General features: G+C 39.5%; 4 protein-coding genes across 5 annotated transcripts; all 4 read right to left on the bottom strand.

Moving 5' to 3' along the window:
• Positions 1 to 8,429: 8,429 nt before the first annotated feature.
• Positions 8,430 to 14,131, bottom strand: r3hdm4 (R3H domain containing 4; the record flags this gene model as incomplete). The annotated part of the gene is made up of 7 exons (XM_083911447.1): positions 8,430 to 11,063; positions 11,566 to 11,621; positions 12,411 to 12,496; positions 12,858 to 12,943; positions 13,015 to 13,132; positions 13,594 to 13,715; positions 13,966 to 14,131. Coding segments are annotated over 7 exons (738 nt in total), but the record flags the coding sequence as incomplete, so codon positions are not given.
• Positions 14,132 to 21,274: 7,143 nt separating this feature from the next.
• On the bottom strand, positions 21,275 to 53,269 carry abca7 (ATP-binding cassette, sub-family A (ABC1), member 7). Its single transcript, XM_083940352.1, has 50 exons — positions 53,241 to 53,269; positions 51,714 to 51,812; positions 51,326 to 51,419; positions 50,311 to 50,452; positions 48,816 to 48,940; positions 46,722 to 46,840; positions 46,249 to 46,446; positions 45,976 to 46,068; positions 44,926 to 45,163; positions 44,467 to 44,606; positions 43,481 to 43,597; positions 43,170 to 43,367; positions 42,542 to 42,747; positions 41,752 to 41,928; positions 41,223 to 41,445; positions 40,825 to 41,046; positions 40,394 to 40,598; positions 39,801 to 39,914; positions 39,183 to 39,354; positions 38,929 to 39,060; positions 37,610 to 37,749; positions 37,321 to 37,458; positions 36,752 to 36,993; positions 36,464 to 36,521; positions 36,094 to 36,296; positions 34,710 to 34,839; positions 34,568 to 34,591; positions 34,116 to 34,261; positions 33,862 to 33,986; positions 33,307 to 33,414; positions 32,875 to 33,067; positions 32,444 to 32,538; positions 31,879 to 31,911; positions 31,616 to 31,721; positions 31,450 to 31,524; positions 31,171 to 31,340; positions 30,686 to 30,863; positions 29,493 to 29,608; positions 28,826 to 28,970; positions 28,407 to 28,530; positions 27,934 to 28,063; positions 27,617 to 27,743; positions 27,293 to 27,355; positions 26,664 to 26,770; positions 25,868 to 26,009; positions 25,571 to 25,705; positions 25,140 to 25,243; positions 24,192 to 24,284; positions 22,895 to 23,147; positions 21,275 to 21,769 (listed from the first exon to the last, which is right to left on the bottom strand). Exons 2-50 carry the CDS (start codon positions 51,777 to 51,779, stop codon positions 21,290 to 21,292), a joined length of 7,164 nt encoding a protein of 2,387 aa, XP_083796478.1. The 5' UTR covers positions 51,780 to 51,812; positions 53,241 to 53,269; the 3' UTR covers positions 21,275 to 21,289.
• Positions 53,270 to 53,659: 390 nt separating this feature from the next.
• Positions 53,660 to 64,859, bottom strand: LOC310966587 (amyloid-beta A4 precursor protein-binding family A member 3). 2 transcript variants are annotated; one of them, XM_083940355.1, is made up of 11 exons: positions 64,618 to 64,859; positions 60,977 to 61,955; positions 60,425 to 60,452; positions 60,161 to 60,306; positions 59,913 to 59,999; positions 58,218 to 58,406; positions 57,268 to 57,447; positions 56,179 to 56,391; positions 54,939 to 55,058; positions 54,683 to 54,823; positions 53,660 to 54,566 (listed from the first exon to the last, which is right to left on the bottom strand). In XM_083940355.1, exons 2-11 carry the CDS (start codon positions 61,940 to 61,942, stop codon positions 54,495 to 54,497), a joined length of 2,142 nt encoding a protein of 713 aa, XP_083796481.1. In that variant the 5' UTR covers positions 61,943 to 61,955; positions 64,618 to 64,859; the 3' UTR covers positions 53,660 to 54,494. The 2 variants fall into 2 exon arrangements, with proteins under 2 accessions (XP_083796481.1, XP_083796480.1); XM_083940354.1 differs by having other exon boundaries at positions 54,683 to 54,815.
• A 630-nt stretch (positions 64,860 to 65,489) lies between these two features.
• On the bottom strand, positions 65,490 to 70,329 carry pex11g (peroxisomal biogenesis factor 11 gamma; the record flags this gene model as incomplete). The annotated part of the gene is made up of 5 exons (XM_083940356.1): positions 65,490 to 66,969; positions 67,081 to 67,152; positions 67,889 to 68,067; positions 69,179 to 69,376; positions 70,267 to 70,329. The coding sequence occupies 5 exons, from the start codon at positions 70,327 to 70,329 to the stop codon at positions 66,756 to 66,758; spliced, it is 726 nt and encodes a 241-aa protein (XP_083796482.1). The 3' UTR covers positions 65,490 to 66,755.
• Positions 70,330 to 72,089: the final 1,760 nt, after the last annotated feature.

Genomic DNA, 72,089 nt, shown 5'->3' with positions numbered 1-72,089 from the left:
AGAATCAAATTACGATTGCAACTAATAATTATTTTCATTATTGATTACACCTTAGATTGATTTTTCTAAGCATCCATTAATTTAGCTTCTAAACTGTCAGAACACGATTTGATCCAAATTTCGAGGGGATTATTCCAGACTTCTTGTTCCAATCCGACCAATCAGCAAGAAAAAACAAAGACGTTAAATTAACAATGTTGTAAAACGGAGTAAATCTTCACACTGGAGAGGCTGGAGCAATTTTCATGGTAAATGATTGATGATGATCAATTATTAAAGTTGTTTTCAATTAGTTTTCTGATGACCAACCATCTCCACGCCGCATTAAGTTCCTATACATTTAATCTTTTTGAATAAATCAGTTGATTTTAATGATTAATTACAGCTCTTCACTGTTCAGTCAGCTAGTATAAAAGCCTCATGGCAACAATTTTCTTCTCGAGGCAGAACTTTCGATATTGACATAGTCACAACATTGTGAAACTTCTAATATTGACAATCTCAAATGTTTGCAAGATGACCAAGTGGTGGTGGATGTTTATTTCCATACACTGTAACAGACTAATAACATTAGAAATCTGCATTTATGCAGCTTTTAAGCCCTCAAAGATACAATAATCCTGCTATAATGTCATAGTTTAACAACCAAAATATTGCTATATCACCATATGATCACTTTTTCAACACCTCTCTTAGAAGGGAAATTACAAAAAGTGTCAGTTCTTCAAATCAAGTGTCTTTATGTAAACCTGGTTTCATAACAAGGAGTGTTACTTATTAGGCGTAGCCTGCATTATGCAAAAGCAATGGGAGGCCTTTTTAAAGATCTGAACTTGATCACTGACCATACGTTTCTAATCCACAATGGGCCAATCACAACGTAAACAGCCCCCCTCAACGCGCTTGCTGCAGCAGTATTTCTCTCCACTGAGCTGGTGCAGTTGGCCAGTGTCGGACGCAGAATACCATATGCCAGATTGGAGCAAACAGATTAGTGTGGCAATTTGTGGGCAAGCCTTTAAGGTGATTGAAGGATGGTGGGGTGAAGGGTGTGATAAAGGCCTAGATGTCTCTGTCAAGAATTGCTTAATAATCACATTGGGAAGCTGCAGGTGCCACAATTTCACACGTCACACTTTTTTGTGTATCCCCCACAACTTTAAGGAGACACATGGGGGACATTATGAGTAGGAGAACGACTTGCATGCTGAAATTGATTTTTTTAGTAAAATTTTAAATGGAATCACACCAGCAAATGATGACTGGTTCCCTGCCTAAGTGGCCTATACAATAAGAAAAAAGGTGCAGTAAAACCTCACCAGTATCCGACCAATGACTGATGTGAAACTCCTCTAAAGTTTTTTAGAGTTCTTTGAGCTTCACCATGTCAGGAACATTTCATAACCGTGCTCCTGTCATCTCAGTTTCAAAGTAGAATGAAACATTGACAAATATATTTAAATAAATAAAGCTGTTAGACTTTGTTTCTACACAACAGTGTGTAAGGATTCAAGTTCTCATCTTGACAAGGTGGATAAACCCCTGAAACATTTACATCAGACCAGAATAATGAACCCCCCCACTGAAACCAGACTTTCTGTTTTCAGAACACACAAGTGTAAGGTCATTCAGACAAAGCACTATATGAGGGTTTATAGCCAAACCAGCTTCCTGTGTCTGCGCGCCCCCAATCTAACTACTTGGTGATAAACTAGTATGCCAACCACAAAAACAAATTCAGTTTTGGTTGTGGCTGTGACTTTCGTCAGTGTAACCAACCAGACTCTTGTGAAAAATACAGTCGTAAGAACTTTTGAGCTCTTTTTGAATCCACTTACTCTAAGTTTACTGGCTACTTTTCATATCCACTGACGTCATACAGAGGGATACAGTGGATTTTCCCACCACGCTGCTTCAGTACTGAAGGCAGCTCATTGTGTGTCCGCATCAATCCTCTGGTGTGTTGGACTGACACAGTCTGAAGACTTTTGTGATAAACTAAGATAGATCTGCTGCGTTTATTCTTGATATTTATTATACATCTTTAAATATACATAGGCTTATTATGTGCATTTAGATTTCCACTTCTTTGGACAATACAGAGTGCCAAAACTCTGCATAGGTAGAAATACTCTATTACTCAATAAAAACCAGCAATACAACAGTGTAGAAAGCATAAATATTATGTTATAACTAAATGTCACGCATTCAAATGTAAGGAAGAGTATTCGCATCGAAATATACTTGGAGAAGCAAAAGAAGGCCTACTCATTATGCAGAAAGGCTCAGAAAAATACATAGCCCTATAATTGCACTATAATTATTGATGTGTAAGCATTTTAACAAATGTATATAATGATAGGCTGCTTAATCTTGCTTCTAATAATACATCAGATCTGTTAATTAGGTTATATTTTCAAATACCAATCGGAATATGAAACTATCAACAGTAGCTGTCAAACAAACTACATGTAGTGGAGTAAAAAAGTACAATATTTCCCTCAGAAATGTTGTTGAAGGCTACCTCAACAAGTGTACTTTCCACCACTCTGTTTGAGGTTCTGTAGTAGCAGCAACAGGCCCAAGAAGCAGCTTCAAATCCATTCATATGAGCCACATTTATCTCTGAACCACCCTACAGTCTCTGTGTTGACCCTCAACATGACTTTTTATCAAACCAAACTTTCTTTTAAAGGCTCAATTGTAGATGTTGTCACGTGCACTGGCTTTTATATTCAACTTTAAGGGAAATTACTTGGTGTAAAATGATGGGTTGAAATTGCACAGGACATGCCTCCACCAAGAGCATTTAAATCATTTAAAAAATATTTTTTTATTTTAACTTACCCTACAAATCTCTAACAGCAAACACATGAGCCCTTGGTTTATCCGTTATTGGCCTCTGGCTAAAAGCTCAAGAAGTGAAGTAGCCAAGTTATGGTTTTACATCTGTGACGTATTTTGATGAGAACATGGAATCAAGCTAACGGTCGGAATTCTAACGTTAGCTGTTGGTAACGTCACAGATTTACACTTCTGTAACTGACAGCAACGTTACATACGACCAACTGCTAGTTTATAGTTTACATTTATATAGTATTTATTTATTTATTTTCCTCTTCATTTGGTGAAAACTCGGTGTAACCGCCGAAAAAACGTTGAATCGACTCTTCAGTTAGAGTTTTGGTACAAGAAATAGTGCCATTATACTCAGCGTAGGCTAAATTACGTCCGTTGGCTGACATATGGCAGGTGAGTGCATCCGCTACCTTTATACACAATATTGATCAGGCGATGTGATGACGTCGCATCGATTTGAAAACAATAAAAAAGATAAACATGTAAATGATCAGTGAAACAGAGGCGGCGGAAAAAGAAGGAAGCCACTCAATCTAAAATAATTGGCAATACGGTACAGACAGAAAATCAGGTCAAACGAAATAAGAAGAGGAATATAAACTTACCACATCGGCTTCCGTTCGGTTCTTATACTCTCTGGAACCGGAAGAAACATCCCTGTCTTCCCCGTCTCTCAGTCCAGTCTCCCCCTGCGGTTACACACTGAGAAAAAAACACCAAACAGGAGGGAGAGGAGAGGTGGTTCGTGTGTTTATCAGCTAGAAATAAAGTGGTTTCATGTGACTGCATGATACCCACGCATTCGGCATTTGCGTGTAATTGTGTTTTCAGAGTTTGAGTGTGGGTTTGAGAGCCCGAAACGTTCAGGCAGACGCCGGAGAGAGAGAGGCGTGGAGAGACTCGCTGGCCTGCACAGTCACATCATTGGTTGACAAACAGTAATCAGATGCAAATTCCTAACCTCTGAATCAGCAGGGGCCAGCCCCCCACAGACACCCCCACCCCCGGAGCAGGGGACGTCGGTAAATGCACGGGTGTGAACCATGTAGTGAGCTGGGACTGGGCCAAAAGTGGAGCCAAAGAAATGATGCACAAGCTCAAACTGACTGTGCTTTTATTATGATTATTGTTATTTCTCTACAGTTCTTCACTTCACAGATGAGCCATTAACTTATTTAAATGTTTGTTCTTGTGTTTTATTTATTATTTTACTTTTCAATGTTATAAGAGCTGTTCTTCATGGTTGTTTTTCAGCCCCAAGTGCTTTTAATGTAAAGCACTTTGGGCTGCCTTTTTTGTATGGGACGTGCTCTAAAGTTTATTATTATTATTATCAACAACTTGACTTATGTTGACCTTGTTTGTATAGATTATAACCAAAAAATTATAAAATATAGTCACTTCCCAACCAGCGAAGAAGTAGACTACTCAGGTATTTTACTTAAATATATGTAAAAGTCCTGTTACAATTAAAAGTTCTGCATTAATAGTGCAAAAATATAAGAATCAAAATATACTTTAAGTAGGCTACCAAAAATAAAAGTACTTCTTATGTAGAACTGCCCATTTCTGAATAAAGTAGGACAGAGTATATTATATTACTAGATTTCAATCATTGATGCGTTTATATTATAGTATTAAATATATTAATGTAATACCTGTTTTTTTGCTATGCTTTGTTTTTCTGTTTATTTTTTTATTTGATGTTATTGCTTGTTTTGTTATGTAGGATCTTTTGCTATTAATTGTGAAGCACAATGAGTCTACGCCTGTCATATGAAATGTGCTATATAAATAAACTTGACTTAATGTGGCCGCTGGTAAAGGCGGGGCTAATTTTACCTAACGATAGGCTATACTGCTGGGTGGTTTATAATTATACGCTTCAACATAATTCATTTGTTATTTATATATTCTATTAATAATCTGAATCTGCAAAGTAGTAACTTGACTTATCAAATATTTAGTGGTGTAAAAAGTACAATATTTGCCTCAGAAATGTTGTGGCATAGAAGTGTAAAGTAGCACAAAATAGGACACACTTGAGTAAGGTACAAGCACCTCAAAACTGTAATTAAGTACAGTACTTGAGTAAATGTAATTTGTCATGTTTCCACCACTGTTCCCAACGAGTCATAATATAAATCTGAGTGGTCACAAGATTTGTTAAGGAAATACGAAAGAAAAATGTCTTGTATGTAATGTATAAGAGCTGAAACGATTAGTTGATAATAATGCTAAAAAATATAGTGATATTTTTTTGATAATTGATTAATCATTTAAGTACACTTTCAAGCAAAAGAAACCCACAACAAATATTCTGAATTTACAGTTTCTCAATTGACAGAAATGCACGGGTGTTTTTCACTATTTTGTGACATATTATAGACCAAACAACTAATCAATTAATCAAGAATCTCTAGATTAATCAATAATGAAATAGACCTTAGTTGAAGCCCTACAAATTATGTTGATCTGTTTCCTGACTTTTCTTCTTCTTCTGTTTTTACATTTTCTCTCAGTGTGTTTTTGGTGACGGTCCCTTGGTGGAGAGCCTCAGTGGGGAGGAGATGGGAGAGTTAATACTGTTTGGTATGAAAACTGCATAAAATAAGCTTTAAAGTGAAGCAGAACTCATCTTATATCAGTTAATTAGCCTTTAACATTACAGACTGGGAGTGTTATGCTTAATTTTGTTTTTTTTAAATAATTGATAATGTGCCACTTGGTTTCAACATCCTTTTTTAAAATATGAAGATAAATAGATGTTTATTTAGTCGAGGGAAACTCACCTAAACTCACTTTTAGTTTTTATTTTCAGTACACATGTGGATCCCTGCTAACTGAAGGGATAACTTTAATTTAGGTTAATTGATTATTAATACCAAACATGAGATAATGAGATATCACCGCACTACTGGGAATTGCTACTGCTCTTATTTGAAGCAGAGTTGGGGACGTCTGTAATACAACATAACTCAAAACTATACAGTTTACTGAGCCCTTATCCAGCACAATCCAGGTACATCTGTGTTTAGGTGTCACATTTATGTAAGGGCTTTTCATACATTTTATAGTGAAATGATAATTAAATGATAAACCACAGTATAAAGAAAGGACTAGTCCATTCACATAGACCAAACTCTGTGTTAAAACTGCATAATTTGAAAGAAAATCGTATCTTTCTGTCTTCATCCACCTTCCCAAAGTCACCGGCCATGTCATCTATCTCCAGATCGGATTTTACAGTTAGCTCGCTGCAACAGCTTACTAAAATAAAGAGCTTGAGATATTTAAAATGGAAAAACAAACCTCCCTCTGCCTCATCAGATGTAACAGGATCCAGGAGAGAAGTGTGTTTGTTCAGACACACTGACAAATTAAAATTAAACAGCCCGAGGCTCTCTGTGGCGGTGATAGCTGAGATTCCACACTTGAGAGCCAAAAAAACCCCCCAATACAAACAGATGATTAAAAAAAAACTTTAAGAGGGCACGACAAAGCGTAAAACATAAATCCACTTTTAGAAATAATCAAGCACCAAGAAAATAGATAACGCTTTAATCATGTCGGTTAATATCAACAGCATTTACCTGATGTTCATTTCCACCACAACTACAAGTATTCTTAGTATAACTTTGGTATTCTCACTATATTCACATAAATAGGAAACTCTCACATGATTGCATTTTGAGTTTTCCTGTTTTTATGTTAATACTGTGTTTGACATGCAAATATGAAAACAGATGCCTTTTCTAAACAGTTTTCTTACCTGATATACTTTCATTTTATTTGATTAATACAAATATAGTGATTAATAAAAAGAGAAATGCAGCCATTTTATTGTTTTAGTTTATGTTCCAATGTGAAGTTTAATTCCTCTGATTTAGTTTGAACTCAAAACTTTCTAAACCAGGGGTGTCCAACCCTGCTCCTGGAGAGCTACTGCCCTGCATGTTTTAGGTTTCTCCTGCTGAAGCACACCTGAGTCTAACGATTATCAAACCTGTCAAAAGCTTCAGCTGCTTGATAACGAGCAGAGCATGAGAGTCAGGTGTGTTTCAGCAGGAGAAACCTACAACATGCAGGGCAGCGGCCCTCAAGGAGCAGGATCAGAGATGCCTCGTAAGGATCTGAATACTCCCTCCACTGCCTGTGTTTCTTTGTACTGTACGCCATCTAGTGGAAGGAGTCAGAACAAAACTCACAGGGCAAAACCTCTATTTTAAATAGTTTGAGATAATAATGATACATTTTATTTGTATTGCACTTTACATTCAACAGTCTCAGTGTTACAGAACAGAATAAAAACAATAAATAATAGGTAAAATGAAAAATAAGTAATAAGTTAAAGGGAGAACATCTAAAAGACATTTAGCAAAATGCTTTGGTGAACAGGAAGGTTTTAGGTCTTTTTTAAAGCCTCTGTAGTGTGCAGGGCCCTCAGGAGGTCAGGGGGTCAGGGGACTTGGAGGGTGTTTGAGGTGCCAGAACGGAGGGTGCGTGAGAAGGTCATGGGGGTGAGGTCCTTCAGGTGTAGGGGGGCATGTCAGTGAATGCACTGGTGAGTGAGAAGAAAAACCTTGAAGTGAAGAGATTTCAGGACGGGGTGATGTGGTTGTGTTTGCGTACCCTCATCAGGATCCTGGCAGCACTGTTCGGGACGTATTGCAGCCTTTGGATGCCCTTTTTACAGTTATCGAGCCTGGAGGAGACAAAGGCATGGACAAGCTTCTCTGCATCTGCCAGGGTGAGCGATGTTCCTGAGGTGGTAGGATGTCTTAAGGATGTGTTAGATGACTTAATGTTAATTTATGTTTATATTTTCTCAGCAATCTCTCAATATAAAGGACACATTTATCATCATTTTATTTGATCAGTTCAAATATATTTATCCTCAACAAATTTGTTTTACTGGTATTTCTATTTAATATTTTGTGTAGCGGTTATTACTTGTGTGTCTTACTTCAAACAAAACTTGTGTTTTAGAGTCTAATATTGTAGTTTGGCCTCATTGCACTCTTTACGAATAAAGTGCCTATTGAAATAATATTTTATATTTCTGACACTTTTACTGTTTCATCTTCCTAAACTTTCATGCACACATTCATTCAGCAGAAGACGTCATATAAACTAATATACTGTATAGGGATGTGCTCAAGTTACTTAACATGCATGTGCAACCCACGTGCTGTGCTACTAATTGTTAACAAAACAAGAGAAAGGTAATGTGGCTACAGCGCAACCATAGTAACTTAAGATGTGCATTACAGCGAGTAATAGAGAGTACATTTAGTAGAAGTCAGTACAATTATATTAACCTAGTAGTCATTTAAATCATATAATAATAAAAACATAATTGTTTAATTAATAGTCAGAAAATTGAAGACTGAATTTATCAAAGGTAAAAAAACATGGCTTTCACATTTGATGTAAAATAATACACAAAGAAATACCTTAAATCCTTTAATAGATGCAGTTATTATAAATAGGCATAGTAGCACACATATCATTAAATACACAAAGATATTTTAGTCTAGTGTATAAAGCTTTCAGACTATTTAGGCTTTTTAAATCCAAATGTTGGCACAAGTTGATCATCCAAGTTTGTTTTTTTACAGCATAACTACTTCTACGTGTGATTAAAAAGTTGGCAGCTCCCCGCGATGCTGGATATGATGAAAACAAGTTCATTTTGAAGAGAGAATACAGTACACAGAAAATGTGAGATAAACTATGTGACATTCAGAGTGAGAACTTGAGAGCCTGAGAAATGACATCTCCACGCAAACAAACACACAAACTTTGGTTGTCGACAAAATGCACTAAACAGGTCAAGTTTTGTTACATTGCCAACGACAGCGTTAAAAGAAACTTGGGGTTTCCAAAATCCAGTCAAGTACAAAGGTAGAAATTTATGTACAGACAACAAAACATAGAAACTTGTATTCATAAGGCAGAAGTGCTTTATCGGGGTACTGAGATGAAACATTACGTCAACACTCAGCAGGTTTTTACCATCGAAACACCTCCCGTGTGGTTACCTTTCTACCATGTAACACATCTACTGCACATACAGTATATTCCTTTAAACCATATTGCATGTGTATGTAAAAAAGAGGCTTTAAACGTCATGTGCTTAGTGTAAAGTGAGTGAGCACTGCAAGAAAAACCATGAATAAATCTGAAAGTACATGGATATTTTTTAACTATAGAATAGTTCCTCATCTTATCTTTGATTATTGACTGTGACTGACGTAACATTTACACCTCGTCTACACATAAGAAATCCGTGACCACGCTGGATCTGTTCAGCCACAGAGCTGCCATACAATCGTGTACTTAAGCTTGTATGAGCAGGGGAAAATAATCGAGACTGTTTGGTTAAAATGTAAGTGTATTCAGATGACGCCGAAGTAGACGAGGTGATGAGAAAGATACCCAATTTTTTTTCTAGCACATAATACAGAGATAAATATCAAAGAATGACTTCCCAAGCATACCAGAAGCTGTTATTTCACGCTTCTTTACCTACAATAATGATGTGATGTGTCTGTGCATATAATGTAGAGCGATTATTAATATTCATGCTTCACACCTCACCACTTACACAAATCCTACAGGCTAATCCTTCAGGCAGTGATGCATTTCCTGATGCATTCCTCAGTCTTAGCACCTTTTGCAAAACGTCATCCATCCGCACCTCTTTATAAATCAGACTTTATACAAACGGATCTCAAGTTTTCAATGGTAAATCTCCATTATTTTTTTAAGGTTCAAATTGTCATATACTGCTCTGAATGAATGAGTTCATGATCTAGTTCTCACCAATCAGCAGCAGGTGTGCGAATGTTACCGTTACCGTGGAAACACTCCAAGCTCATTTGTAGTTGTGAGTTGGATCATAGCGAGGCAATGTTCAGAAGATATGACACGATGGATTTAGGAATAAAACTCTTTCATTGGCGATATAATGACATCAGTTGGTGTGAGAAGATTTCAACGCACAAGATACGCTTTACATTGAAAAGTCAGAGTTTGGGTTGAAATTCTATCATTTGCACCATGAAAAGGGACAAAATTAATTAACTGTTCTTTAACCTGTTGCTTTAGTTTACAGAAATTAATTAAATCAATTAATTTTTCCAACAATGCTAATGGCAACCTGTTTTCTTTAAAGGGGCTGAACTCAACATTCAGAGCATTAACACAGCAGCGAACAACCATTTGCTCTGTAAAGAAACAGTGGAGTAATGGCGTCCTGAGCAGAGAATGAAGTCACTCTCCCTCTGTGTGCGTGTTGTAGTCTGAGTTTGTTTGTTTGTTTGTTTGTTTTGATAGCCGGTCCAGACGCACATGCATGTGAGTGACTTGTGCGTCAGTATCAGTTGCCTCCGTGACAAAGGATCACTATTTGGCGTGTTGGGGAAGAATTAGTGAGAACCGCGTGGAAGCTGTATTTTCAGTATGTCAAGTACAGCACGTTCAAATAGTATCAGATGTTATTTGCTTGTATCATGAATTCATTAATTACTCCATTATTAGAGTTAAGAATCAACAATCTCCACCGTATATTCACTATAATTAAAACTTGGGAAATGGGATGAATTCCCAATGCATTATGGAAACAGTAGTTCATTAGGGCTGCACAGCTCCATGATGCAGTACTTAACTTACTATTCAGAAAACAAAACGATGGGATTGATGAAAAACAGTTTTGACAAGTCTGCTGTTCTCAGATCTTTAGTGGGACAGAAAATGTCAAATGTGGCCTGAGGATGGTGCAAGATCCAGAGTTATTCTCAAGGCAAGTTGTACTTGTGTACTCGGGCTTAGCTGTGCTTTGAGCTGAAAGCAGCGTACAGTTATCATGCTTACGTGTAACATTAGCACCGGGTTGATGAACTCTGAAGTGTTTATGGAAACAATTAATGGACATTTTCCTAAAGAAAATAACCAGAGAAAAAGGAAGCAGCTCTGTTTTGTGAGCTTGGTGGACATTACAGAGACATCTCATACAGACTTATTTACATCTCTCGGGGCTCCAGCCTGCAGCGGAGCTGTGCGGAGGAAACAGGGAAACATGGTGTGGTCCTGATCTCAGCTCATTTGCTCCAAGTGGGCAGACAGCAGAAGTCCAGGAGGCAGAAACTCGTCTTGTTTGTTCACCACTTCAGTCCGACGTGACCCGTTGTAGTCGGTGCCTAAAGGTCCAACCAACAAACAGACTTTGATCACGTTCATGTGGCTAGGAAACATTACGCTGTCCATCCAGCCAGGCTGTGTAAACAGAATTATGTAAACAGCGAAATATCTAAGGTTTCAATTGTTGAGGACTTTTTGTGTTTATTGTCATATACAACTTCACAGATGTTTCCTGAAAATATTTATATATGGCAAAATATGTGTTCATTGTTTTCCTCAGTATTTTGTTATCAGTGTGGAGAAAACACTTAAAAAATAACCCACCACAGATATTCAATGATAGGGAAGCAACACTGCCTTAAAATGGAGAATTAATTCACCGGTTATGTCACTAAACAAAACATACATTTAAGAGCACTACCTGCAATGCAGGCTGCACACAGATTGAAACTTTGATGAATGGTTTTCCACTGTTCAAACAACATTCTCCGTCGTATTTGAGGGGGAAAAACACTGGATAGTCTCATATGTCTGGTGTGTCTAGTATGCGTTTCCACTCACTTGCAGAGACGAGGTCCATGTACTGGCAGACGGCGTGAAGCAGCAGTCTCTCAAAGCTGAATCACAAACACAAACAGAGAAATGACTTTCCACTCTTCAGCGTCCTCTAACCCCGTACAGAAACAGCCGACCCGTGTCCCAGCATACATCGATAAAGTTAGTCTTGAATGTGTGTTTGATGCCAGTTTCACATTCTTTTTTTGTTTGTTTTGTATTTACTGCTGCTGCAATGACTCCACTTCTGTGGATCATAGATGTTTCCTGTATAGAAACATAATCAGCATCCATCAGCCAGAGCTTTCAGCCTGTATGTTTGTCAGGTGATAAGGACGTAAAAGTGTGTTTCCATGAGTTTGAGGGTTTATCAGACGCCAAAACACAGCCCGGCGGTTTATAATACTCAGTCAGAAATAAACCTAATAGAGAATGAGAAGGGACGATATGTCTTTAATTATATCAATGTTTTCAGTACTTCCCAGCAGTACATAACAATAATTACTAATGGCATAATTAATGTGACCTGGACCCGGATGAGTGGCATAAACTGGAAAATAAAAATTAATTAATTTAAAGTGGCTAAAATGAACACTTTCCCATAATGACACCATGAGGTCCTGCTACGGTCTACAAATCTGATGGTGCCGACTGTCCCGACAGCACGCAATCTGATATAGAAAACATTTTATAACTGACATTACAGCAAGCAAGTAGAAATATTTAAGACTTTTGTAAATGCATTTTTAAACTTTTAAATACGTTCTAAAGTTTTTGTTTTCGGAAACTCAAATGCTTTTTAAGACTTAAAATACCTGCAGATACGCTGAATAAAGAAAACACATTTCTACCTGCTGGCGAGGCTGGTTTTGTAAACTGAGTGAGGTTGAGCGATGAAGAAGCTCAGAAGGTTTTCCTCAAGTACTTCCAGAGTTCCCTGTGAGGAGAAAAAAAAACATTTGATGGCGACCAAGAGGTTCGAACTGCACAACAATCATGTGTCCTCAAGCCTGGTTTGTGCTTGGGCCAAATAATGAACTTCTGCGAGCTTCTTTGCTGAGGCATGGTTGTACAGCACGTCACTGTTTTCTAAACAGCCAAAAATAGCCAGTAACGTACAGGAGAAGGAAAAAAAACAGACTACGAGAACACAAACTGGTGAAGTTTTTGGTTTTATGCAGTAGAGACTTCTGATATCAACATGTCTTCTACCAGGTTTGCGATCAAACTTTAACTGAAGCTTGAAGCTACTGTATGTACGTAGACTTCTACCATACACATAATAAGATGATACTCACCATGGGAATTTGTTTCCGTTTGAGAGTCGCTCGCAGCCTGCGATCAATTCTCTGGAAGCAGTCCTGAGCGGTGAATGCAGGATTTACTGTGAAGAGATGAGTGATGTTCAGACAAACAGTTGGACTGAAAACAACCGACAATGACTGAGACGCTCACCATTCCTCTCGTCTTTGTGGGGCCGGCTGGTGTTTTTCTTCTTGGCCACCTCCTGCTCAAGCAGAGACAGCAGCCTCTCCTGCTCCTCGCCGGAGCAATTCATGAAGTCATTCCACGGCTAAAAGAAAACAGGAGGCCGAGAGTCCAATTTTAAACTAATACTTTTTTAATTGGCTGCTCTTCCATTTGTTCAAGCTTTAATCACTGATGCAAGACAAGCTCTTACTCTCTGGCTTTCAGAAGGTGTTGAAAATGTACGGTCTTTAGTGCTGGAAAGAAAACCAAGAAAGACCTCCTGCCACTTCTGCAGCATTAATAAGCTGTAGTATAATAAGCCAAGTTCTTTTTTTTTTAATCTTTTTTTTTGGTAGTTTTCAAGCCTTTTATAAGTTAGAACAGACAGGAAATGGGGTGAGAGAAAGATGGGAAGTAATACAGCAAAGGGGCGAAGGTCGGAGTCGAAACCGCAGCCGTTGCCTAGAGGACCTTCAGCCTCTTTACATGTGGCGATGGCTCTAGCCACTGGTCCACCGGCCCGCCCCAAGCAGCCAAGTTTAAGCCCAGCTGAAGACAACTTACCTCTACGTAGTTTCCGTTGGTGCAGGCCTCAGTGAAGATGGATGGGATCGCCGGGTTACTGCAAACTTCCAAATCATCTTTGGAGCACTCATCCCTCTCAAGAAGATTGGCAAGAAAGCGTGCTGATTTTCAGAGAAGAAGAGATGGACAGTGGTGATATATGCAAAATGACCTACTTATCTGTGTTAAGTTTTAAATTTAAAAATAAAAACAAACAAACATACTTTTGTAGTATTGACATTTTTTTTTTTGAGCAATTACGATTCAAAGTGTAAATGCTCTCTTTTTCTGAAGGCACACACAGGCTCGTCTGGTGTTGTTCAGCGTGCAGTGGGTGACAACATCCTATATCATCTTATAATAAAGGCTTACTGTTTTCCTGTCGACGGAGGCTCTTCTTGCCTTTGGCTCGGGGTGTGAGGTCAGAGTTGCGGATGGCTTGGTTGATAAAGAACTGCTTCTTTTTTGTGGGAGACACTCGCTTGGCTGGAGAGTTCGGCAAGGAGGTGCATTTACGCTCCTCTATCAGGATGGGAAAACAGAGGAAAATAAATCAATTTAGCCAATTTAGTCACACATATCCTGAAGGGGGAGTAACAGCTCCTTAAATCTTATGAAGGCATATGGTTAACTTGGACCCATTTTCTCAAATGTCCTTATCAATTCAAGATTCAAGATTCAAGAAGCTTTATTTATCCCGAGGGAAATTATTGTGCAACAGTTTCGATACAAAGGCGGAAAAGGATCAGAGTAACAATAAGCATAAACATAAATCAAATCAAAATAAAGCTAACGTCAGATTAATCAAGCAATGAACCAAGTGTGACAGAGTGCAACAAACGTCGTGGTTAAGCGTAGGTATATACAATATACAACAATACGCACTGTGAAGTTTAGCAGCAGATTGAATAAAATAAGTACAAACTAGATAAGTGAGAAGGAGCGATAAGTTATAAGTGTTAAAATATTAAAAATGTTAAAAATGTAGCAGCATGTCCTACAGAACTAAAGTGACAGTATGGCACAGTGGAGTGTAGCAGCATTTCGTACTTAAGTAAGTTACAGTAAACCACAGTGAAATGTAGCAGCATGTCCTAAAGCACAGTAAGTGTATCAGCAGATAGTTACAGTAAACCATTAATAAATAAATAAAGTGATGTAGTGGTAGTATAAAGTGACAGTGTAGTATAGCAGCATTACTTACTGAAGTAAGTGACAGTACAACTGAATAATAACATATTCAACAAGTGAGAGTAAAAGCATACACAGAAACAATAATCATTCAGCAGTGAGTTACACGTATAAGTACACACGAGGAGAGGCTTATAGTGACAGGCACATTACAAGGACATTAAAGTTTTGTTTGACCATATTTCAAAAGACTGTCTGTATTTTACATTCTCTTCAGCGTGCAGCATTTGTGAGTGTGCAGTGTTTCAGACCTGTCTCTTCAGTAATAGCTTAATGCATAATTGCTGAATATATATATTGTTTTTTTTGGAATATAATCCAAGGAAAGGAGAGTGTAGCAGATAGCTAAAGTGGCAGTGAAGGTGAAAGTGGTGGAAAACTCCCCTTTACTTTATGGTTCTGATCGTTTTTTGTTTCTTTAGCTCTGCATTTTCTTAAACGGATCAGACTGGAGGGGGAGCCCTCTGCAGGAGCTGCAGATGTAGGTCAGTGTGTGACGCCCGCCTCTGCTGAGGGTTTCTGCCATTTTTAGCCTGAGCCCTGCAGGTTGTTACACCATCACTACAGCTGCAGAAGATGATGTAACTTAGCTAGCCAGGCAGTGGCTTCAATACAGTTTTAACAACTATTTTAAATATCAGTAGCGTCTCTTCAGTAACGCAGTCTTTATGCATTAACCAGAAAATCGCCACATGATCAATAATAACATGTGTTGTGGAAATCCCCAAGAACAAGCTAATCAGCTAACGTGTCTGCAGAAACACCCAGATATGACTGAATTTAAAGACCCCTCCAACATGTATAGATAGGTCAGTCAGCTAGTTAGTGAGCTGGCAGCTGTAAACACAGACGGATAGTTAACTCAGTAGTCTTTTAAAACGCCAATATCAACAAAATGATGATTAGAGAGAGAGCTGGCCCCATTTCTAATCTTTAATGCGATAAACTACAGTTGAAGTTCGAGCTAACGCTAGCTAACTAGCTTGCTAACGTAACATACTCGTAGTGTTCACTCACATATAATCCTGTTCTTCATTGTTATTTGTCAAAACGACCATTTTACTCGAGTGAAACAATCTGAAAGCAGCAGCACCGTGTGAAGGTGTAAAAAATAGGCACAAAAGTTAAAACAGTGAGTGTGTTTGGTCGGCTGCTGTGGGCGGTTAGCTGTTAGCTCCTCGGCTGCTAACCTGACAGTTAACACAAATAGCTGCTGTCCTCCTACAAACAAAGAGGAGAAGCTGTGAGAGCTCTCACTCTGTCTCTATATGCAGGTACATCTCGTGAGGCGTTTACACGTGAAATCACTACTGCTGACTTCCACTTAACACATTTAAGAGCATTTGTCTTATTTTCCACCTTAGATTTTAATAGAAACACAGTTGGATAACCATTAGAAAACATAAATTCTGGACCATACATCACACCAATAACTGTTAACAGAAATTAGGTAGTTAAAAATGTTGATCAAAGCTTCTGTGTTTGACAGCTAAAATGTCTTGTTGTTGTTCATGTTCATTTATGATTTAAAAGAAAAAACATTTCTGAAAAACATGAATTCAGATCTGCACCCCTGGTATAGCCACACGTTTTAATGATTTAATTAACTGACAACATGAAAATACTATTTACTTCAGATTATAAATAAATTACAAACTTTATTTTTTGCCATTAAGAGTTACATGTTGTTAAACATCCATATGTCCTACTAGTAATCACCACATGAAGGCTAATGTGAACACTTTGTTTTAATGCATCAAACATTTATATATAAATTTGCATGCCTGGAGTGTGAGCCAAGTCTTTGTTTGTGTATACTGTATATTATTTTATTTTTTTACTGAGTAGTTCATGGAGTCTTCTCGTCAATAGACGATCTTTGGCTCACCTCCACACACCACCAAATCCCTGTCTAGCAAAATAAAAGCCTCTCACCTCCATCATATTTATCTTTTAAGTGGTTGCAGATCAAACATAATCCATCCTTTAATGTAATCTGAAATAACAAAGACTTCCCCCTTCATTAAGTGTGACTGGAGTTTGTGTACATGTTACCATAACACCCGGTTTAATAGGCCTGCCACACAGTCGTCTAATTGTTCTGAGCTTTTCTTTCCACTGCTGCTGGAAAGAAAAGGAGCAGCTCAGTTTTTACATCTGAGAGACAGCGTTTGGCAGAGTTGTCAAATTTGGACTTTTAAAAAAAAAATCTTAGTAAGCTTTTTTCTTTCTTTTTTTTATAGATGTGTGGACAACGTCAGAAAAGCTTCTCAAAGGTGTTTTTATACAAATTTTGGAATGAGGAAAGGGGAAACGAGGACGATCAAACTAGAAAAACACGATCCAGACACTTTTCTGATGATTGTACGTGAAATGAAGAAATCGATTCCTAAGACGAGAACTGTAAAGTCAAAGGAGAAGATCAAAGTCACCACATCAAACAGCATCTCACCCAGGGTCACTACATGTGAGACATCAGGGAACAGACTGAGGCTTCGGGTCAATCTGATGCCTGTCCTGGCTGCAGTCAAGGAGCCCGTGGAGGAAGAGGAGGAGGAAGAAGAGGACAACAGTAAAGAGCAACCAAGAGCCAGCAGCAAAAATGACCCATCTGTCATTAAATCAGTGGGACGGACACTTGATTCTTTCACAGGATTAAATCTGGACACTGACACCAAACGACCACTGAGTCCTCTGTTTGTGCTGCCACCTATAACTCCAGCTGAACCAGCTGCTGAGTGTTGTGACCATCAGAGGAGGTGCCACACTCCACAAACAAGGTCCATCTCTGCGGTGATAAAAGGCTGCGGAGACGATGGACATGTATCAGACAGCAGGCCCTGGATAGACAATCCCCTGTTCTCTAAAAGTGTGAGTAAACTAAGTCTGATTGCTCCTCCTCCTTAAAATCTGGATATTGAAAAAAGAAAAGATTTCTACCTACCTTTACTGGAAACCAGGAGGACTTTCAGCATCTGGTCTAACCCTGCAGTGGCCTGTGACTGAGAGGAAATGATAAGGGGAAGAACACATTAGTCAAACAAAGTAAAAGTCAACATGGGTTTGGGCAATAAAAAGTTTTAAAAGTCAGAACGAGCTACACAAATATAAATACACACACACAAGGTGAAAATGTTTAATTTTCTAAGCATGTTAAACCAGAAGAGACATTTTTTACTCTTCAAATGACAAAGGAAGCAAATCATTTAAGTGCTGAAAACTAGGTTTAAAGTTCAACGTTTGAACAGTAAAAAGGTTGACAAAAAAGAACTTCAGAACAACAATTCATAAATGTATGTACTGATACTTTCCATTTTATGCTGCTTTATACTTCTACTCCACCACATTTCGGCAGGAAATATTGTACTTTTAACCTCATTTATCTGACACACCAAGTCACTTACCTTGCATTAGGATTTCACATAAAACAACCCAACAAGATAAGCTTCTAAAATATATGACACTGTTAAAGATAAAACCCCTGGTTCCCATTTTCACTCGTGACCTCTTGAAAAAAAAAAAAAAGAACCAAAGAGACGTTCCTCTTCTCACACGGTTTCATTTAAACTGTTTGAGACCCAAAGAGGTAAAAATACACATGAAACAAATCACAAATATAGCAGAACTTTGTTTTTTCTTCTTTCATGCACATGAATCATCTCAGATTTATCTTGTGACTCTTTGGAGATGCCCGGCTCCTCGAACCACTGGACTAAACTACCTGTACTTTAAATAAAGCACTTACAACTGACTCCACTTCAGTCAGCATGTCACGACATTAGTTAAATAATGTCAATCAATAAATCAGTCACAGGGGACATTTTAGTTTTCATACTTTTCATACATTTAGCTGCAGAACGTTTACTCGTACACTGTGGTTTTTGTGTTTCCTTTAAGTAATGGATCTGGATTCCACTGTCAGACACTGATAGAAAAACACCCACAAACAGGTTAAAATAATAAAGTATATTCATCAAAACGGTCCTCACACTGACTGACTCCCCTCTCTTGTTCTCCGTGCAGAGATCTCCTGAGTTTCGTCTGCCTGACATCTCCTTGTCCAGTCTGGACGCTCTACTGCAGACGGTCACACAGAAACTGAGGAGTAAGAGGAGAGGTGGTGGTGATGAAGGGCCGTGGAGACGTGTCCAGTCTGATCGTCTCCTCGTGGCTGTCAGTGAACGTTTGAGAGAGAAAAGTGTCACAGAGAACGGACACCTGAAAAACATGTATGTTTGGTTGTTTTCTGTACAATTTAGCAGAATGTTGTATTTCCTGTACTGTAGTTATAGTACAGAAGGGGATTTAAGTATATTTTAACTACATTATCAGGGCTACATTTATCATTTTAAAATTAAATATCAGATATAAACACAGCATCGTCTTGAGGAACAACCTGGAAAACCTGACAGGATTTTCTTCACACAGTTTATTATTTATAAATGAGTTAAATACAATTCAATTTGACGTCTTCTTCATAGATCACTGTAGCCATATTTAAACTGGTGCAGATGTTTCCCTCTTCTGGCCTTTGAGGAAACATATCCCTTGTCGTGTACCCACCGTTTAATCCAGTGAGGGTATGGCGGACCCCGCCACAACAAAAACTCTTATAATTCAATTTTATTTATAGTGCCAAATCATAACAAAAGTTATGTCAGGACACTTTACAGAGTAGGTATAGAGCACACTCTATGACATATTTGTGACTTACATAGACCCAACAATTCCCCTGTAGAGTACGGTGGCAACGAAAACCTTAAATCCTTATTTTGCAAACATGAGCAGATAAAATTTTATCTCCACACATGTTATTTAAGTGTTTTTTTTATATGCTATGTTTTTTTTGCAGTGTGTAAATTTATTTGTCTGAAGAACATTTGATAGTGGCTTCAGTGTAAAGAAAATTGTCCAGTAAATTTTGTCTTTTTTTTTTTCTTTGAACAGTGAAGCCGTCACAGAAACATCAGTGGGTGGACTCAGTGTAAACAGACACAGAAACCTTCCTCCACTTTTATCTGCACCGAAACCAATGCTCATCCTCGCCATGACGAAGAAAAACCTCACGACTTTCAACATGCAGTGATTCAACCAACAGATCCAGGAAACCATAGTTTTATTTTCCTTCAGGACACAACATTCACGACAGACACAAACCCGTATGTTAGCATACCTTCACTATATAATGCACATCTTATAGTAGATGCACAGATAAATGAATGTTCAAGTAGAACTTTTCAAGCATAATACCTTACACGTACATTTAGAAATCTTTTCATCCCATCATTTTACTCCAATTTAATTAAGTCCTGCATCATTTCAGCTTTTTCAATACATTGAACCTTTTAATTATTATTTTGTAACAGTTTGTATTTTGGAATAAAACCCTTTCAATACTTTATTTGTCTCATTCCTACACTAACTATTGTAACAATCTTTGAATACGTAACAGTGCGGTAACAACCGGCTTTTGACATCGAGTCAGCTGTGTCATTTTTGTTGATAGAAAAAAAAAAAGAATACAGAGTTTATTAAAAGAAGCTTAAATGAATAATAAAAAACGAATAAAAAACAACCATTGACCAAAGGCAAAGTTGTTGTTGTCGTATGGTGTTTGCAGCTCAGACAGAAATGATAAATTCTTTGATCCATGTTGATTTTTTAAATTTAATTTGGAGTGCTGTAGTTTGGCATTATGTACTTTCAAGAGCTGCGCAGGAAGTATGTCAGATTCTTTACATGTGGCTGTCACATGCAGAGGAATCTGTTCAGACAGTGACACAAAATAAATCAAACAAACAAAACATTTTTGACAGATAAAAGACAAAATAAATTCTTGATTTTGAAAACTATAACACTTGTAAAGTTCATCATTAAATATTTAAGAGGTATTTCACAATGAACTTGAAGTAGGAATTCTCTCCAAACTGTATATTGTTCTGAAAAAAAACCCTCAAATGCCTTTTTAGATACATAAAATCATCTTAATAATTACATGTTACACATGTACTTCACTTACGGTTTGCAGCATTTTCTTTTTTAAAGTGCTTTCTGCAAAATAAAGATGCGATTGTGAGAGGTCCAATGATTGAGCCCTGAGGAACGCCTCCCCTTGTTTTTACATTGAGCCTTGCATAATATTCTTTCTGGATAAATAACTTTGGACTGATGAGATTGATACAGAAAGAGAAGACACAGTAAGATTTATGAACCCAAATAAAGGCCATAAAGCTACAGACATGTTAACGGGCGAACAAGGCACCAAAGCCATATGAGGAAGTACTCACCTTTCTTTCTTCAGAGGAGGTCATTTACCTCTAACAGTAGCTTTCACAGTCCGTCTTTTCCACTTATTACTCCGATGAGCCGTTTCGCTTCATGTTGCATATTGAGGTTGCTACCAGCATTGAAAAACATTCAAATGAGCATACAGCGAGTAATAAAAAGCTTTTGACTGTCGTTGGTCCTGCGAACCTGCATGCTGCTCGTGTTGCACCAGTCCACTTCACAGTGCACTGTCCTGTGTGTTGCTGTCGACTATGAAGAGTGCAGAAGGATTTTTACTGGAACTCTCTGCTCTGTGTTTGGACCCACTGGGTTTACTGGATTCTCCCTGAACTCCAACGTTACTGCTGTCTGGTCCATCGCTGCCCCTCCGGCTCGTCCTCTTCTCGCCTCTCTGAGGTATTTGGGTCAGTGCCGTGCTGCTGCTTTTCTCTCCGTTAGCTTTGCCTTCTTTAGATTTGACCTTGCCAGCTTTTGCCTTTTTTGATTTACCCTCTTTCGGTTTGCTGTCAGATGATTTCCCATGCTGCTGTGGAGTGTTGCTTGGCTGAGGGGGTGTGATTGGCAGCTGTGGTTGGATGGTGGGAGAGTCCATCCTGGTGTGCAGCGTAGTCAGATTAGTCTGAACTGTTCTGTTGCCGATTACCACATCTGTGAGGACGTCGTCATCGGTCTGCTCTTTGGCAAAGCTGACAAACACCTACAAGAAAGTGTCACATTCATTTATTGTTTAATTAATTTCAATTAGCCTGGTTGGCTACCAAGCTAATGAGCTACCAGCTATCACATCCACATTCTTGTTGTTATTGTTATTGTTACCTCTTAGCGGGCATGCTAATTTATATATCTGGTAGAACCATTTGGACAAGATAAACCTGGGGTAAGCCATTTATTTTTAGTATTGCTGCGCAAGAAATTATATATAATATAATTATCTTTCACCATATTGTAATTCAAGTGCTCTGAGAGAAAACTAGACTTCTGCACCTCCTCCTGGCTCTGTTTTCACGCTTAGGAAATCTAGGCAATGTGCGACTTTATCCCAGGTCATTTCAGAGAGTGAGCGTTCCTATTGGCTCAGGGCAGAGAGTGGAGGGGGAGAGCTGCAAGAAGAGGTCTCCCTCTGCCTTGTTTTTGCTTTTGACCTCAGCTTTCTTATCTATTTCAATTTGATAGTACTGGAACTGCTCATTAAGCACCACTGCAACTTGAAATCATGAGCCAATCATTTTACACCTTTGTAAAACTTAACACTGTATTAATAAGTATTCTAAAATGTTAAAAAAAACATGAGTGAGTGACCAGACATCAAATATGTAGGCAGGTGAGATAATGGATATTCTTTGTTTTCAGTCTTTACCCTTTTTTTAAATCAGTTGTTAACTTATAAATGCGCGTTACCAGCTGCGACAGTGACGCTGGTATTGTTTTCACCTTGTGAGTCTGTGTGTGTGTCATCATGGAAACATGTGGTCCTGGAGACACCTACTGTAGCAGGTAGTTGAGATCAAAATAAAGGTCAAGTTCGAAATTGGGTGTGATTTGAGAAAGGACGCTGAGAGTAGATGGGTAGGAAGTAGGGTAGGGGCCGATGCCCCATCACTTTATGTCCCAGGCCTGATTTGGTGTTGAGGCTGGTGTGATCCGATTGTAAGATGGGCTCTAGCTAAACATTCAAATCCAAGCTTTTTACTTCTTCCCTCTACAAATTAGCCAAAAATGGGAAAGGACATTTGAGATGCAACGCTCTATTTATAGAAGATCACGGATGAGGACCATCACGCCACCGTCTTGCAGAAATCTGAGAGGTTTGAATTGTCCTCACCTGGTCCAGGGTGGTCTGTGACACAGAAAAATCGACGACGCCCAGTTCCTCGTAGTTGTTGGCCAGCACGTCGAAGACACGAGCCAGGCAGCAGGCGTGTGAGGGCAGCTGGTACTGCAGTACGCTCTGGTGGCGCTCTTTTAGTTCGATGCTGGGAAAAGAGCTTTTCATGTAGGTAGTGATGGGGCACGAGTCTAGGTTGGAGTCTTTAGTGTCCACCAGACGGAGGATGATGGTGTAGCCATCACCAAACCTGGGAGATGAAGGACGAAACAAAAGTCAAGAATTTATATGTATTTTTAAATCAGTATAGTCGAGTGGAATTTGATCTAGAGAAGCTCTAAAAGACAAGAATATGTGAGAACAAACTACAGAAAAAGTTAATGTCACAAGGGATTACAAGATCATAAGCAATGGATTTCCAGGACAGGTATATACAGTAGATACACAGACTGTATACACAAGATTATACCCACGACCATACATCATTAATGTTGGTCAGACGGCATCGGTCTTCAGTGAAAATTAATCAGTGTTTAAGTCTAAAGCCCAGTTCAGACCAATGATTCGCAACGCAACGAAACTTTTTTAGATCATTGCAGGTAAAAGTTGCAGTGCTGTGAACTGACCCGTCTCGTCGACTCAACAGCTTGTCAAATCGCCAGCAGCTGGTTTTAGACCGTAAGACACGTCACCTGTCGCAACAGACAATTAAGTCTCAAGTCCGCTGGTCAAGTCACTTAGGGCGCACTCACACTTTCTATCCATACCGTGCCCAAGCATGTTTCACGGGTAAAGTCTAGTTCATTTGAACATTGTGAGTGCCACACGCTTGCCACGGACCATTTTGGAGAGGTGGGCTTTTGTAAAGGACGTTTGCACATGTATGAGCACGAGCGTGCGCATGTGTACGAGCATGAGCATGAGGTCTACGGCGGTTCTGACGTCATTTTATGTGCGCCTGTTGGGACATAGAAAAAAAGAAGGACGGACCATGCACGGACATTTAAAACAATGGCAACGTGTGAGTACAAACGGGCTGGCCCGCGGGGGGAGAGGGAGGCAGGGACAAGTACCCTAAAGCACAGGGCACGGTACAGATGGACAGTTGTTTCTGACAGCAATACATAATACAATTATGTGATTTTCCTTTTAAAAAAAACCCAAACTAAAATGTAAATGTTATAAAGGAATTTGAAATACAAATACAAATCTCCAACATTTATTCATTGACTGATAAATTGTGTTTGGCGTTTAACTTGTGTTGCTGGGGTTAGACAGAATACGGTGTGCTCACCTGTTCTTCAGGTGTTGTACAGATCCGAGACACTGGAATCTGCCGTTCACCATGATCGCCATTCTGGTGCAGAGAGCCTCACATTCCTCCATACTGACCGCACAGACACATGATAAAAACATAAACATAAATTATACTATACTATATAAAAACACTATGAGGAATCATTTGGCTGTAAATTCTGAAGAGAAGCAGCAGTAGGAGATTATTTATAGTGTTTTGTGTTTTCCAGAGCTCCGTTGAAGAAACAGGAAGTGGTGGTGACCCACAACTTGCTCGATTACATCGATGACATCATTATCCAGATTTCATAAGCATGGCTAAATCCAAATGTTCTGACCTCACCGCACTCGCAGACTCACAGACATTGCGCAAGCATTCCCGGGAAGTCCATGAGTACTGGGGGCTGCCCAGATCCACAATTCATCCAGTCCACAGGGGGCCTCAAGTGAACTTTGAGCAGACTCTCAGAGAGTCTGCCTTGGGGTGTGGATGTCACTGACTTAACTACCCCCCAATTCATTGCAATATGGATGCGACCCTATAGTTTTTCCAATTGCTGATTGCAAAAACAAAACAAATTTATTATCAATATGTAAAACTATCCCTGTATTAAAATGTTAGTTGCATCATGTAGGTTATAGGGATCAAAATGCATTTTATTATTGCAGCATCTTATCCTGTAAAAGCTGTGCAGAGTAATGCCAAATAAATAGCACATATAGCTAAAAAACAATAAGCTCTTTCTCAATGACCTCTGTGAACACGATTGTTGTTGTTGCTTGCACATTTCCACTGAGTGAAATAGACTTGAGGGCCGTGTGTTAGTGACTTGACGTAATGACAGTGAACACGTCAGAGTATGTCCAACTGAACTCTGCAAGCCCGGAGGGTGGACATTTTGATACAGCAAAATTGACAAAGAATTTAGTGTACATCTCTTCCTACCTGTGGGAGGTGAGGACTACAGCTCGTCCCTCTTTGGTGACGCTGAGGATGCAGTTCCACAGAAACCTTTTGGCTTTTGGGTCCATGCCAGTGGTGGGCTCATCCTGATAAGATTTCAAAATAAAAGCTTCAAGGAAGTTTACTGATACTTTTCAGCAACGTTACTCAACACACTCTAAGATAGATTTAACAGACAGATTACTGTAGAGATGCCAAAAATAAAGTTACTAACTAACCACATCATCTAGGACAATAGGAGTTGTCCTAGATCAGTAGTTTATTTTAAGAATGAAGTGACAATATCACTGTTGTGCATATATGTGCTTTTAATGTTTAAACGTTACTTATTCGCAAACATTCACTTTTAGGGAGCTGTCAAGCCATTCATCTTTATATACTGTCTATGATCTTAGAGTGAGTTCACTTCTCACCAGGAATATAACAGGCGGAGCCCCGATGAGGGAGATGGCGGTGGAGAGTTTTCTCTTGTTGCCTCCGCTGTAGCCTCCAGCCTCCCGCTCAGCATACTGGGTCAGTCCGAGCTTCTTCACGCCCCACTGCGCCACCTACAGGTCAGCAGAGGTCGACATTACGTTATAATCCTGTACAGTGCAGCGAAATTGACCCGTCACTCCACATAAATCATTTCACTGTGTCTGAAACAATCAGAAACCACATGACTTAATGTCTTAATATCAGTTTTGCAGTGAACTTCTACTTTACGTTACCTTGGCGACAGACTCTTCTTGTACTCCCCGCAGGCGGGCGTACAGCTCCAGATGTTCCCGACCCGTCAGCAAGTCGCTGATGGCGTCGAACTGTGGACAGTAACCCATCAGCTGGTGAACTCGCTCCATCTCTGTCTGCACACTGAGAACCACAGAAACACACAGTTTCACAGTACGACCGGTACTAATACTGTTGCTAACACTGCTTTGTACTATTGTACTGTACTGTACTACTGATGCTGCCATGTTTCTTAATGATACTACAACTTTAGTACTAAAATTAATATACAAATGGTACACTTGCAATGGCAGACTATCACTAGGACTTCAACCACAACAACAACAACAACAACAACACTGCACTTACTATACTACTACTTCTACTACTGCTGCTAATACAACCTCTGGTGTACAACACACACTCTTTGTTCTATTAATGTCCTACTGCTGCTGCTACTATTTCTGCTACCACAGTAAAAGACCATAACTTCTGTTTTTGTAGCTGATTTTAAAGATTTAGCAATGTTGATCATATTTAACTGCCAAATAACAGTAAGTTCAAATTCAGTATTTAGCAACATTTTTTTATATTTTAAATGTCTTTAACGCAGCTCACAAAGAAAAAACTTAGTTACCACATTTTCCAAAATGTATCATGGGGTTTAATTCAGCTTCACGTCCACATTCCTGTTCGCTTACATCCAGGAAAGTTTCTAGTCGATGTTTGATGTCATTCACTTGGTAGAACAAGGCCTTTGTAAAAGTTGAATAACTGGGTGGTGCAGAGGGTTTGTACCTGTGCTGATTAAGGAAAGCCTCTCCGTGGGTGATGGCCGTGTCTCCGGTCAGCATTCGAAAGGTAGAGGTCTTCCCTGCTCCGTTAACTCCCAACAGGCCAAAACACTGGAGGACACAAACAACAACAACAAGTTGCAAATATGTCATGAGATGCAGCAGCTGTAGCGAGCAGCCGTGACCATTTCCCTGAGACTATGTGAGGTTATTTAGTCAAAACTGAGCTAAAATATAACAGATGTTTGACCCTACGGTAGCAGCAGCTGTCGTAGTGGTTGTAGAAGCAGGTGTATTGTAAGTATATTTATAATTATAGGCCTAGCAGGGGCAACGTTAGTAGTAGTAGCAGCACCAGTTGTGGAAGTATTATTAGTGGTTACAGTAATAGAGGCAGCAGAAACTTCTGTAGTAATACTAGAAGCAGCAGCAGTGATGAAATAATCGCTGGGATAATATCTAAAATTACCTCTTTTTGGAGATAATGACTGTATCTACAGCAGGTACACATGGCTGACAAACACAGCACAGATTAGAACAAAAGGCAACAAACAATGTGTATGTGTGTCTGTGTGTGTGTTTTCATTGTACTATGATGTAATGAGTGCTGCTTTTGGCGTGCATATCTCTCACCTCGCCACGAGGAATCCCGAGGCAGAGACGATCCACCGCTGGCTTCTTGCCCGCTTTATAAACCTGCACAACAAAAAAAGTAAGATAACGACACAGTTACAGCAGGAAGTCTGTGAGTATAGGATGGGAAAAATAACACTGCATGATGGCAACCTGCAATTTTAACAAAAATAAAGGAATGTAGCTCTTACAAAATTTAATAAGTAGTTTGAATATTTCGTATTGGTGATTTTTTTTCCCATCAAAGCTTGACGTCAAGTGAATGCAGAGATTTGCTACGATTTCAGCCACGAGAGAGTGAATGAGTGGAGCTAATGGCTGTACCTTGCTCAGGTCTATCATGGTGAGGATGTCTGACTGGGCTTTGCCACTCATGACCCTCTCTCTCTCCCTGGCGACGTCCTCATCCTCCGGACCAAGACGGGGCATCTCGGGCTCAGACCACCACGGCCTGAAAAGAGAGATACAAGATCACCCTGTTTTAGAGTTTTACTCCTGTGGAGCAGCATCACCATTTAAGCCACCTGTCTCGTGTTTCTACACAGAAGGCATGAATTGGTTTCCACACATTTGCACATGTCGCTCTGTTCCAACTTAAAGCTCCGTCTGCATTTGATTAAAATATCGAGTTTTAAACTTACGTGAAGTGAATGAAGAACTTGTACTGCAGCAGTATGGTGAAGATGAAGAAGATAACACCTTGAGCTGCCATCGCAAACAGATTCTTCCCTACAAAGTCCCACTGAAGAGGGTCCAGGGTCTGCTTCGTACCTAAAGGAGAAAGAACCACACACAATTTTTAACATAATATATTTTTTTAGATATTTTAAGTCCTGTGTGTTGGCTGCAGTCTGACATGTAATGTGAGTGAAGTATGCATGCAATTATGCCCTATAGAATGGTAACAAACATCTCCCTCCTGTACAACAACACAATATACTGTATATACTGTATATCTTACTGTATATTATATATTTAAACTGCAGTGCACAATCATTTCCAGGAGCAAACATCACAAGCAGAGAAGTTTACAGTTTCTTGGTTAAGAACCATTTTAGCCTTGAAATACTGAACAGATTTTTATATTTCTACTTAGAGAAGGTTTTACAGCTACCCAGTCTCTGGAAAGCGTCTGCCATGGCCTGGTTTTTGGCCATGTCGATGAGTCCTCGCCCCAAGCAGAAATGAGGGAAAATGAGAAACACCTTTTTCAGGATCCTGTTCACCTCGTTCAGATGCTGGAAAGAAAGAAATCACCCGGAAATTGTATTATATCCTATTAAAGGAGTCACACTGCACGCAATAACTGCTGAGATTACTGCTCAATAGGACTTAAAACTTTCCTTCCTCACTCCGTGAAACTCCCAAACCTTTCAAGTTCAGAGCTCAGTGTGAATGAATTCAAGCTCTGATGAAGGTGCTGTTGCTGTTATGTATAACTGTGGCATAGTTGAATGTTGATGCATATCTGGGCCTTATGTCTCAGTCAGTTTTTCTTATATTATTATGCAGCCCATAAATAAATGTTTGTACCTCGTCAACAAACAGCTCCAGGACAAAGGTGGCGATGCTGCCGTTGATCCCGATGAAAAGGTTAATGGACGTCAGAACCACATAGGCTGTGCTGGGAACGGTGAACACAAAGGATGCTGGGTACATCAGAGGGGTGATGGACCATCTAAAAAGGATGATTAAGTTAGTCAATTAGTAAAGACAGAGACAGTACCTTTTTTACAGACCACAATCCAACTGGGACAATAGAGACTTTGTTTACAGAGAAGATAATTTTGTACATACAACAGAAAATTCAAATTATATGGAAGCAATTTAAACTTTTATTTTTGGCATGGGGGTTTATTCAATTCAACGATATAAATCATCCTGTGTCAACTGAGATAAAGTAAAGACTGCTGCTGTAAACGTGTTTGACTTTGTAAGTGTGTAGGAAGCAAAACGATGAATGAAGGAATAAAGGTCAAAATACAGATTCAAACTCATGATGTCTCAAGTACACAGGATGTTCTCGATCCCAATCAAGTGCAACATGCTGCAAAGAATGATCTTTGGTGAAAGACTGAGACAAATCAGATTAAATTATTGAGACACTGCAAACTGTTTATTCTTGAGCAGGGCCAGATTTGATGATGCCTGATTTCAGAAGTGTGTCAGCGAGGACAGAAGCCAGTGAGGCTGAACGTACCCATAAAGCAGGAGGAGAAGGATGAGAGCAGGCAGGTTGGTCTCTGAGACGTACGACTGCTGCTGGAAACAGATGAAGATCAGCACCACCATGGTGGCCGGGACGGTGTAGTTCAGCTGTTGAGATGACAACACAACACCTTAGGAACATAGAGAGTCTTTCTTTTATCCAGTGAATATTATTAGAGCCATCTAATGCAGATTACCGACTGCACAACTAAGAGGAGCTCTTACACTCTCTGTACGTGTGCAGTTGAAGTTAGGTTCAGATTACTTTATTGATACCCGAGGGTAAACTAGTTTCGCAGTCGAGGGTCAAAACATCTGGCAGAATTCGAACATTTAAAACAAGACATAAAACAAGAAACAAATTAGAATCGACAGAAAGTGCTGCAATCTATAAAAATAAAAGCATGAAAAAAAGCAAATTAAAATAAAAACAGTTAAATAAAATGAGAATAAAAGATAAAAGTTAAAGATAAAAATTAATCAATCTATAAATTTAAAATTAAAAAATGACATACATGCTCCAAAGTGACTTTTTGTGCAACTACAGCTTGTTTACCAGTGTGACTGCAGCTGGAACAAAGCTGTTGCTTAAGATGTTGAGCCCTGAAAATGCAGCCCCCTGGATTAAGAAACTGCAAGGTGCTGCATTGTTTGGGGCGATTACGTCCTATTTCAGGTTAAACGTTTTTGCTAGAGCCTTGTTTTTGCTTTTGCATTTCTGCTGCAGCAATACATCATCATCACTGAAATGAACGAGACGGCTGCATTTTTTTCATGCATTGCTGTTGTCTGTCAATAATGTACAAGGCAGCATCTGATTATCTCAAAGCACATTAGGTTATACTAGATTACATTTAAAGATTTACATTTAACTTGTATTTTGACAATAAAGATATGATCTGTATATAATGTAGGGTGAACGGACATGTTCTGTTGAAGGAGCACCTGCGTAGCTCTTGTCAACCTAAACTGGTAAACTGTAAGAATTCATCTTTTCGAGTAAGCGGCTTCGCCCCTGCTGTAATACTGCATGATGCAACACCAGAACCTTTACCCAATTCTCTCTGATGAAGAAATACCACCAAATATAATCAGAAATTATTTCCTATGTTTGCAGAGTGAGTGGATATTTGTGGTTGTTTAGAGTAAGGAAAATGTCTCTTCTCCTTTCTCCCGAGTGCTGACCATGTCCCAGGTGAAGTTGGCCAGCCAGTAGAGGATCGGTTTGACTCCGCTGACAAACTGAAGGTGTTTGGCTTTGCTGACTCGCTCCTCAATCAGAAAAAGGACAAAGCTGGCCGGCACGAAGGACATGGCAAAGATCACACAGATGGAAACCAGAACGTCCACTGATGTAGTCATCCTGACAGAGGAAGCGGGGATAAAAACACAAGTCAGGCACAGAAAAACAAACATCGACATACACAATACATTATACTTGCACTGTGGACCTAAACATTATACAACTCACACTTTGTCTTCCTGTTTTACTACTGATATTCTGTGTCACTTGTTCAATGTGGTTTCTTTAAAAACTACTGCTGACAAGTTTTAGCAGTAATCTACCTTTAAAGTGTCCTGTCCAAGCTCAATTTACCTCTTGAAACAAATTGAGTAAATCTAACAAGCTCAAGCAACCAAATCCACAAACTCCACTGCAGTGAACTAACATGGCCATTTCCGTGAGTTGTTCCTTGGTGAGGTTGAGTGGGTGGTTGAAGGCGGTAATGCCATGTTTTGTCCTCTCTGGACCTGGTGGAAGACTCGCTCTCAGCAGGCCGTTGTTCATTACGTTGACAAATGACACCATGGCGTGCCACCCTTTGTTATTGTACCACACCTGAGTACAGCAAAGAGAAATGTCATAAAGTGTTTTAAGTTAGATTATTCCTTTAAAGACAGGCCACAGAAATTGACGACAGCAGACAGATAGAAAGACACACATTTACCTTGACATTGTGTTGACTGTTCAGTCCTCCCAAAAAATCTGGCAGCCTGTTTAGCAGATGATCCAGTGAACTATTCTGTGATGAATCAAAGAACATCAGAAAACATTAAGAACATTCAGGAAAACATTTCGGTTTCAGTTAAACATGCCTGAAGCCTCATTTATACCTGCGGAACTCGATATCGAGTCCTGATCGCAACGATCGAGTCTTGGACATGGTGGACCTGGGATAAAGTCTGAGTGGCGCGGCCTCCGAGGGAGAAACCACCGTATCTGAAGCACAGAATAGTAACAGTTTGTTCTTCACAAGAATTAAGTTTAAACGAGTCTACAAGCCTAAAACTGCTAGTACTTAAAGCCATAGCAGCTGCAATTTAAGGCTTATTAATTTAAAATTTAAAAATTATGTTTTATACCAGCAGCATCTTACCTGAATTCATTCACCCACTTCTTGGTTTTTAGGCTGTTGATGACCCAGAGGGTAAAAAGTTAGTGTGTGAAAAATACTTATTTTGTAAAGGAAACACAAACAGCTTTCTGACCACAGCTCTCTGTCTTTTGATATTTCAAATGTCATCATTCATTTAAAAAAACTAAAAATATAAATTTATATTTATTTATAGTGCAAATATACCACATTTCAACCTGCTAAAATAAATCAATTATTGGCAGATTCAATATAAAACAATAAGTTGAGAGTCATGAAAACATATTTCAGTGATCAAATGAAAGGCATTGATAGATGAATAAGAGCATTTATGATTATTCAGGGGCATTTTGTTTATTAGGGTAAAAATAATATATACTTTTGACCAAAGCATTGGGTCTTCATCACTGACAGCAAAGATTTTTTTTAAAGCTCAATGTCCAAACATCAGGAGATGGGAAAGTTATGTATTTTAGAGCCTCACATTTATCCCCAGTGTCGTACGTCAAAACCAAAAATTGAATTGAATACCAAATAGTAATGCATGTTATTACGTTTAATGAAATACCTTTTTTTGAGGATCTGAGAGTAGGTTTTCACCAGGTAATCTGAGATGTTATAACTTGTCAGGTTTTGTAGGATGTCTCCAGTCAGCCTCTTAATCTAAAAGATAACAAATAATAACACAGATATAAACCCAAACTACGATATATTCCACCACATGATACAGTGCACAAGCAAACATTTGACGAAAATGTTACAGGGTCCCAGAAAATGTTAGCTGTGTTTCAGCCTTTAAGTTAAATTCCTTTTAACCTAAATATCACATTAGTCCTTGTATTTTTTTAATTGGCTTCATTTTAAATTAACAGAAATCGATGTAATTTAATTTTAGCATGTGAAAGTTCATTGGTGATACAGTATGTTCAGTCCAATCTGCAATCTCCGATGCAGGTGTCAAGGTCAATCAACACTGTGCTGTTCACACACCACACTGACCTGTGGAGGCGGCAGTCCACCGGCACCGTCCGGGCAGTCGGGGAGCATTCGGCGCACGTCTTCTGTGCTGCACTGACATTCAGGAGACGGTGTGTCTTTGCTCCAGTTGCCCCTGTTGAACATTTGCCAGGTGGAGTAGGAGAGCTGTGGGCGCATGAACAGGCCTCTCTTCTCGCCTTCACACTGAGGAGTCCTGCAGGGAGAACAGGGAGTGAACATGGCGTGAACATGGAGTTAAGATTTGTGGTTTAAACACTGACATAAGTGGTTTAAAAACTGTCACAACTTCTGATGTAAATGTATAGGATTGTTTTTGCCATCTATCAACTGTTTATCAACGTGTGTCCCACTAGCTTCATTACTGTTCCTTTCAGTTCCTGTTCCTTCTGATGCTGCTCAGACAAAGTATTCTATTGACAGGGGTTGTCTTACGTGATGTTGTCTTCTTCCACTTTCTCCATGCACTTGGTACCAAAACCTGGCTGGTCCAGCAGAGCTTCCAGCAGGTTCTCCATGGCCTGGTTCCCTGGTGCGTCGTTGCTGTAAATATTAAACCATAGGCTAGGACCTTCGTCAAAATAACAAGGATGCAAGTGAGAAACACGATCTATTTCACAGATTAAAACCTTAAATTTTTTGCCCATTACCTGTGACAGACTGATGGAGTTAAGCAAACTAAACTGATAACTACTGTTACCACATACTTAAGGCCATTTGACTGCCCCTGTGGTCTCTACATGAAGTTCAATCATTTAGTTGTTTGTACAGCTCCGCCAGTCTTCTCTCAAACAGTGAAATGAAAAGGGCAGCACTAGCCTAATAACAGCTACAGAAATTCAAAGGTGCACGACCAAGCGTCGCGTCACCTTTTGGAGCCTTTGTGCCAGACATGGAAGACATGGTGATGCACAAGCCCCTGTGCCGGGGACACTACAGTGACCATAAACTTAGATTAAGGCAGTGGTGAATGTTTGTGTGGAAGCCTACCTGAAGAAGGTGTACTGTTCTCCGTACATCCAGGGCTGCAGCTGCAGCGCGGGATACTTCCCAAATGGAGGAACGATGAGGCTAAAGAGTAGAGCGACCAGCACGAACACAGCAGGCAGAACAATCTGAAGAAACATGGTCAAATAAGTAGTTGACTATTAGTAAACACACGTTCCTAACAACTGATCAGTCAACTAACTGGCAAAGAAGGGACTTTAACAATGTAACCCTACGATGATGATTTTCATCATCACCTGAGCGAAGAAGCCCCTGCGGCTCCTTCGAGCGTAAAGCCAGCGTTTGATGAAGAGAGCCCTCAGCTGCTGCCAGGTCATCCACCAGCCTGTCAGGGGGATCCCGCCTCGGCCGTCTCCACTCAGCAGGTCTGTCTCCTGAGGTTCTGCAAGCAGGAAGAACACAGAGTGAGAGCTCACACTGAAATATCGGGCAGATGAATACATACTCCTGTCAGTGCTATCCACCTTTGATACGATGGAGATTCTTGTAAAATCAGAGCAATGGTGGAGTAGAAACGGGACATGACAAAGAAAATTCTGTATTTATATTCAATGATATTGAAATAAATGTTAGTGTGCATTTTAGCTTTCATGAACCCATAATCCCCTAAATGATCTATCTATTCTGGACAAAACACTTAATTTTTCTATGTTATGATGACTTTCAGTGAGGGATGATCTGAAGTTACCTTGCTTACGAAGCCTTTTCTTTCCTGGCAGCATTATGGAAACAAACAGTCACAGTTGGGAGACGAAAAAGCAGACTGACAGTACATGGACACACTGTGTGTATGTACATTAATCTATGTGTCTGCGAGTGCTTGTGCATACCTGTCTCTGGTTCTTCAGCGTGTTGTCTCTCGGCCCTCTGCCCGGCTGAGGGTTGCTGTCTGCGGGGAGATTCAGCCTGCAGCTCTGGTTCAGCATCCACGCCGGTTTCCTCCGCCACTCGCAAAAAGATCTGGAAACAGTGATGATAAAATATCACACACCTGCTTACAAACACGACACTGCTCTTCAAAGGCATATCTAGCACGAATAGAACAATTAACTTCCTGTATCTCATGATGATACTTGTGTTGCAGCTAGAGATGGATTAACTTTTTAAGAAAACTCTCACCTTATGCAGCTTTAAGTTCAAACTGAGGCATTAGTTTAATTTTGTCTATGTTGAAGCTGCTTCTGATTTTCTTGCCTGGTTTGAAAACAAAAGATTTTCATTGTTTCATTAAGAACTGCCCTGAAATGTATTTTCAGACCCTGACAACTGAAGCTGTAGACAGCAGGTGGCAGTAAAAGCATCCAGTTGAGCTTTACAGAGGTCAGAGGAGCAGAGAGTGAGTGACTTATTCAGAGTGAGTAAACTTATCAGGCTTCGCTATGAGTGATAATCTGATTAAGACCATTAAGACCATGGCTGCTCCACAAATACCCAGCCCTCCTGATGACATGGGGTTGAGCTCACTAGTGGGACGACTAATGCCTCACTAACATGAGATGTTGATTGTGTTACGCAAACACACTTATAACAAACATAGAAAGATCGGGAGTGGTAAGGTTAGTGGGAAAGTGCTTCAGGGCCACTCAGGCTGTGTTGTGATGTTTGAGCTAGACACAAGGTACCATGTACTACATATTCAATATTTATACTAGTTTTGGCATACTTTTGTGTACATAAACAGTAGTATCTTTTCAGACGCACTAATCACCATGTCACTTCCTGAGAGGCGTAACCACGGTAAACTGGGCCAACCTCAGCTCTACCGACATTGCCAGATATAACACTTAAATTACTAGAAGAAGGTAAGCAGCGAGTTCAACAGTCGCAACTGACAAAATCCTGATTGTTAATATGTAGAAATGTAAATTTAAGCGGCATTGAAGTTAAAGAGCTGCCTTGGTCTGTTATGAATGTTGTTGCTGAAATGGCAGAAATGCATTGCACAGTGTGATATTTATGTTGTAATTTTGTTATTTATGTACATTGTGGCATATTTATGATGAGAGATAATGCAATTAAATAAACATCTAGCCTAGATTTCCGTGAATCTACTGTAGTTTTCTTGTAACTCTAAGTAATTGCTTTCTAATTAATTTCTACAATACCTTTCGTCTGATATTTATAGTTTGTTTGGTCTTCATGTTAATGGCTCCGAAGGTTTACTAGTAAGTGGATCCAGTAGTTTATTTATTTATCCGTCAAAATTAAAGTCACCTCCTCCAGTGTGCTGTCAGACAGGCCGTAGCTGCTGATGCCCAGCTCCGTCAGCCTATGATCCAGTTCGGAGAGGAAGACGGCCAGGCTGCTGTCCTTGGCAGCTGACTGTGGCAGGTTGACCACCGCCTCGCGGCCCGACTCCTCCACCAGCCTCGCACCGGGGATGTGGCTCTGTGCCAGGGAGAGCAACGCCGCCAGGTCTGCCATGAGGAGAGTGATGAGGAGAGAGATCATGCCGTGAGTAATAGACCTTAGCTTGAGATAAAATGCTAAACTGGTGGTTGTAGAAACTTAAACTGCACCAAACTTTACTAACATTGAAGCACCTCAGATAACTGTTGAAGCCATACAGCAGTTAAACACTCACATGAGCTGCTCTCCTCGCTTCCCAGGCCTGTGTCTTCACTCATGGATGATTCACTGTCCTGAAACCCAAAGATGACTTCATTTTCAAATGCTCCTGTACTTTTGTAATCACCCCCTATAAGGTTGTGGGTGAAGTTTTTAAGATATAGATCAACACTCAACTATTGCGTTTCCATCAAAATCAAGAAAAGACATTTGGAGAATGTAAGTAACAGGTGATGCTAAAAATGAACAAGCATGCACACTTGACTCCTGCATAATTCAAATTGACAAAAAAAATAAAACAGACTTTGAGAGGAGGTAGCTTGTTGGTGCTGGTGCTGGTACTGGTGCAGATACTGGTACTGCTGGGAGTGCTGGTTTCAAGTCCCTCCCTCTTCACCACAGTGAGGTAGTAGCCGGATCCAAGGCGGGATTTCAGGAAGAGCGGTGAGCCACAGCAGCAAAGCTTCCCCTGCGAGATGATGGCGATCCGATCCCCGAGCAGCTCCGCCTCGTCCATGTAGTGGGTGGACAGGATGATGGTCCGGTCTGATGGAGAAAGACAGCGCAGATGCATATTAACTATTTCTTTCCTAACAGTCTCGAGTTAACAGCCAGCAGGTTTTACAGATACGTTACAATAGAAAGAAATATAGACTTCTCTTTCAACACTTTCTAAAGCCTGATCTTGTGTGATGACGCAGTCTTTCAGTTAAAGTAAAGACAAATAAAGCTATGAGGTTTTTCACACCAAAATAGTATTTTTGATTTGGCAGTTCAGGCTGACTTTTGGCTTATGGTCCTATAGAAAGTGGTTGCCTCTCAGCTCATCTACTCAGAAAAACCCCAATTAGATCCACAGCTCTTTTCCTGCACCTTTGCGATATTTGAGCAGCAGATCCCAGATTCCTCTACGGGAGTAAGGGTCAACCCCGGCTGTAGGTTCATCCAGAACAACCACCTTAGAGCCTCCAACAAACGCGATCGCCACAGACAGCTTCCTCTGCATGCCACCTGACAGGGAAACAGAGGATTTTAAGTTTAGAACTGAAAAATATATATATATTATTATTATTTTTCAGCACAAATATGGTTCTAGAGCGGTTCTACAAACAGTTGAAAGTCAGATCATGTTTTAATATGAATGTAAAACTACTAAGTTTACCAGAGAGGTTTTTGGTTTGTTCATGTCGTTTGTGCAGCAGGCCGACGTCTTCCAGCAGAGTGTCCAGCTCAGCTTTCACCTGGGCTTCAGATAAACCCTTCAGGCACCCGTAAAACCACACATGCTCCTCCACTGTCAGGCTGAGAGACAGCACACACACACACACACGCACACGCATGCACATGCACACGCACGCGCACACGCACACGCACAAAGGAAATATGAACAACTCTTTGAAACCTGTAAGTAACATCTGAGTGTTTTCTGGTGAAATCCAGTTCCACCAGATAATCTAGTGTTTATCAGATCGATCATTTTTTTAGGATGATTGGGTTAGAGAGACAGAAAAGCGGGGGAGAGAGAAAGCGAGAGGATTACATGCATCTAAGGGCCTTGGCTGGAATTGAATCCGGGCCACTGCAGTAAGGAGTCAGCCTTATTACACTCTCTCTTCCAGGTGACCTACTGGGGCATGTAATGTGACTCATTTCATAAAATAGTCTATCGCTAATAACAAAACACCCACAAAAAGACTCTCAAAAGAATCCTGTGGTGCAAAATCTACAAGTGGAATTTCTGTAATCCTTCAAGACTGACCAGAATAATGCCAAGATCCCACTACCCGACTTAACCCTGATTTTCCACTTGCCAACAGCTTCTGGAGCTTCCTGGCAAAAATGCCACATCTGAGGCAAATTGGAGTTTGCTCTGCGCTCTGAGCTTTTTAAAGAGGTGACCCAAGCGGCTTGCTGTTGCCTAGCAGTCACACTCCAGATATCTAGCAGGCTAAATATTCTGGAGCCAAGAACCAATGAAAGCACAGGACACAGGCTAAGGGGAGACCAGGGGGAAGGGACATCTGTTACCATAGGAACTTTACTGTTTGTGCGGCCATAGACAGACCCTGCTGATTGGGCACTGGCGAAGCAGCGAGTGGAAGTTCAGCACCTAATCAAAGGAGAAGCCGCTGCTTCAGGCTGCGCGATTTCAAATGCACCAGGTGTCAAACTGTAAACCCATCTGCGATGTTAGATATCAGAGCAAGTGCTCCAGTTAAGACTAGACACACACACACACACACACACACACACATCAGGGATTCCTCCTGGTGAAAGATGTTGTAATTGGTGACTCCTTGTTGCCTGTCAGTGCAAGTATTGTGAAAACCACAACAACGGCTAGACTCCTGACACAGGACAATAAGTTGTGCAGTTTGAACAGCACAGCAGATTGACGACTTTGAAAGTCTTGACGTAGGAACTTGGCATAAGTCAAAAAGATGTGCAAAGCCAGTGGGATGTCAGAAAAACAAGCCTTACATGTCAAACAGGATATTGTGCTGTGGACAAACTCCCAGTGTCCTCCGGATGACATCCATTTCATAGCGGATGTCTATCCCATTGATGTACACAGTGCCAGAGGTGGGTGGGAACAGGCCAGTCAGGACAGATCTGACAAACATCACATTACAACGAAAACACCTTGTGACACACTTTTAAATTAGATCGCACATAATAATAGAACGCATCAGAGCTGACGGTGGTCAACTTTACTCGTCAGGACTGCTCCTTACATGGTGGTGGTTTTGCCCGCTCCGTTGTGCCCAAGGAAAGAGGTGATCTGCCCCTCATAGAACTTCAGGTTGAGGTGATTTACGGCCAGTTTGGCCCCCTTCTTGTAGATTTTCACCAGGTTTCTGATGCTCACACCCAGGATCAGGTTAATGGGATCTGGTTCAAGGTGATCTGATGACAATTATAGTGTTACAATGGCTAATTATCAAGTGCTAATTCTGCTCTAACAGTGATGTATAATTAATTATAAAAATGTAGTACGTGAGTAGAAGTCATCAGTCAAAAGGTCAAACTAAGTTTTTACATGCTGAGAACATAACTTAGTTCAAAATTAAAGGGATTATGGGTAGCAGGAGTCAGAGTCAGCTCCTCAGTCAACAGAGGTGTAGAGTCTTAAACCTTATAGTTAATGAGTTTATTGTCTCACCTCATTAACTTGATTCATAGTTGGCTACCAGTAAGGACTTTTAACTGCCACCAAGACTACTAAAACAAAGCTACTTATCAGTGACTTGTGTTTAAAAACTGATGGTTGCTTGTAAATAAACTATTCCAGTGTGGCTCAGACAAAGAAAGTTAACTGTAGCCGTTGTGCAGCACCTTCTCGAGTTTTGTACCTTCGTCCTGTTCTGTTGGCGCGGGGGGGATCGGCATGCCTGCCTCCAGGGGAATTCCGACCCAGTAGTTGAGCTGGAAGACAAAGTACCAGGGCCTGGGGATCCCGTATTCACCTGGGGTAAAAAAACACGCATGCACGCACGCACGCACAGATGCACGCATGCACGCACGCACGCACAGATGCACGCACGCACATACGCACGCACGCACGCACGCACGCACGCACGCACGCACGCACACACCACGACCTTTTTAACAAGACAAAAAAACTACTGACCCATAAAATGACCTTCAAGTTTCAGCTTTCAAATTTAAGTTACCTTTTATTTCTAAATTAAATGATTATCTTTAAACTAGGATCTTGGGTCATGTCTAGGCTAAAACTGAAATCCAAGTCAGAAACAATTTTCAAAGTGATCCTCAAACTAAAAGTTTGTAGTTTGCTGGTTTTTCAGAGACATGAGACTGTGGTTGTCTTGCATTCACTGCAGTGATTAACCCTATTAAACCCCCTAATTGTAACTCAAGACAAAATAAATTACACACTTTACTTCCCATGATTATAGCTATAATAAAGTTCTGATTGTCGTACCAGGAAACACTGCTTCGATGTACCAGGCTGCGGTGGCGTAGATGAAGGCGTCCACATAAAGCATGACTATAGATATGGTGAAGCTGTACGAGTCTCCTTCCACAGGGCTGAACTGGAGGTTGTACCACTGGATGCCCACGCCTTGCTCTTCATACTGAGAGAAATACTCACAACCGAAGCCAAAGGCCACGGGGGAAAGGAAACTCTGAGGAAAAAGGAACAAACGACTTTCGATCTTGGCACAGGGACACTTGACCAAATGCTGCCAAGTTGTTTATCTCAGTTAGTTTATCATTCAATAAGTACATCTATTCTTGCCACTATTCTGAAAAAAAGCATTTTTGTACAACTTAAACTAACTTTTCTTGGACTGTATACTAGAACTTTCCATTTCTAAACTTTCTGATTGTTCCTGTAATTATTTTACTCACAGCGAGGACTCTGTAGGTGGTGTTTAGGCGGTCTCTCCAGGCTACACACAGTACGTACGGCAGGTAAAGCCCGAAGTAGATCAGCCCTCCACATGCAGCAGCCAGGTTGGCTTTAGAGAAGAAGGTACTGATGAGGAAACACTGCATGATGGTGGCGGTGGCAAATGCCGTCAAGAAAAAAAACACAACAGCTGGGTCGCTGTATGGCAGGATGTCCCCCCACTGGAAAGAAGAAAAACTTACAGTAAGGAGTTTGACAAGAGGAGACAATGTTACAGATGAAGATGAATCTATACATTCACAAGAAGCTATAAAACACCAAAATATTTTTGTCACTTTAATATCAGTTCTCTCATTACATTTAGCTATACTTTGAGCAGAGTAATCGATCATCTTGCCTTGAGCAGAGCAATGAGGAGACCTGCAGAGACCAGGAAAGGAACAATGCTGCTGATGAACCAGCTGAGCCACAGAGTTTTCGTTCCTAGACCCATAATCCTCATGGTTTCCTTCAGCCTCGCCTCCTTTTCGTACACTATGCCTTTGATGATCATGGCCACAGAGTAGATCCAGGCCAGGGTCATGAAGAGTGGCAGAGAGCGGTTCAGCACTCGAAGAAAACTGTTAATATGACCAAAACAGAAACTCTTATGCTAAAGCAAAGTAAAAATGTTGTTGTAGATGCGAGCAGGAGGTTGTTAAAGGTTATTTAAAATATTGGACACTTTTTCCTATTAACTAAAATATTTATTCTGACATGTTTCCTTTTCTTTAGAATTTTTAGTGAACACTCTCCACTGATGGTGACTCCTTGATTCCTGCTATGATTCCACAAATACATAAAATTGGGGAATGGAAGCTGCCAAAGAGTGACTCTCTCCCTTTCACAGCTACTATTAAGATGTCCTTGAACAACATACAACTTACACATCATCCACATAGCAGGGGTAGGGCATCTGCTGGATGTATATGCCGGTTGTTTGTTGAACTCCGGTCAAGATGCGGCTAACAGCTCGCTCCACCAAGTCCTGGACGTACACAAAGCCACCCCAAATGTAGCGCATGTCATTAAATGGGTCAGCTGCCGGACCAGGATCCCAAAACCTGACAAAAAAAAGTCAACACAGTTGCTAAGTAAAAACTAAAAACTTGTTTTTGGCTCAATATCATTGATTTTTCACAATGGGCTCATGGAATAGCAGTATGTCTCTTTGACAGTTAAGGCCTTCGCAAACCAAGTCTGTATATTTCATCAGAAATTTTTGCACAATTAAAAATACAACCTCACATCATTTCAATCACCTCTACACAACGACTCCGAAACTTCTGTCCATCATTAAAGTTTTCAGAACAGGTGGATTTTGCATGTTTTTCTGATGCGTCAAAAGCCTTTTGAGCCACCACGCATGCAAACATCATCCAAACCATGGTAAACTGACTGATTCACTTTGCATTATAGCCTACTGTCAGCAGGTCAGAAAGTAATATTCAGGTGGATGGTGATGAGGGTGGGGATTAAATAGAGGACGGGGACAGCACACAGACAGTGTAAGGATGGAGACGGAGAGGGAGGACAGCTCAACCCTTTCAGGTAGCCAAATGTCAAATGTGCCAAATTATCTTTAAAAGGGTTGCGAGGCATATTCCCATGAAACCAAAGGTGTTTCCTCGCAAAACATTCCTCTATCAAAAACATGTTTTGGTGCTATCTCAGTACCTGTCCTTGATCTTGTTGGTCCGTGTCACATCATCAATGTCCATACGTATTTTATAGGTGACGTGGGGCGGCAGGTCAGGAGACGAGGAGTTGGGCAGCAGGAAAACAACACCTGCCCAAAACTGCCGGTCCTCCAGTAGCTCCAAAGCCCTTTCAATCATCTGACCCTCAGTCTCCAACCCCTCCAGCTTGTTCAGAGAAAAACACTGCAGGCGATAATATAAAAAAATATGAATTATAAAAAACAGGGAAGAGAAGCTGAAGTTAAACTTTACTTATACCTTACACTGTTTATTACTTGAGTATTTTCACATCTAAACAATTTTAAAGCTGAAAAAAATGATGGCCGTGTAAAAAAATAAAAAGAGGAGACACACAGTATAGACACCCTTTAGAAGTTTTGTGAATTCCTGTTTACTACAGTATGCAACAGGAAAGTGTTCAGACAATGATATTTAGCTGCATTAGCTATCTATTCAGCGTACTATAGTGAATTAGGTGTACGTGCGGTGAAATTAGTGTATTTTCAAGTTTCAAATTCCATCAAACATGATTCGCTCTGTTCTTTTATCTCTTCTGTTTTTATGCGTAGAATGAGGAAAATATAAGAATGCCAAAGGAGGGCAACCTCAGTGACTTGTGCGAGCGTGGTGATGGTGTGGCTGAGGTCGTTGTAGATGTCCAGCCAGGTAGGCGGTGCTCCGGGCTTCCTTGGGGCGTCTGGCGAGGGTGTGGACAGGAAACGTGCAATGCGTGAGGCAGTCCAGGATGTATTCTCTAGACGCAAGTTGACCAGTACTGCGACCTCTGGCCGCCTCAACAAATCCTGTCACACACGTACATGCAAACACATTGTTAATAAAATAATGATTTTTATCACCAAATGTGTCAGAACACATTCATCCCTCCTGTGGAGAGATAGCAGCTGGTGAGTCAGACCTGCAGGAGCTTAATCTCCACGCTGCTCTCCATGTAACTCTTGATTTGTGGTCCCACCTCCACCCAGGCTTCATTCAGCTCCTGGAGGATCTGCAGGTCCTCGAAAGTCTTGTTCACCTTCAGCACACAGAACTTGTAGTTAGCTTAGATGGATGCATGTGCTTCACAATGCCTTACAACAAGTCCAACTGCTGAATATGCTTGGTTCTTGATGGTTCCTGTTCTGAGGACTCTGCAGTTACATGTTGGCAGATTTCTACGGCTAGGCCACCAGGACTTCCCAGAACAATGACATTTAAAATTTTTGAAAGTTTGTCAGACTCCTGTCCCAGTGTAAGACACACAAGCGGAAAATTCGCCCCTGAATTAATACGCTTTAAATAGTACGCTTGTTTTTAACTTGTGATATTCATCAGTTTCAAATGGCATGTTTTTGTTACATAAAGCGACAGTACTGAAATATGTCCTCTACCTAAACCTGGGGTATTTTTGGTGTTGGTCAAAAAGCCGTAATCATTTTTCATATATATATATATTCATCATATTGTAATTTAAATGTTCTGAGAGGAAATGAGACTTCTCCTCTCGGCTCTGTTTTCAGGCTGTAGAAAATCTAGCCTGTGACAGGAGACTTTGGCCAATCGCAGGTCATTTCAGAGAGCGAATGTTTCTATTGGCTCATTACAAAGAGAGGAGAGGGAGAGCTGCAAGAAGAGGTCTCACTCTACTTCAGCCTCTGGTGTTGTTGCTTTTTACCTACTGCAGCTTTAAATAGTTACTGCCAATCGTAAACATATTACAATTTTAAGCCAACACCTAAAGGGCTTGCTGGTGATATTCACCAGTTCAGCAGACAAACAGCCATCATTTATATTATTACAATCATTCTTAAAAAGTTAGTGATCAATCTTGATGATAACTAGTGGACAAAAAGTGAGTCAGGTGCAAATCCTTGGACAGACCCTCTGGGGACTGACTCTCTGTACCTCTTTCATAACTTGTTGCACTGCAGGGGTGTCTGGTGTATACAGCAGTTTTCCAATAAACAGAGGTTTTATTCCTCGCCACACAATACGAGACAGAGGGTTGGATTCCAGTCCTTGGATCAAATTTTTACAGAATGGAGCTACATGGGAGGAGAAAACAGACCACATGAGCCAATGTTTGACAAAAACACATGGTTACACAGAACACTTGTGACACAACAAGAACTTGATGCTCAATGGAGTTATGTTGATATGTTTGTGTCATTACTGATCCTAAAGATCACAAAAGTATCAGACCATGAGACATCTGGGTTTCTATTTATTTGTGACAAACTGCAATATGTGAATCAACTGAAAAGAGGAGCATTTACTTGGTTTGAGTGTTATAAAGCAATTAATTAGCTCAAACGTCTGTTTAAAATATTGGTACATGTTTCCAATCATATCAAATCCTCTTACTTGTGTTGTTGTCACGGTCCGGGTCAGTGTCTTCTGTGCCATTATTTCCTAAGAAGGACTTGATGTCATTGTCCTCATACCAGTTGAGTGATGGGATGCGTTCACCCCCAACCTCAGGGTGACCGCACATGATCCTCGAAAAAGCACGAAAACTCTCCCTGGGCAATGCTGAGCGATTCTCTGGAGACAGAAGCTGAAGAGCAGCGCTCATGTCCGCAAAGCTGGAGAGAGAGGAGAACTGGAAGAAGACAAGAGAAGTAAGAGTGAAAGGTTTGGACATTGAAGGACATAAAGAAGAGGGTAGAAATGCAGGGAGAAAACAATGAGGACATTTCTTTGCTGCCAAGGAGAGGAAACTTGGTCGATTTTGTTCAGTCAGAAAAAGAGAAAAACATGATGTGAAATACTTTTAAATACAGAAATGACAACGCCAAAAGAAAAAAAAAGGTTATTGGTAATAAAAATAAAAGTTCCACTAGGAGCCACTATAGACGGCGATTACACGTGTGATGCTGAAAAATGAAGCTAACAGAGAAGTTCCTTGAATGGCCACTCGAGGCTGGCTCCAAAAGCAAGGCAATCCCCATAGACCTCCATTTAAAAATGCTCAACTTTACAGCAGAAATGAACATGTTTACAGCACAGCCAGGAACAAAAAATGTATTTAAACTGTTCATGAATGTATATATATCAACTGTATGCGGGGTGAATTTTTATATCATAATTTAAATTATATCAAGGCTTAAAGCTATGCATGACTGAGGGCATGGCAGCTTTGAGTCACAGGTGCAACCAGTCTTCATTCGGACTACCTCATCAGGCAGGAGCCACCCACACTGAGGTTCACAATGGCTCATCAGAATCACAGGGTGACGTCACAGAGACTATAATACAGTCTATGATTACACTCCATAGCCACAACATTATAGTCAATTCACGGTCTGATTTGTTTACAATGAACTATTCGGAAAAAAAATGGAAGATCTATTCAATCAACAGACTGTCAAACAAAATACAGACACAGACGGGAAAAAAATCACGTGTTCTTACGTCGTCGATAAGGACAGCCAGCTCCTGGGAAACTGAGGTGACGGCCTGACTGATGACCCTGAGATCTCCAGCGTTAGCCATCAGACGTTCTCTCTGACAGGAAGGACAGAAAATAAAGGTTCACTGATGGTACTTGTAGTTCATCAGATATACAAGCAGCTCACTGTCACAGCAAACAGGCAGGAATCTGTATTTGAATCCATTATTTTTTACACTGGAGAACAAAGTACTTATTATTGCAGAAGGTAGATTTCCCTGTCCACTGACTCTTACCGTGAAGAACTTGGTGAAGTCGAGCTGAGAGAGGAAAAGCCGTTCAGCCTCCTGCAGGACGTCAGCCGGCAAGTTACACAGCTGAGTCTGAAGATCATTCATGGTGGCTTCTCCTCCATCCACCGTCAGAAACTGCCCCAACATGCTCGCATTACACACTATGTCCTTCAGCTGCATCTGACCTCCAGCCACAGAAACCTGGATGAGACAAAGTAGATACCCCACGTTGACTTTCAGCAGTAGGCTCAGAAAAATAATACAGAAAATCATACTTGTTGCCCCTTATTTATCATAAAAGATTCCACCTATTTTTTTTTTTTTACCTATTATTTTCATTTTTTTGGTAAAATCCCTTCGGTTGCACGTCCCAGAGGGGATTTAGCAATTTAATAAAGGACATACTGAGGGCATTAGTGCGTCCTTATTCTATACATTACATTCTGTCATCAAAGGATTTACAGCCGATACCTCACCTGAAGATTGAGACGAGCCTTCAGCAGCTGGTCCACAGTCACAGGTGACAGGCTGCCATTGGTCAGGAGGAAGGTGGAAAATGTCTCATTGGCTCTGAGGTATTCTCCTACTGGGAGATCTACAGCAGAAACACAAAGATTAAGTACTGCCCAGTGCTACAAATTAAACACGCTGTATTACAAATACAACCCTTTCCAAAACACAGGATGCTGTATAAAACGTAAATATAAGCAGTGTGATGATTTGCAAAACATTGAAATATTTATATATTTAATTGAAAATACCACGGAAACAACATTTCAAATGTTAAAACTGAGACTTGTCATTGTTGTTGTTGTGTTATATGCCCGTTTTGAATTTGATGCAGCGAACTGTTTCAAAAGAGTTGTGACAAAGGCAACAAAACATTAGAAAAGTTGTGAAATACTTAAAGAAAACACCTGTTGGAACATCTCACAATGAGATTAACTGGCAACAGATTAGTAACATGAGTGGATATAAAAAGAGCATCCAGAGCAACTGGTTCACATGGCATGGGTAACCTGCACATTTGTTGTTTGGCACCATAAGTGCTGAATAATATATTTGGTTTTGGAGCAACATATTCTACCAAGTAGACAACATCTTTTTCAGGGAAGCCTGGCTTATTTCCGCAACACAATGCCAAACCACATTCTGCACGTGTTACAACAGCTTGGCAGCAACAGCAACAATTACATTTTTCAGTTTCAACATTTAAAATGTTTTCTTTGTGCCATTTTCAATTAAATATGGGGTTTTAAAGATAGATAAAGATAAAGATACCATTGCATTCTGCTTTATTTATATTTTACACATCATCACTACTTCTTTGGATATGGGGTTGTAAGTGTCCACTGTACAGCTAGATTGATTATTGACCTTTTCAACAGAATTCAGTTGCTAGGCTACAGCCTTGGTCCTTGGTAACTTCCTGACAGCTGATGTCATAAACTAGGACTGTTTTAGAAAGTTTGTTTACATCTCTGAAAAGGTCACTAGTTCATTTGTTGTTTTTCAGGTAAAACGTGGTTAACCTTATTCTGCCATATCAGGCCTTAGGCACGAATCAAAACATCAAAATCTGTCTTCTGACAGTGCCACTAATAACTAAGGAGGCAGAAATATTTTGTCTCCTGAAAAGCTGTAACCCTGAGAAATTTTGGGGTGAAAGAAAGGCTACTTTATAATGTTTTCTACAGTATCAGTGGGTGAGGATGATGAGAGTCAGCAAATGTCTGTTAAGTCAGTAATGTGGGACTTGGAAAAACCTGCTTTCATTCATCCAATTGTTTGCCTGGGGTAGTCATGTAATTTAATCTGCCCACAGCGAGGACAGGCAAAACAGCCACTCTGTGCTCCTTCACAACAGCAGCAAACGGCCACATTCATTCAGTCACTCGACACCTGTTTCAAGCCATTCATACAGACCAGCTACTGTAAGCTCTCAGATAAGTCTGGGAACAGAGCTGGCTAAAAACAAATCTTAATGAATTCAATGCATTTATTGTATTTGATGGCTAGCAGGGACTTAATCGTGCTATCATTTACATTTCTATCTTTTAATGCCTGTTTGTTTTTTGTTAAATAAAGAAGGAAGGTTGTATAAGGTATTCAAATCCAGCATTTGCATACCAATCATTTCCATTAGAGCCCTGACATTTAAATTAAAGAGTTCCTTCTGTTGTAAGGGTCACTGATTCAAACACTGTGGTCATCTTGACTTCCTGGACTTGACCACATGATGACCATGTTCAAACCACACTACAACTTCACTGACAGAAGCAATGGGTTTCTTCATATGCATAATTCATTCTGATTTTTCATGCAATCTTAAAGATATACCTTGACATTACATAATCTTGTGTCATGTGTTAAACCTGCCAAAACACACTCATTAGTGACAGTATAATGAAATTCTGATTAACCTTCTGGCTAGTAGTGGCCAACCGAGGTTTTTGATGATGGATTCTAACAATTATTAGTTGATGCCTGAAGCAAGTATAGCAGTCACAGAATGTCAAGGTATCTCTTCAGGTCGGTGCTAAAGGAAATTCAAACAAGCTGTAGTGTACTTGGCCAGGCTCCTGGTCTCTCTCCCAGCCTTCGGACGCTCTCCATCAGGTCCTGAAACCCTGAGAATCTCCTGTTTCCACTGTAGGAAAGAAGAGTCTGGGCGTCCATGAAGAGACGAGACAATCTGGAGGAGAAGGACAACAGGAGGAGTCTTTACTGACAACAACAACAACAGACTTTAGTAAATACGAACTTCACATCTGCAAACACGACCAGCTGTGATCAACTGACCCAGAATTCAACTTATACGGGGTAGCTGCAGAAATCCTAGAGTTTAAATGAATATCTTTTAAGACCTTTTTTAAGACCCTTTCCAAATGGTTGCATCAACAACATACTCTACCTTACAGTTACTATACATTGATTGTAAAATAGCACATATGTAGGTAGCTTGACACGCTGTCGTAAAGCTATCGAGCAGCAGTCAGTCGCTGGGTCGGTGAGCGTCGAGCACATCACACGGTAATTACATTCATTAAACTTTAGCTACAGCTTTGTTGACAGTCGCTTTGGCGGATGATCAGACAGTGATGTTACGCTGCGCCATCCTTTCCTGCTCTCCAGACTGTAGCTCGCTGTTCTTAACAGACTGAATGCAATTTATATATTTAAGACTTATCCAAGTGTGAAAGCAGTTCAAATCCCATGTTATTTGCCTTCCAGTGTTGGCAATAGTTTCATTTTTGCTCTTCTCTAATTTGCCTCTCCGTCCTCTTCTGATGACTATTCATATTCTAATGATTTGAATGTTATTTTTGGAAATATGTTAGTCTTTGTGGTGCAAAGTTTGTTGCAGCCTCAGATAGATTGGTTAATGAACCTTAATGTTATTAACAGTTATCAGAGCACTTGTAGAGCGGAGAGACTCATGCATAGTTATATTTCATTAAATCATTTTAACTGCATGTACTGTATTTTAACTTCTCCTGATTTCTTATTTATTTTATTTTAATATCATTTTATATGTGATTTTATGTTTCTTTCAAATGTATTTAAATGTTCTGTGTGAAGCACTTTGAATTTCCTTGCTGTTGAATTGTGCTATACAACTTGACTTAACTAAAGTTGGTCACAGTGATGTTGTACTGTGTATCAGCACTGATGCGATGTCTGTTATCTAATCATATTACTTAATAAACTTTAGAGATGCTGGTGCTAAAACTGCAGCTTCATATTTAACACATGAGAGTGGTATCAATCTTCTGATTTAATTCACTATAATATTCAGTATGCATATTTCTCAACATGTCAAACTATTAATTCGAAGTATGCTTATGTTAAATAATGAAAAGTACACAAAAACATGCTAGAACACAGGTATGGTCTTTCCAGCTCATGAATTCAAAGTCAAAAACCAAACATAAAGTTTGACCCACTGCCGTTTTGACTGACCACAGTTTTTCTGTTAATCTTTTGGACTATTTTATCCTACAATGAAGGGTAAACTTTACCACTCCAGACAGCTGTCCATGTTTTTACCTCCAGTTTACCTACATGGAGTTGTCAAAGTTGCCAACTTGGCCCAGTGTTTCCCCTGGCGTCGGGCTGTGGAAGCAGGGGTTGTTGATGTTGCAGATAATGCCCTGAATCCAGGGCAAGGTACCTGCTGAGGGCAAGGCTTTGTTTGGAAAGTGACCTACAAGTGAAGATAAAGAAAAACAAACTGTTCGGTACCAGGAGATCAGCCTGAGATCGGAAACAATGAAAATACTGTAGCAGTGATCAGAAACACAATTTACAGCAGCAAACTGAGCAATAATCCCAACATAACCCAAACTGCTTTATATATATATATATATATATATATTATTGATAGCTAATATAAAGTTAATGTTGTTATCTTCAACCTGATGTGAGCTACCTTTACATACAAGACTGATGTAAAGAAGGCAAAAACAGAAAAGAAGAAGTAATTTCTCACTTCCTCTTAGGAAAATACACATAAATAGAAAACATGGACAGGCTGCAAAGTTTTGACGCTCATCATGAAAAAAATACTGTATATTGCACCAGGTAGTAAACAACTGTTCTGAATACTCAGTGCCCTCGCGTTTACTTGGAATACAATACAAGGTATTTCTCTGTGGAACATTTCAACTTTAATGAACATACACATGAAATTCAAACCCCTCCTATCAGCACTGAATAATTAAAGTTGGTCATGTGAAAGGTTCTGTTTTTTCTAAATTGATATCGAAAAGTTTACTTTTTCTACTAAAATGAAGAGAGATCATACAAAATGTGGGGCATTAACCAAACATTAACCAAGCTAATATTGTGTGATGTAGTGTGGTGTTGCCTTAAAAGATGCCAACATGTTATGTAGTGTCATTTCCCCTTATATGCTAAAGGCGGACTTCGCAAAGAAGGTCAAGAAACAAGTAAGGAAAACAAATGTGCGTGCGTGGCACAAGAATCACTCTCTGTGAGCTAATCCTCTTTAGCTGGTTGGCACAAAGCCATTTTCAGACCTGTATGTCTTGACAGACACACATTACATATCACTCACATTGGCTCTGTTTGTAGGGAGGGTGGGAATGACGAACAGAGATGAGGATGACAAAGAGGAAGAGCGGCCAGAGGAGCTCAATGATCAACTGGATCTGCATAAGAGGGAAACATAGGAGCTGTTATAAATAATCAATGACCTTTATTGACCTCTGTCAGACACCAGCAGGACTATCCTGTCACCTAGTGTGGCCTACAATGTAGTTGACACAGATATAGCTGTGATTTTTCTTTCATGAAACTTAAAATCATTGTTCATTTGTACTATGCAATCGTAAAAATTGTTTTATTTAATGCCCAAGCTGTGTTTTATATTATATTTGTCATTACAGAATTAACAAATTATTATTATTATTAATCTTCTTTGTGTGAAGTGAAAATGTGTCCACCTTGTTCCTCCTGCGGTATGTGATGTTCTTCCACAGCAGTAGACCAAGCTGTCGGAAAAACCCCATCGCTCTCAACAGCTACCTGGCCATGATGCAAAGCTGCAAAACACAAAATATGGTGAGAAAAAGACAAGTTCAGCAGTTGTCAAGTTGTTAAAACACATCATATATGGCTGCCAAGACCACAATGACCAATAAGTCTACTAATCTAGTGTGCTGTTCTTTGAAATGTGGAAATTTGATTTTGATGTTGACTGTGAATGAGCTTTCATTAGTGAGGACCACAGTGAGAAACTGCAGCTGACCTTTCCCCCACAAAAGACACATCTACGGCTGAGGACAGTTGAGCTAAAGAAAACTCCTTTCGATTTCTTTTAGTTGAACTTTTATATTTCTTAGACACACACACAGTGAAGAAAGTTAAAACATCATGTATGTGATGGATCTGTTTTTATATGAATTGTGAGTGAAGGTTGACTCTTGTGTGCCTGCTGTGATCTGCTCAAGACGGAAAATCCCCTGCTTTATCCTGAAATCCTCCTGATCCTGACAGCTTACCTGTTTCACTCAGAGAGTTTAACATTTCCCTTTTGCTCTGTGAATGCCAGTTTGGTGTCTCTTTGTCCTGTTTGTGCTGTAGGCTAGTTAGTAAATAAGCCGAGGATCTGGCTCATGATTTGTGCCAGGTTAGAAAGCAGTACCCAGGCTCTCCGTCTTTTGCATCTACAAGACTGACGGTATAGGCTCAAATCAAGTTTAATTTTTTAGTTTTTATTAATCTGTTTAAATGTCAAGGTTTTGAATATGTCAGTACAGGTAAAGGATACATAATTTATAGCCACCGTACAGTGTTAAACTGTGTAACGTTACACTTCGTTTCTTTATTTTGGCCATGTTATTTTAGAGCTGAATAGAAAAGTAAAAAAAAAAAGGAAATGTTTAAACAATGAATAAATAAATGCATGAATAAATGGGACCTCATACCTCATTAACATTCTGAACACAGAAATACAGAAATAAATAAAATGCATATATTTATATATACATTTCGTCATGCATTTATTTGTTTATTCATGTATTTCAGCATTTATTTATTGAGACTTAAGACTTAAGTCATGTTTAGTCCTCTATATTATGAAGGCCACTGTAGGAAACTCGTGTCATTATTATGTGCTATATGTCACAATAACATCTTTAAAAACACGTCATATTATAACACGAACTTAGCCGGTATAACGCTAGCATTTCATTTGTTATTTAACCCAAGTAAAGTAAAAAATATTATTTAAATAATGTTATTAGCTTTTTCATTTGGCATTTTATCTCACAGTCTGACTCGTCCATAACTAGTTAAAGAACATATTTACATAAATACATGTTAGCTAACGGTCAGATAAAAACTCTTAGCTAACGTTTCATTCAGATGTAGCTTCGTAGCATAATGATGAGTTGGAAATTACCTTTTTAAAAACAATAAATAAAGCGTGATAAGCTCCCAACACTCGTGAAACTGTTGTTGATTATTACCTTTCTGTAAAACAGCTGATAAATCTCCCTTCAGCGCTCTGGACACACCAACGGCCGGTAGCTTGTCATTGACTCTCCACTTCCCCGTTTGTAAAGGCAGGTACAAGCTGAGGTGAAGCCCCGCCCAAAGGCGACGCTAATTGGCCAGAATAAGTTACAGAGGCGGGGTCACAGAAGCCGGTAAAGAATCTGATTGGCTTCTTCCTCTATGTTTTGGTAACTGCAGACAGCTGATTGGCCAGGCATTAGGAGCTGTTATGTACATGCTCTGTCAATGCATCTTATAATAATATTCACATAAATAAAAAGCATTACTTTTATTAGCACAAGCAGCATATAATTACATTGTATACTTGTAACCAACTATTATAGCAGTAGAGGCTTTCATTAATAGCATTACATTTGCAATTATTACATAATTTTTAATTTGATACATTTTTCAATTACATATATTGCAAAGAAAACACATTTATAGAATTGTCCAAATTTAAATACACTGCAGCTCCAGTAGGATGTTCATAGGCATGTCATTTGTTTTAAAATGAGAAAAACAAAAAACAAACTTTGCATCTGAAACTTCTTCCACTGACTCTCAATAAATAACTTCAAGAAAATATCATAAAGATAATTTTAATGAACATCCAAACCAGCAAATTCTTAAAAATATAAGCATCTCTCTATGAAATAAGGCAGTTATCTTTTATTGTGCTTGATATCGGTTTCCTGTCAGGCACGGTCAGGGAAGCTTTGTATGAATGAACCAGAGCGCTCTGAAGCGTGACGGACACTCGTTGATATGTGAACGTGAGGGACTGGAAGTACATCACAATGAAATACACAGAGTCTTTGTCTTGAGCCAATAGAGTTTCCCCTGCAAGCGCTTTCAGCTCAGGCACACTGGCAACACACCAGGCTGGAAGACCAAAAACTACACTCAACACCATGTAAAAGTTAGTGAAATCGAAATATATTCTGTTTATGAATTTTTGCATCTTAGCTACTGCCTGCATTGTTAAATATCAGATAAATATGAATGGAGAGCTACCCTCTATCCCTGTCACTTTAAAATGTGCTTTCACAATATTACAATGTACTTTACATCTTAAAAATATATAGCTAGACTAGTTTGTTGTATTCAGTGATGTGACAACAGCATATGATATGCTGTATGATCAGTTGCATAATATTTTCTTAGTTTGGCAAAAGTTCATGTAGCTTGAAAAGTATTTCTGTCCTTAAAGCAGCAGAAAGTGCTCATAGAAACACCGGCTGCTCTTGTCCTGTTAAGAGTCGATATGTTGAGGCCGGCATGGTCTTCAAGTGAATCTGTCCATAGGGAGAAAAGTCAAAATTGTGAGAACATGTCTTAATAAAATACCTATAACTGTATTTATGACCAAATAAAAACGTATTACGCGTGTACGAATGCCATGCCTTCTCACCTCTCCGACAGCGTTGGTCAGGATCTGGATGATCTTGTCGTGCGGTGTGGCGACAACACTCTGCCCGTTGATATCGATGATGCGGTGCCCAACACGGATGCCTCCTCTCTCTGCTATACCGCCCCGCATCAGACTGCAGATCTTGGAGGAAAAGAGAGATTTTTTTTAACATAAGATTATTTCGTCAAAGAATAGAGGAAAATAGAACGATTAACTCTGAGGGATAGTGAAAAACAAAGTATGAATATCGACGTACAATGCCGTCCTCCACACTGAAGCCCAGCTGAAACTTGGGATCTGGCCTCCTGATAATCGCCATGGTGACCGGCGGGCAGTGGACGATGCTGAGCTTCACATACTTTTGGCTTTTTAAGTCCTGAAATAGAAAGAAAGTGAGCACTTATGTTACAGCAGCATGTGTTTTGTCTGAACCTTGTTTTCTTTACTGATGTCTTCTTGAATGTTCTGATCACAGTTAATAGAACCGCTCCAGTATACCTGACTGAAAATACTACAATATTTCTCATTGCAAACTCAGTATTTAGTTGTGTAACAGAATAACCATTTGTTTGCTGTTAGTTCAGTCTGTATCCCAGTGATGTGTATTGCATTACTACTATTGTGTTTTTTTTGTGTGTAAATGGATGATGGCAACTGCTGTCAGTTGTTTCCACTCAAACTTTCACTGCCCTCTGCATGTTAAATCTTAAAATGCAATACAATGCAACAAGATTAACTACGGCCTCACAAATTAGCAAAAGCTGGCTGACAGTGTTCAAGCATTAAACATTATACACTTCACAATAATAAAATTCAGGGCAGGGCGTTTGCGTTGATGGCATTATACAGGTGTTCTCCGCGTTTCTTTCTCCACACGGTCAAAGCAGGTGGCCACCCACCTCCAGCCAGACTCTATTAGAGGTCTACGCCTGTTAAAAGGAAGTTTTTTTTCTCGCCACCGTTGCATAAAGTGCGATTGCTCATGGGGGAATTGTTAAGTCTCTGTAAATCAAAGAGTGTGGTCTAACTCTACTCTAAGTGTCTTAAGTGTCCTGAGATAACGACTGTTTTTATTTGACACTATAAATAAAACTGAATTGATATTGTGTCCATCACAGGTAAATGTTTCAGAGGTTGTGCTTAACAGGGTACAAACTATCAAAGCTTTTGAAATATTGAATAATAGCGCATACACGCTGGCAATAAAAAACTGGATGAATACTGATACTGGCCCTTTAAACTCCAATTAATATCTGAATCCACTATCAAATCAGTTCAAGCATACAGGAATATCCACTCACAGTGCATGGAAACAGTGCCATCTAGTGCATCCCAAAGACAATACATTTGCTGTGAAGTAGGTAAGAACACTTGAATGTACTGCGCTTACATTTTATCTGATCTGACCCATCAAGAAATTCTTCCATTCCAGTATAATATTAATAACACGTTGATCTAGTTATGTTTGTCAGCTTGTGCTCTTTATTCCTTCTTACCCGAATTATGTTCTGGCAGGCGCTGATGGGCAGACCCACCAGGCTGGTGCTGTTGACGGACATGATGCGGTCCCCGATGCTGAGCTCACCGCTGCGCTCGGCTGGACCTCCGTGAAGGAGGTTAGCCACCACCACTGTGGGCAGGATGGAGCCCCAGCCCGACTCAACCACGGCCAGACCCAAGATCTCTCCAGGAGCCTTGGTGATGGCTACCTGAGCCACAGACACACAGCGATGGAAATGTTTTCACTTGGTTAACAACTTATTCCCCTACGATGATCTACATTTGAAAGCTGCAACACATAACATCCATGCCTTTATTTTATGGGTGTCATGAATTTTCAAATCTACCATTCAATTTGAAGGTCATGATTTAATTCACTTTTCCATTTTTTTTCGGAGCATTGACCAGGCCACGAGGAAATGTGCAGGGCTTTGAAGCTAATTTGACAGTGAAATTACAACTTCTACGGGAAGCTACACACATTATATCTGCTAATTCTTAGAGACGCCGATACCCGGTTTGGATATCAGCTTTGATATTGATTAATTAGCTGGACCGGATATCGGATGAATGAGGCTGATCCAGCATTCTGATCCAGACATAATATTAAGCTAATTAAGCTATTGTTTGTTGGGTTTCAAGCAGCTGCTATATTTGATATTACATTTTAAAAAATGTTTGCAGCGCAATTTACATGGAAGTGTTATTTATTTATTTTTGCTGCTAATGTACACTTTGTTATTTGTTAATAAAAAATATTAAGTACTTTTATATCTTTGTTGATTTGATACCTTTTTTTAACAAGGCTAAATGTTTATATCAAGCCTGATGCTTTCACTCACATGGACAGGTAAACGGTTCATTCATCCAACAGTAGTATCGGATCGACATCGGGTATCGGCCGATATGCTCAGATCGGTGCATCTCTAGTAATTCTGCTCAAATTTTAAGTTAAATATCTGAGTAATGACTGTCTACATTCAGTCATCTCATACGACTCTTCTTGCATGTGGTCTAGAAAATCCTTAATAAAATAGGCCTCCTATAGTTTGTGTATGATATATAGCCACAATCACTCTGCTTACGTCTCGGATGTTCTGAGAGTCAGAGAAGTGAGCCAGGTCTCCGTTATAGAGTTCCTGACTTTCCAGGTAGTCACTGTACTGGCCAGGCCTCAGATCGCTGGCCTTGATGCCGCTGGCCTGAAGAAACTGCTGGTACGCCACTCCGAACGCCTGCCCGATAGCCTGGGCTATGATCTGAGCCTGGATAGAGGGACAGGTGTGGAGAAGAGAGAGAACTGACTCGAGTTTCAATTTGTTAAATAAATATTCTTCCTTCACTTTTTTTACGCTCAGTTTCATTTGAACAAATTAAAGCAAATTAGTTAATTTGCATAGTGCACCCAGAACACGTCACACCCTGCAACTAAAACAATAAACTGACATCAAGTCTGAAAACGTTCCCTACGGTCCGACAAAAGGTGATGCATGGTTTTACTCTCTCATCATTTGTTACATCCACTTGTTTCATTTGTAAATCTCATTTCAAAGTAAAACTTTTCATATAAAAAGAGTTTAGTAAACCAGCAGTAGATTCAGTGGGCTCAATGCCTTCCGTACCCCACAGCTAATTTGTTTCTAAAAAGAAACCCTTCCTCCCCCTATTTATTCTTGCCAACAGTAGAAACTGGGACGACCGCCAGACCATTTTTACATTCAGGAGAACTCGCTGGCTGTCTGGGGGAAGGAAACCAGGCCAACCCTGAAGCTTAAACTTTTGTCCAGTCGAAGACAGCCCATTTGATCTGAGAGGCAACATTGAGGGGAGCAAAGGATGCCTAATAATGTCTTGACTTGTCAGCCTGATAGTGAGTTTTGCAGCTATAAAGGCTCAAGACTACAATGAACATCATGAAAAACAGAGAAGGATACACATTTATGAGATCTAGTAGGTCAAACGTGCAGGTTTCCTGTTTATAAAAAAAAAAAAAAAAAAAAAAAAAAGAACTGTCATGACCATTCAAGTGCCTCACATCGTCAGAGAAGAAGACGTGGCAGATCATTAAGCACTTCTTCTGAGGCCCAGAAGAGGATGCAGAGGGAGAGTTAGAGGCTGGGTCACCGTCCTGCCCTTTACGTTTCCTTCGTGCCATCAGGACCACAATGTTACCGATGTCTGCAATGTAAGAGATCATCTGCAGAGCGTGGTCCATCATGGCTTCCTGAGTGGAAATGAGACATAATGGTGTTTTAATGTTAGAGACAGAGAAGGCAGGAAGGTCTGGTTTGCATTTGCTGGGACTTGAAGGTTGCTCGGGATAGGAAATCCAAATCCTTTATAATTTTTATTGCCTGGTACTCTACTTGCAAATAGAGGCCACTTCCGCTTTTCCTGCCAAAAGCACTAAACTGAGGAAGTGATTTTTTGTGAAAAGACTTTGTGACTTAAGGGATCTCTTGTATTTAAAATGTTGCTGGTGAGTAGCTATTATATCCCATAAAATCTATTAAATCTTTTTCTTTAATGCAACAACATGGAAATCTGTGAAAAAGATTTTTCACAGATTTCTACGATAATAAAATAACATGGCCATAATGCAGTCAACCTTACCTTTGACTACAGGTTATAGTGAAAAATAAAACTAATACTAAGTTTCTCTAATTGTCAAGAATATTATTTCTAATTTCTAACAAAAAAAACACAACGTTAAAAAAAGAAAAAAATACCCAATACACCCTGACTATTTTTATATTCATAATTATTGTACAATAAGGAGCAAGCAGCCATGCAAAGAGGGAGCCGACAGTATTTGACCCACTTTGACTCTCCTGACAATTCAACTACATAGTGGGAGAAAATAGACTCTACTAGAACTGCAACATCACTGCAGAGCTCTCATATCGAATCACCACCCAGTTCTATATTAAGGAGTCTTGCTGTCAGGGCAAGTGCAATGCTGCCATATAAAATAAAAGTTCACTAATGCATGTAACTTTGATCCGACCCTGAATCTAATTTATTACATTTCAGACACATGCTCATGGTGGGAGAGCAGGTAGGGACACTTTGTCAGGAAAATGACCCAATTCTTTTGACACATCAACAGGGCAGAGTTTCAGCATTTATCCCAGTATCTTAATTTCATAACTTTTTGATAACTCATTTTATTTGAGACTTGACACAAGATCTTGATTCCAAAGCTGTCTAAAGCAAAAACTAAGTATTCACACTATTATCATGTTTTTTTTTAATTCAAATCCATCCTACAACCTGAAATCCACTAAGATTCCCGTCGGCATTTGATGGTTCAAAAGCCAGAAAAACTACCAATAGTAGTAGCGTTAGTTGAGAGTAGAGCTGCAACGATTAATTGATTAGTTTTCAACTATTAAACTAACTGCCAACTATTGTACTTTGATAATCGATTTAATTGATTAAAAGACAACTTTTTCCGATTCCAGCTTCTGAATATTTTCTGGTTCCTTTCCTCCTCCATTGACAGTAAACTGAATATTTTGGAGTTGTGGACAAAACAAGACATTTCCGGATGTTGCTTTTGAAAACACCATTTTCAGTCCGGATGAAATCGTTCTATAGACAAAACAACTAATCAGTGAATCGAGAAAAAAGTGGACAAATTAATCAGCAATTAAAGTAAATGTTTTGAAAGAAAATTCAAACTATGGAAGTAAATTTCAGCTTTTTTAAGCGGTTTGAAAAAACCCACCTGAGTTACAGCAGTGAGAACTTTGATTCGCTGGGTTGAGATGAACAAATCCACCTCCGTCATTGGCTGGGACTCTCCCTCTGGAGCCTGAAACAACACAACATCTCTTGTATTTCTATCCTGATGACAACATCGAAACACTAAACAGCTAATGCCACGATAGAAGAATTCCAAAGTAGTATTTTTAGTTTTACAGCAAGTACTACTGGGTTCAGCGTCTACTGTGAGCATCTCTTTGCGGAGTTCACCTTAATGCGGTCCACAGCCTCCTGAGCCTGCGTCATACGGGCGTTTGTAGATGGGTTCTTCTCTGATTTGATCTGAGTGGAGCCCAGGTATTTGGCACCAAATATCACTCCATCCAATAGGTCTTCAGGGTCACACGGACCAGGCACTAAAAGAGTAAAACACATTAGACAACGACTTGGCCTCACTTCTTTCTTTTAGTAACATTTAACACATAGAAATGCCAGCTTTCTATACCACGAAAGAGGTGTGCTGAGGTGACTCACCGTCTTTATAAGGAGGACGATCAGAGCTCTGCAATGACAGCAAAAGGGGGAATTAATGAACTGTCAAGACTGAACTGCATATGGTAAAAAAGGGAATAAAGACAGTACATTTAAAGAAATTTCAGAGATTGTAATTTGCAAAAGCGATCCTTTAGCTTTACAGCATCACAGCTTTTCTCTTTTTTACAGCATTATTAAAGAAATATCTTGAGGTTCTTGTAACCTGTGATGGGCAACTCATAGCTTAATAAAATATTAGTTAGTTCCAGTTATAACAAATATTGCAGACTGTTGAACTCCAATATCGCTGATGATAAACACATGCAATAAATCAACTTTGTGTTTCATTTTTGTGGAGGTGACACAAATCTTTTTTCACACAAATGTAAAGTATACATCACACTATGTAGTTTAAAACTTATTTGAGTTACATGAGGAATATTGGGTCTTCTGTAGATACAAAATTCATAAATCAATTGTAACATTACTCATCATTTAGAGTTTACAACTCATCCTCCTTCGTGCTGATATAGTCACAGTCCCTCCACCTACCTGCTCGCTATCTGCAGCAGCCTCCTCGTCCTCCGGAGGCTCCTCGCCCAGCTTCATCCACACTGGCTCAGGATACTCATCATCTGGGAGGGAGGTGAGGGAGTCCTCCCTGTGCCGCTGCTGCTGACCATTCCCATAATGCCCCCAGAACCTTTGAGCGTCCTCCTGACTGTAGGAAACCGACACCACGGCGTCCACGTCTCCTCTGTGAGGCACACAGGTGGGACTGGGAGTAGCGCTGATTTCTGTGAACTGCAGCAGCCCAAGCAGATCTTTCTGGTGGGTTTCAGAGAACAGCAGCCCGGTGGTCTCAGTGCTGTCGTCTGTTAATAGAGAGGGAGCACATGCAAACTGGTGCTGGGCGAGCTGAGGTGCTGTCCGGCAGCTGGGATAAGGCTCTTGTCCCATCAGCTGGAGCTGGCTGAGCAAGGTGTGGATGTGGCTGTGGTCTTCATCACCTGACCGTCTGTGAGCGACCTCCACCTCGTCTTCACTGACCCTATTCTCACTTACATCCTCCTGGTCCTGGTATTCCCCAACCCTCACCTCTTCCTCCTCCTCCTCCTCCTCAACTGCTTCTTCCATTTCCTCAATATCCCGGACTGGATCTGCAATATTTTGCACGAGTTCCTGCAGGTTCACGTCGAGTGGCGCCACAGTGTCACTCACACCTAAAGGTAGTAACACTGTGTCACCTGGACTGCTCTTGTCCAGACTGTCAACAGAGGGAAGGAAGCTGGGATCCTCCAGGTCATCTGCTGAGCCCACCTCACTAGATGAGTCAGACCTCCAGTCTAATGGAGGAGGCTCGATCAGGTTGTACGAGTCCACATCCTCCACATCCTCTGAAGCTTGTGGAGCTGCCACAGTCTGTCTGCTGATTTCAACCTCAGAGGCTTCGTCAACAAGAACACTGGCAGAACACGACGGGTCTGACCGATCAGCGGGGCAGACGTCTGAGTCCATTTTGAAAGAAAGCCTGTCAAAGGAAAAGTTCGATTCAAGAGGTCAGCAGTAATTGGGTTCACTTGGTTTCCCAACTACATGACTAACACTGTCAAAAAACAAAAGATGCACTGATGTAGATGAGCTGCAGCACAAACAAAACCCTCAGTCGAACAAAATACTGTTTCACATAATACCTTTAGTGCTGGAAGACACCATCAGTTAAGGCTAGCACTTTCTGAAGTACAGCAATCAACATGACGATCAAGATAGAGAAAGCAGCCTAAAAGCTCAAAGTACAAGGACCAAACGTACAAATTGTGTAACCATAAAATAGACCCAAGGAGAACACAACACTTCACTTCCCTTTATGTATGAAATATATATTTTTAATATAAGATATTCAGCTTCACATTGATGCACTCTAAAATATGCTGAGCGGAGAACAAACAGGGCAGCTTGCTAACTTTACCAAGGATTCTCGACTGAAGTGTCTTCAAACAACATTAAAGGACGATTTTTACAAATCTGACAGCTGTTCTGGTAAAATCGTCATGAAGGCAACAAGGTATTTTCTTTAAAGGTTCATGCTGCGTCACAAAGACACATTTATGTGTATTTGATGAGAACCGAATAGAGAAGACACATGTACAGATGCGTTCACTATGGAGGACTAATCATGACTTAAGTCTCAATAAATAAATAAATAAATGTATAAATAAATAAAAGAATAAATAAAATATATAAATTAATAAAATAATGAATAAATGCATGAATAAATGTATAAACAAATACAATAATAAAAATAAAATATATGAATAAAATAAACAAATACATTAATAAATACTATAAAAAAAATTAATACATTAATAAAATAAATAAATGCTTATCATTTATTTCTACATTTTTGTTCACTACATTTATTTATTTCTGTGTCCATATGCTAATTATTTGTTTATTTCAGCATTTATTTATTCACAAATTGATTGATTTATTCCTGTATTTATTTATGCATTTATTTATTGCTGCGTCACAAAAAATTAATGTGTATTTGACGAGGCCCGAAAATAGAAGACACACAGGATGTGTTCACTGTGGAAGACTAAACATGACTTAAGTCTCAATAAATAAATAAATAAATACAAGAATAAATAAAATAATATATAAATTACTAAAATAATGAATAAATGCATGAATAAATGTATAAATAAATACAGGAATAAATATAAAAATAAGTAAATAAATAAGAAATGCATTAATAAATGTAAAAATAAATAAATGAATAAATAAAAGCTTAACATTTATTTCTACATTTTGTTCAGCTACATTTATTTATTTATTTCTGTGTGATGTAGGAGGTCCCATTCCCTCATGCAATTATTTATTTATTAGTTTATTTCAGCCTTTATTTATTTATTTCAGCCTTTATTTATTTATTTCAGCATTTATTTATTTATGCATATATTTATTTATTCCTGTATTTATTTATGCATTTATTTATTTCAGCATTTATTTATTTATGCCTATATTTATGTATTCCTGTATTTATTTATGCATTTATTTATTTATTTCAGCATTTATTTATTTATGCCTATATCTATGTATTCCTGTATTTATTTATGCATTTATTTCTTTTTATTTATTTCAGCATTTATTTATTTATGCCTATATCTATGTATTCTTGTATTTATTTCAGCATTTATTTATTTATTTATTTCAGCATTTATTTATTTATTTATGCCTATATCTATGTATTCCTGTATTTCTTTATGCATTTATTTATTTATGCCTATATTTATGTATTCCTGTATTTATTTATGCATTTATTTATTTATTTCAGCATTTATTTATTTATGCCTATATCTATGTATTCCTGTATTTATTTATGCATTTATTTCTTTTTATTTATTTCAGCATTTATTTATTTATGCCTATATCTATGTATTCTTGTATTTATTTCAGCATTTATTTATTTATTTATTTCAGCATTTATTTATTTATTTATGCCTATATCTATGTATTCCTGTATTTCTTTATGCATTTATTTATTTATGCCTATATTTATGTATTCCTGTATTTCTTTATGTATTTACTTGTTTATTTCAGCATTTATGTATGCCTATATTTATGTATTCCTGTATTTATTTATGCATTTATTTATTTATGCCTATATTTATGTATTCCTGTATTTCTTTATGTATTTATTCGTTTATTTCAGCATTAATTTATTCATGCCTGTATTAATTTGTGCATTTATTTATTGGTGCTTTATTCATGTTTAGTCCTCAACAGTTCACTGCTTGGAATATTGAGGATGTTGCGTTTACGGTTCTTGGGGTCGCCAGTTATTCAGAAAGAGGTGAACTTTATTATCTCTAACAGTCCAACTTTGAACATTTGGGAACTGCATTTGCCCCCCTCGCCTCGAGCACAGGACAAAGTGGGGGCAAAGCAACGAGAGCTGGCAGTTTAGAAAACAAACTAATGTGATAAAGCGGAAAAAATAAGAACTTTTTACACAGAGGGTCATAACGTTAGCGCTCAGTTTGGCTATCTAAAGTTAGAAGTTAAAGTAGCTCAATGCTATCTAGTTAGCCAATTACAAACCGCAGCACCCCAAGAGGAGCCCATTAATAAACCATGTGATGTCTGTGTTAAAACAGTGCAGTTAAAGCAGCGAAGATAGCAGCTCTCACCTGATATTAGAGGTGTTTCTGGGAGTCTTCGTGCCCACACAGAGACTCCCGAGGGTGCCACGACTGATGCGGTGACGTGCTTTGAGATTTGAGTCTTTTACACAACTTTGGTTTGGTTTTGTTCGTCATACTAACAACAGCAGTTTAACATCATAGTCTCACATAATCCAAGAGTTAAAAAAGTCACGATATTAAATTATATATTATAAAATATTTTCTTAGTCTTCATTACTGCTGTTGTCGAGGCGACAGCTTTAATTTATTCTCGCTGTGCTGCGTTCACGTGCTGTTGGCACTTCCCCTTCTCATCAGTATTTTGTTTTCTTCTGTACACATAATACACATGACCTAACCATCATTACAGCACTTTCCCTCAAATCCCATATTACAAATTTAGCTCGTTTTTAAAAAATAAATAATAATAAATAAAAAATATATACATATTTACTTTTTTTTTAAATTTTTTACTATGAATTCAAATATTCGACCTATAATTGAATGCAACCATCCTACGACTGTGGATATATTTACAATTTATAAAGAGGAAAATAACAGCTGAAACGCTTTGCAGAATTGAAGTAGGTATCTGACATGATGTCGATTATTTGCGCTAAACACAAATTTCGTCTTAATTCCGATCCCTCCGTCAGCACGTGAAGGCAACAGTGACACGTCATTTTGAGAGTTTCAGACCTGCTCAATCAAACACAGATGAAACGATCAGAACTGAGGAAAGACAATGACATTTATTTAAAAATCATTGATCTACAAGACTCTACATAATCAATGAATAAATTAACCTAACATATAATTACATTTACATTTCAAGCAGCGTCTGTCCCATTTGACCAGTAACACAGACCTTTATGTGACATTTAAAACTTTCATTGTTTTCTGTGTTTTTTTCCTACTGATTCGTATGCAAATCAGCTATTTCCAATGCCTGAGAAACAGTGAAACTAGTTAATGTGATGTAGCTTGAGGATATCACATCCTATGAATATGAATATGAAATGTAAGATTGAAAATATATGGAGTGTGTATCTACATAAGGCAACAATTTAGTGGTCTTTCAACAGTTTTACTCTTAAGATCCACACACAGCTTCAATTTCTACCCAACCAGTAAGATCCCTGTAGAAAGTAGCAGGAAGCCTCATTTGTGTTGAATACAAAATCAAACCACCTCAAGGAGCTGCCGCCAATTAACCACAACGTCATTTGGACATCCCTGTCATGTAAGATCTGAATACTGCTGTCTGAAAACCTCTACATTTTTCTACATTATCTGTATGTAATGACACATAAATTATAAATAAACTTCACATTTGTGTGATAGTGATGCTGCAGCAGTTAGCTGCTAATTTGACTGAATAATCCTTTCATTAAGTCTTGCCTCCAGCTGTCTGATGACTGAATAAAATGTATTTTTAAGAGGCTTTCAGTCACATCTGACGATACACTGCTAGGTCTACTAAGATTACTCACTTTTGATCCAGTTACGAGTCTAGCTGATTTAATATCAACCTGACTAGAGATTAAAGATTTGCTAACTCAGGAATTCCCACCAGTACACATTCGGTCATCAAAGCTCGGGATCTATTCCTCACTGTGAGGTGAAGACAAACACTACGTTCACACTGCAGGTCTTGATGGGCAATCACGATTTATTGCTCAAATCCGATCTTTTGTTTGGCTGTTCACATTACGTCTTTAAATGTGGCCTGTCTACGGCCACATTTAGATCATTGATTGATTGATGATCATTTAAATAATTTCCCCCTGGGATTATAAAAGCATTTCTAATTCTGATTCATTGATGACATCACGCCACAACCATGTTTACGGAAGGGAACGTGGCAACGGCAACCGGACGTTATGACTTTATGCTTAATGCTTAATAAACTTCACTAGTCCTCAATTAAATGCAACCTAGCTGTTCAGATTGCGGTCACATTAAAAAAAATCCGATACATATCCGATTCAGTAGCACATTTTAAAGTGGCCTAATTCTGATCCGAAAATGTCAGATTCAATGCGACTTGTGCTGTTCACGCTGTCAAACGCAAATCAGAAATGGGTCACATATGAGAGGAAAAATCGTATTCAGGTCACTTGTAACTGCAGTGTGAACGTAGACTAAGTCCCGTCCGTCTCGTCGCTGTGTCCGGCGTTCATCTGGATCAAACCAATCAGAGACGAGACGGTGCCCATCAGCCCCACCAGCCAGTTGGGGAATCGTCCCGCCCACAGGAAGCCGGGCGGCATCCAATGAATGGCATTACTGAGGTCGGCCATGCTGCTGAGGACGGAGAGTACCTCTCCGCGCATCTGCCTGCGGAGCTGAGAGCGACTGCAGGAGAAAAAACACACACTGGTTCTTCAGGACATCTTCTTTCCCATAACAGATCAATGCCTCATCCCTTTCTACATTTACTGTAAAGATAAACTGTAGCTACAACACCTGCTGCCACCACCTTCGTCCCTCTCATATTTCTTCAGCTTCTTCCTCAGTAGCAGCAGAACTCGGAGCGATCTGAGGAGATAAAGATTTACATTCACACTTCCAGTCTCTTCACTGGTTCATGGCCATTTGCTCCAAATTCAGCAAGCGAACAAGCAAGGGTCCCAGTAGTGTTCAACCAGTTCAACCTTACAAATGATTCTGTTGACATGATCATCATCTTGCAAGTGAATCGATTTAAAAAAAAAAAGAAAACAATAGAAGCTGTTAAAAATAAATGCGTAAAATAAATCCACTTTTGATGTATTTTGACAGTTGAAGGATGTTTCATTTAGGATAAGACTGGTATTGTACTATATTTTTTGCTGTCCTTAAATCTTATAAAAAGACCAAAACCAACAATGTGTTAGTCCGTCTTTTAGTATTGTCGATTTACTTGTTTTCACGGTGGCACTCAACACCGAGCCCATTGATTCCACTGAAGACATACGTTTTAAAAAACATGTCACTAATTTGTAGTTTCATTTAAAAAAAAAAAAAAAGGCTGTGTAATTCCCTAAAACAGTTGAGAACTTTAGCTTTTAACAAACATTACTCCAACAGCAGTAAATAGTGCATTTGTTTACAGCAGCAGGAGAACGTGTTTTTGTTTATATAGTTTTCAGACAACAATGGAGCTCTGTGGTGCAGAGGGAGAAGGTATATCACACTGTGTCTACACAGGAAACACCAATCCATTTAAATCACCGTCTAAGGACATTTGTCGTTTAGTTTAATGCCAGTCTCGATTGGACACTTGATCTCAGACCTGAGTATTCCCAGCAGCAGCGAGGTTCCCCACAGCGCCGTGCTGAACAGCCACCAGGTATCAGACTTCACTTTGATGAGCTCGGCGTCAGCAGCCCAGGCGATGTGTTCACAGGGGTAGTAGAGCTGGTCGGCCACGTTGGTCAGCACTGATATCCAGCGCACGCCTCTGTCCTCCTCCTTTGAAAAATATGATGGCGTACGCATTAATGCGACATTTCACAGGATAACACTGTGCATTTATGTGTCACGTCAGCACGCATGTTGTTTTCACAGAGAAGTTTCAGACGAGAAGTCGGCAAAGAAAAGTCTTGTGATTTTGGTTTCTCCAAGTGTTTGTAAACCCTGTGCAGGATGAGGAGTTCAGCGTCCTCCACCCCTCTACCTGCTTGATAAGCAAACTGCAGGGGTCTAGTTTGTCTTCAGCCGAGGAGCCGACCACATCTTTTAAAATTCTCTCAAAATGTTTCATCACCAGTGACGAGACGAGCTACAGGTCTGAACTGATTCGATTTCTATTTTGGGAATTGGGAAAATGGTTGAAGTCATCCATACTGAGGGCAATTTGCAACCATCAGCACACATCTGAAAAGGTTCTGGAAACAGCCCCACTGAGCTGGTCGGCACAGTATTGGAGAGTGCGCCTGAAGATGGCTTCTGGGCTAGCAGCCTTCCTTATATTTGTTTTAAAAAATAAGACTGAGATACGTCCTTGAGATGTCACCAAATCTTCGTGGGGAACAAGAGAATCATTCAGGTTGGAAACATTGTGCACGAGGTCAGGCTTTTCAAAACGAGTGAAAGAAGAATCGAAAAAGTTTGGCAAATCGCCCTCATCCACTCCACTGATGCAGATAGGTTGATTTATTTATTATTTCATTAATTTATGCATGTATTTATTATTTTATCTATTTATACATCTATTCATGCATTTATTTATTTCATCCTGTATTTATTTATGCATTTATTTATTTATGTATTTATTTATTTAATCCTGTACTGGTTTATTTCTCTTTTTATTTACTTATTTAATCCTGTACTTATTTATTTAATTATTTATATATGTATATATGCACTGATTTATTTGTTTTATCGTTTATCTTTGTTTAAATGAAGAGTTGTCCAAATACTACTATCCAATACATTAACTGATATTTATATATGGATGGAGAACCTTTTAGTCATGTTTCAACTTTAAAAAAACATCTTGTGGAAAAGAAGCTAATTCAACTCAATGATGAATAAAAGAAGTGAGAGGATGAAGAGGAGTGTTGCTGTTGCTGTTTCTCACCCCGCCTCCAAACCCGTAGCTGTGGGAGTAAGCCAGCATGGACAGATCATCAAACAGCCTCAGCACCGTCCTGCAGTGGCTGAGCTGAGCAGAAAACAGCAGCAGACGTTTCCCGAGCTGGTGGGATGAAACGTCTGCTGCTGCTTTCTGGGAAAGAACTCCTCCGACCAGCTGCGAGCCGTAACAGACCGTCCGAATCTGAAAAGACAAACAGAGGAGGAAAACACCGGGTAGTTCTCAAAGGACCTTTAGGAGCGAGGAGGAACAAGCAGTGAGGCAACGAGGACACAGGAGTTGTATCTGAAAACGTGGGTTTAAAAACCAAGAATGGAGCATACAAGTAGTTTATTTGCATTGTATCTACTAAGTCATCTGTCGTAAAGGTTTATAAAATAAACCAATACAGCGGTGGAATGGATTTGCTGAAATACTTTTACTCCACTACATTTGTTTGATCACTTTAGTCACTTAACAGATTCAGATTATTAATACAAAATAAACAAATAAATAAAGCAATAAAAATCGGGGTCAGTAAAGTTTTTCATAACAAAAGGGTACGAAAATAACTCTTTGCGCCGACTTTATCAGTGGTGTTAAAGTAGGAAAGGGTTCTCGTGTTCAGAATGCAGATGATCAATAAACATCCTAATGTGAATTTATGAAAAAATTACAAATCTAACAGATCATTTGTTGTGAATTACTGTTTTCACAGTGCTACTCCATTTTGGAGGTAAATATTGTACTTTTTACATTTATTTGTATTATTAGTTAGAAGTTACTTTGCAGAATGTATTAATGAGATAAGATATAAATCAGCTAGTTAAACATTTTTACAGTATTACACACATTATTCCTAAATGGGCCATTCTGCATAATGAATACGTTTGCTTTTGTGCTTCAAGTATAGTTTGGTGCTAATACTTTGACTTGTAACAGAGTATTTCCACACTGTAGTGTTACTACTTTTAGAGAACCTACTTCTTCCCCTAATACCTTCATTAATGATTAATAGTGGCGTCTGTCTACCTGTCAAACGGGTGTTTATGTGCACCTCTGATCATTTAGACATAAACTGCATTAGCACTTACAACTTTGTCTCTTCCTCTGTATGACTCCAGCAGCGTGACCAGAGACTCCACAGACGGCTGCATGTCTGTCTGTCTGCCGCACAAACACTCTCACAAAACGGTACAACACAGAAACACTGCGACGAGAAGCTCCTTCATGACATCTCCGACTTTAATGATGTGTTTTCCGTTCATCAGCCTGTTTCCAGCTGGACTTTGAAACAGGAAGAAGCCAAACAGACTCAAGCAAACGATCAGACTCATCGAACTTCTTCTTCTTCTTCCTCTTGTTTTCTTTGTTCGACAGTGTCTCTCTCTCTCTCGCTCTCTCTCTCTCTCTCTCTCTCTCTCTCTCTCTCTCTCTCTCTCTCTCTTTCTCTCTCTCTCTTTCTCTTTCTCCTTTTTTTTCTCTCTCTCTCGCTCTCTCTCTCACTCTCTCTTTCTCTCTCTTTCTCCTTTTTTTCTCTCTCTCTCTTTCTCTCTCTCTTTCTCTTTCTTTCTCTCTCTCTCTCTCTCTCTCTCTCTCTCTCTCTCTCTCTCTCTCTCTTATATATATATATATATATATATATATATATATATATATATATATATATATATATATACCTCTAGTGTTGAGGCTTTATCCAGTGGCGCCACTAGACTAAATTGTAAATTGTGAAACGTAAACTTTTTATTTCAACATTTTAGTTATTTTTAAAACACATATTTTCAAACACATTAATATGAACAGAACAATAAAAACTTGGGTGGAGTCAGGTGGGGCCCCTAAGTCATTGCAAACTAGTTAAAAGTTAAATATAGGGCGCACGTATAGGCAGCAAGAAGCACTCACCGAGGCCCAGGCAGTGTGAGTACAAACGGGCCTGGCCAGCGGGGGCAGAGGGAGGGGGGGGAAGTCACCTAAAGCCCGGGGCACGGTACGGACGGACAGTGTGAGTGCGCCCGTAGTTAAAAGTTTGTCAGCCCCCCGGGGCCCCCTACTGGCCTGGCTTTGAAGTAAAATTATTATAGAAAATCATCCTTCCTGATATTCTAGATCACTACTCAAACACTCTCTGTTGGTACTTGAAGGGATCTCCAAAATAAAAAAAGGAAACATTAATTACTAAATTAATAGAACACTAAGAAAATACTAAAACTTTTAAGATCTGTAAAAAGGCTATTAAAAACAAGTTTAGCGTCTCCTGTAATGTTTTTTTCTTTCACTCTCAGCCTGCTATGTAGTCATGTTCATGAGTCACGAGCTAAACTGTGATGGTGAGCAGAGGTAAAACGGTTGGTTTGAAAACACTGACATGTCAGTTCTGATGCTACACTTCCTGAAGACAGTCAACAATAATAATCTTCTGATGAGGAATAAACCTTCCTGTCTGTAGCTGAACAGTGTCGGCCTACGCTGCTGTATTTTAACATTGGTCTTAGTGGTGGGACTTGAGAGAGCCTGATAGTTTCTGAGGTGGTACGTCAGGTACAAAGTTGGAGAACCAAAATGGATAGATTAATATAAAAACTTTAAAAAAAAAATGTAATATTACTTTACAAATCAATACTAAGTATGAATAAAGCTCATTTTCTCAGGTTGTGAAAGGTCGTTTTACAGTTGAGTTTCTTTGCTCTACAAAGTTAGGTATGGTGCAGTGATGGAAGAATTAACTCAGATCTATGAGTTAAAGAAGCAAAACTACAGTGTAAAATATCTGGATACAAGTAAAAGTCCTGCAATCAATCTACAGTCATACAAAAGTATTATCATCTATATAATTACATAGATAACACAAGTAAAAGTAATCATTATGCAGAATGGCCCGTCTCAGAATAATATATCTTACATCACTGGATTA

This window comes from Echiichthys vipera (genome assembly GCF_963691815.1).
Source record: "Echiichthys vipera genome assembly, chromosome: 3".
Taxonomy (NCBI): Eukaryota; Metazoa; Chordata; class Actinopteri; order Perciformes; family Trachinidae; genus Echiichthys; species Echiichthys vipera.
This window is presented reverse-complemented; position numbering and strand designations above follow the sequence as displayed.

What these genes read in the sequence shown, in the direction of transcription:
- abca7 (XM_083940352.1), bottom strand. Translation starts at nt 51,779, where the DNA reads ATGGGGTTTTTCCGACAGCTTGGTCTACTGCTGTGGAAGAACATCACA. An exon ending in TGCAACAAGTTATGAAAGAG is followed by an intron (nt 43,598 to 44,466) that starts GTACAGAGAGTC and finishes TGTGTGCTGAAG; the next exon opens with GTGAACAAGACTTTCGAGGA. An exon ending in CACAATATCCTGTTTGACAT is followed by an intron (nt 37,750 to 38,928) that starts GTAAGGCTTGTT and finishes GCTGTCTCTCAG; the next exon opens with CCTGACAGTGGAGGAGCATG.
- LOC310966587 (XM_083940354.1), bottom strand. Translation starts at nt 61,942, where the DNA reads ATGGACTCAGACGTCTGCCCCGCTGATCGGTCAGACCCGTCGTGTTCT. An exon ending in CTGCTGCAGATAGCGAGCAG is followed by an intron (nt 60,453 to 60,976) that starts GTAGGTGGAGGG and finishes CTGTCATTGCAG; the next exon opens with AGCTCTGATCGTCCTCCTTA. An exon ending in AGGCTGTGGACCGCATTAAG is followed by an intron (nt 60,000 to 60,160) that starts GTGAACTCCGCA and finishes GTGTTGTTTCAG; the next exon opens with GCTCCAGAGGGAGAGTCCCA.